The 72,089-nt window shown below is 39.5% G+C and overlaps 1 protein-coding gene and 1 long non-coding RNA gene across 2 annotated transcripts; one reads left to right on the forward strand and one right to left on the reverse strand.

Moving 5' to 3' along the window:
- The first annotated feature begins 27,935 nt into the window (after positions 1-27,935).
- LOC137035943 (uncharacterized) lies at positions 27,936-34,612 on the forward strand. Its single transcript, XM_067409782.1, has 2 exons — positions 27,936-31,216; positions 34,004-34,612. The coding sequence occupies exons 1-2, from the start codon at positions 30,481-30,483 to the stop codon at positions 34,270-34,272; spliced, it is 1,005 nt and encodes a 334-aa protein (XP_067265883.1). The 5' UTR covers positions 27,936-30,480; the 3' UTR covers positions 34,273-34,612.
- A 5,861-nt stretch (positions 34,613-40,473) lies between these two features.
- Positions 40,474-40,918, reverse strand: LOC137036318 (uncharacterized). The gene is made up of 3 exons (XR_010897152.1): positions 40,865-40,918; positions 40,653-40,736; positions 40,474-40,560 (listed from the first exon to the last, which is right to left on the reverse strand). It is a non-coding gene; the product is annotated as an uncharacterized lncRNA (long non-coding RNA).
- Positions 40,919-72,089: the final 31,171 nt, after the last annotated feature.

Below are 72,089 nucleotides of genomic sequence, written 5' to 3' on the forward strand. Positions count from 1 at the left end.
TTACTTAATAAATTGTGATTATTCATATGTTTGTGAACAAGAGGTTTACTGAATGACAACGTTGTGAGGACGTCGTGGTAAAGTTCCATTTTTTTTTATTTTTTTTTAAGAATCTTGGCTAACGTTCCAGAAACGTCGCGGGCACGTTCTCAAAAGACGTTGCTGGTTAATCCCACGGAGAACGTTGTAGCGACGTGGTCCATTGGTCTGATAACTTTCCAGATATGTAACTTTTTGTGTTCAAAATTTGTTGTTAGTTATACAATGGCAATGTACAACATGAATACATTTTCCAAACCGTGTTTTTGTTGGACCCTGAATCATTATGGTACACCTAGAATAAGTGTTTATATTCGGACTATTTTAGACCAGTCTGGTAGGAACCGCTGCGGAGTAGCACAAATACCTGCGTGACTCGTCAAAGAGATAAACAGAGAAGTAGCTCCGGCTACAATGTTCTTCCGCAAGATGCATGCCCAGCTAACACACGACGTAACAGTTACGTAATGTATTCGTACTTTTTGGTAATGTCATGACTTACTAACTGACAACGTAACTACGACGTCGCATGCCAGTAATTTCATTACCTTCAGATTACCATCTCACAACGCCGTCAGTACGTTCTCCTAACGTTATAAGATTACCAAGAACGTTCCGGATACGTCCTCTATTCGTAATATATTGGTAATTCCATGACTTACTAGTAACGTAACTACAACGTTGTATGCCCGTAATAATATTACCATCAAATAACCATATCACAACGTCGTCAGTACGTTCTCCTAACGTTACAAGATTACCAAGGACGTTCCAGATACGTCCTCTATTCGTAATATAATGGTCATTCCATGACTTACTGGCAACGTAACAGCAACGTCATGTGCTCGTAATTTCATTACCATCATTTACACATTCTTTATATGTTATTATTACCAGAATTTGCAATATAAAACGTGTAATTAAATGTCAGACACAAGACTGAAATGTCCCCTTAAGAAAAAAAAAATGTTTCTTTTCACCAAATCAGAGTATGGATGACTGCTTTTTATATATAGTGACGTGACATACAGCGCGCGCCTCCACAAATGGAGTGCGCGCGTGCCCACAGTATGTTGATAAGAGTGTAAAGTTAATTTTTCTGAGAGAAGAATTTATTTTTCCGAGGTGACAACGAATAAATGGCTTTTATAAAAATGTATAAAGTTAACTTTGGAAAGATGCAAAACCTTTTTTTATTGTTATGTTTACGTTAGTGTAGGTGGCCGTTAGAGTTGCCATGGCAACCGGGAAAGCATTCAAGCTGCTGGAGAGGACAGCGTCAACGTTTCTCCGTGTTTCTCGTCAGTTTTATAGCAATAAAGTTCAACAACTGCGTCAGATTGGTTAAGTAACATTACCCACAGTCTACTTTAAGTACTTTTGTTAATATTTTTACCTCTGTGATTTCCTTGATCGTCTGAAATATATGTTAGCAAAATGTTACGTTAGCATAGCATATGTTTTTAATGATACTGAGAGCAAAACGTCTTGAATGCTTTTATTTTGTTTCGCTGTAGGCTATATGTTTTTATTTATAGTTTGAGTGTATTTCATTATTTTTATTTGGAGTTTTGTTCATGTTCTGTGTGTTTTTCAAAATAAATGAATTGAATTCATTTCGAGTCTGCATTCATCGTTCACAGCTGTTGGAATAGCCTTTACATTAGTTTGGGCAAATGAGGACATACATTAGGTTAAACTACTGCATGTCCGCCCATAGAAAAATAAGCACGAGCGCTGTCCCCGTGAGGCGGTCTGAGGTAACGTTAACGTTAAAATCTGAGACGCAGTGTTATATTTTTATTTTAGTTATTTTAAGTGTAAAGTTCACTGTTTAATGCTATAAACGGCAGAATAATCACTTATATTCGTTAAACGGCAACTGTAGTAGAGTGTTTGTTAATTTTAGACCCTGCCTGGCCTCCCTGAAGCTCATATGAACCATATTGAAAATTCAATAAAATCTGTATAAAACGGTTAATCAGACACGGTTAATTACTTAACGATTTGTTTACTTAAATTCTTTGTAATGACAATGAACCAGCCAAATCAATGATTTAGAGTTGTTTATAACAAAATAGTCTAGTTTGTCGCCACTTACTGGTTTAATGTTAACGTTATATGTGGGTCTATTCATTCTAATAAATCTAACATACTTTTTATTTTCAGCAGCTGGAGGAGAGACAGCCTGTGCAGCAACAACAAGGCAACAATGATTATAAGCATGGGTGGGTATTAAATTAGTTTCTGACTTGTTCAGTACCAATAGATATAAGGTCCTGGACTAATAGTGCTGCTATCGGTATGTAATCAGCATCCAGCCATAAAAGCAGCCTTCTCGTTAAAAGGCTCAGGAGGACAAACAGGTAATTCACAGGGTTGAATTTCACAATTCAATTACTCAGAGACAAGGAGATGTTAATAATTCTGAATTTGAGGGGTCAGCAATTTTACTATTTGATACATTTACACTTTTTTATTTAATTCAGAATGAAATCATTGTGATTGATGAATCTGAATATAGGTGATGTGTACATTTATTTAGAAATCGGATTTGATATTTTAAAATGCACTGTCTGTCCAAAATTACAGACTTTCCCGCTGTTGGTGCGTATTAATCATCATCCTGTTATTGCTTCTTTTCTGTTTCAAAAAGCAGACTTTATATTTATCATTCCAGGTCCTGATTAGGAGACGCAGAGAACATGAAGCTATGTGCCGTGCTGCTTATATTTATCAAGTAGTAAAAATGCTCAAAACTAAACAGAAGCATTTTGAAATTTTATGACGACCGTCATTTATTACACTGCATTCATTCAACAACAATGGTTACACATGCTTTACACTTTCAAATTTCAGTTTTTAATCTGATCAAGTGTTACATGTCCTATCGAACAGATTAGAAAAGGTTTAAATCACCCCTTACAATCAGATTGAAATTTTAAAATCTGATTTGGCAAATTCATTCTGAATGACATGGTTGCATGTGACTTAAAGGGATAGTTTACCCAAAAATGAAAATTCTGTCATCATTTACTCACCCTCAGCTTGTTCCAAAGCTGTATACATTTCTTCTGTTAAAAACCACCATTGACTTCCATAGTTTGTTTTTTTTTGTTTTGTTTTTTTCCCTACTATGGAAGTCAATGTTGGCCCAAAGCAGCCTGGTAACAAACTTTCTTTAAAATATTTTATATAGCTTTGGAACAAGCTGAGGGTGATTAAATGATGACAGAATTTTCATTTTTTTGGTGAACTATCCCTTTAATTCGACTGCAACTAGTCCGATTACAAATTAATTATTAGGGTCCATGTAAATGCAGCTATTGTATAGTCCCAAATTATACACAATCACATCACATAGGCTGCTTGGCAACCCTATAACTTTTTTAAATCTGAAGCTATAGCAGCAACATTAGCTGTGTTTACATGGGCTCTAATAATCAGACTTTAATCAGACTAGTAGCACAGATGGAATAAAAAGTCACATGTAATCACATTAGTTGAAATGAATTGGCTGGGTCCAATTGATATTTCATTCGGATTGAAAGGGTATGTTTAAAGCTTTTTAAAAATCTGTTCAATTAAAACTGTTCGAATCAATTCGACTATCATATACAATCCAAAATCTCCTTCCTCTCATCATCTCATCCGCAAGCTTCTTGTTTTGGGCGTTGAAAGGGACATTTTTAGTGCTTGATAAATATAAACAGCATGGCACAAAGCTTAATGTGCTCATCATCTCCTAATTAGAACCCATAATAGACAAATGTTAAGTCTGTTTTTAAAACAAAGAAAAGCTGTGTAGTGCAGTCGTGCAATGTACCAACTGCTTTGACATGAGGTTAACTAGGAGATATCAGGTTAACTAACTTGTATGCAAAGGCTCACAAACTACTGAGTGTTCGAACTTACAAAGTGTACGCCTGCCTAAAGGGTTAGTTCACACAAAAAAAAAAAAAAAATGACTCGCCCTTATGTCATTCCGAACATGCAAGAATGTGTTGTTCGTTGGTTGTTCATCTTCGAAACATAAGTGAAGATATTTTAATGAAATCTGAGAGTTATCTCCCTCAATTTACAGCAACTAACACTTTGACACTTCAAAAAGTTCATAAAGACATTGTAAAAGTGATCCATATGAATGGAGCATATGAGCAGTTTAGTCAAAATTTGAACTTGAACTTCAAAGAGACTTGTTCGCTTAATGCAATATACAGTATGAGTTTAGACTTTTATTCACATATAAACATTAATTAGCGAACATAAATGGAAGCTCAACTGTACTTGTTTGTATATGCACTTGTGTATTAAATTTGTTCATTATATAAAGTGATCGAGTTTATTCAGAAAATTTGGACTAAACCACTCAATATTCATTAGATTAGATTTACGATCTGTACAAACTTTTGTTTTAAACATCAAAGTGGCAGTTGTGTAGACTGTCAATGGAGGGACAGAAAGCTCTCAGATTTCATTAAATTATCTTTATTTGTGTTTTGAAGATGAACGAAAGTCTTAACAGGTTTGGAACGACATGAATTCATGTCATGTTAAAAACAAATAATGTTGTAACTTACAATATATACATGATATTTTAATGATTTCAAAATACTTAAAATTAAAAAAAAAACTTCATAATCACAATTCATTTAGGCTACATGAAATATGCCCTTACTGTATTTTTTCTTAAAATATTTTTTTCTTGCTTTCGTGTACAGAAAGACGTTTTTTTGAGGAGGCTACAACAACGATTAAAGCCAGGGACAACACTTAATGACTGTAAGGCCGATTATAAATGTAATTTGATACTTTCAACTGATCTTGCCCAAACACGTCGAGTCAGAGCCAGTTGCGTTCAGTCTGTTTATAATCTGTAAGTATTTAAATCCACTTCAGTCGAAGGAAACAGTTTTTAAGTGTGTTGATTTCAGTCTTAGAATGTTTTTTCTAGTCGTTCAGTGTGTCCCCAGCTTGAAGGAGTCAGCAGTGAGGGAAGTAATCGTTAAAATGTAAGTTCTTTGAGAATTTGTGCACTGTTTATTATCTAAATGTAATAATGTACACTGCCAGTCAAAGATATTGAGATTTGGAAGATGTTGCAAAATTGAATTTATTCCTTTGACGGAAAATTTTCGGCATCATTTTTCTAGTCTTCAGTGCCACTTGATCTTTCATCATTCTAATATGCTGAATTGATGCTCGGACATTTCTTTTGAAATGTGCTGCTTCATTTTTTTGTGTTCTTGAGCATCAAATCATCATATTAGAATGATTCTGAAGGATCATGTGACACATGTGAAAAATAGATTAAAATAGAAAACAGTTAATAGTAAAACTATTTTAGAATATTAAAGTAAAACTACTTCACAGTATTATTATTTTACTGTATTTTTTCATAAAATGCTGCCTTGGTAAGTAGAAGAGACTGCTTTCAAAAGTAAAAATGCAACTTCTAACAATGTAATTCAACCTTTCAGCTGCCAGAGGAGGATGATGATGGTAGTGGTGACCAAGGTGACAGTGCAGCTCAGGATGAAGAAGAGGAGGAACATGTAAGTTAAACATGCTTTCCTTTCTAACAAACAATAAACCTGACTACAATAACTACTACAATAAATTTTTTTTTTAGCTTCCAGTTTGCCAAAATCCAAAGTGAATATATAGAGACCATCCTCCTCCTATCCTTGCCTCAGAAGAACCTGAGAAAGACACTCTTCCTCTTCTATCACAGCTCTCCATCATCTACCTCTGCAACACTGTTGGCAAGAGTGTTCTACACAGCTGAGGTGTGTGTTACACGGTAATGAGAGATCTCAAATTCTTCCTGAGAAAGTCCACATGTTCATTTTCTTGAACAAAAACTGTACATGTATTTTTGGGTGGGCCAAACTATTATTTGAAGAAATGCTAAAAATCTCTATATTGTTTATTATACATATCTTTTACTCTTTATGAATGTAATCTTCTGGATTTTTTTTAGCTTTTGAGAAGCTCAAGGACTGTATATCTTTGGTAATTGTGGTATTGTCTGGCAGTAAAGCAGTATTAAAGCACATTACCTCAGTATATTTGTAGCAGCTGCCTCATACAGGACAATTAGGAAATGGTTTAAAATATATTTTTTTGCAAATAAAGTAATAAAATATCTGCTGAATCTTTTTCATATCTTTGTCATTTTTGTGCCAAAATATGGATAGTAGTAATCATAAAAGTATCTATAAATATAATTGATAAAATCATTATTTAACTATACCCATCTAATGATAAAACACTTTGTCAATTAAAATAATAAAACATATTAATTACTGGTTACATTTATTTATTGATTGTATTGTTTGATCTATGAATGTGTTCAATTTATGAATTCATGTGTTAACACTTTACATGGTTAAAACATGGTTACATGGTAATGTTCAAATGTATTGGCTGAGTAATTGTACAAAGTAACAATGCTGATGATTTCATGGATGCAGTGTGTTTCTAGCCATTTTCTATCAGAATTTAATGAGGGTTTATATTGGTTTCCACTACATATTTTGATCTGCAAATGTATTAACCAAAGCAACACAATTCCCTATAACAATTAGAATTTATTAGGTTTTATAGCAGAGAATGAAGTGTTTATCAGTTCTGCATGGATTTCAAGGTTATGGACGGTGCACATTTCCATTCCCCGGAGTAAAGGTGAGAAGCAGATTTTAAGATAAAGGTCGAGGTGGTATTTTGGTCTTTAGGACGTACCTGTCACGTTCCAGCAACGTACCACTAAAACGTCGCCACAACGAATATGGGAATCACAAAGTTGCGTCGCTGGAACGTTATTCGGGACGTCGTTACAACTAATGTGAGCCGATCCAGTTACGTTTTCACAACGTGCCAGTTTGGTCGTTGAGACGTACTCCTCACGTTACAGAGACGTACCACTATAACGTCGCCACGACGAATATGGGAATCACAAAGTTACGTCCCTAGAACGTTATTTGGTACGTAGCTACAACGAATATGGTCCGGTCCAGTTACGTCGTCACAACGTAACTGTGTTAGCTGGGTTGTTATCCAATTTGTTGGCCTTAAAACGTATTAAAATGCATATATGTACACCAAGGAAATCAACATTTTCTCGGGGGAGCATGCCCCCGAACCCCCCTAACACAAACGGGACTGAATGTAAAGTTTTGTGTCTCGTTGTTCTATTAAAAAAAAAAAATATATGCAGAATATAAGATGGAATATATTTAATAGATGATTTGTCAACATAATATATAACAATACAATATAAATGGAATAATTTTACCTCAAAATCCAACAATTTGACACAAAATGATAACCACAAATCCACGTTTCTCTGCTGGAGTCCAGCTGTTTCTGTGAATTGCACCGATCCATTTGCTTCTTTTTTTCTGTAGCTTTCAGCAGATTTTAAATATATAACTTACCTCGGGAATACCTCATTATGTATTTGTAGCCTACTGAGTCATTTTGATAGTAGGCTAATATAGCTAATACACTTACAGCCTGTGTTTACTTCATATAAGGCTTTTAATTTTTTGCGGCTCCAGACAGATTTGTTTTTTGTTTGTTTTTTTGGTCCAATATGGCTCTTTGAACATTTTGGGTTGCCGACCCCTGGACTAGAGTATATGAGTCTCGGTTCATTTGAGAAGTTCACAGAAAGGAAACCGAGCAAAGTTTTTTTTATTGTGAGTGTACAAAACTAACCCTTCACAGATTCGAATGGTGTTGCATCTATGTGACCATAAATGTCTGATTATTTTAAGTTGTTTCCGCTTTTATAAGAAAATTCAAGTGAATGCGTCGGCGCCTCATGACGCGGACACAAAACATATCAGTTTAAGTAACTTGACATCGCAGTTGTTAATTGTCAAAAATAACATACATACAACTAAACATATAAAAGGTTATGTGTGTAAAAGCGTTTAAATAGTTTAGGGTCCAAATCGACAATTGGGTTTGTGCCAAATTAGAGAGGTAGGTTATAACGCAGGTTTCTGTTTCAGTTTAGATTTAAATGAATTCGTTTTGGCTTAGGGCCTAACGTTTATATATATATATATATATATATATATATATATATATATATATATATATATATATATATATATATATATATATATTCATAACTAAAATAGCTATGTAGTGGTTAATAAAATAATACAAGGACCGTAAATGGTTCTGCCACAAACTCAACTGTTGAACTGGGCTGCGTTTCCCAAAAGCATCGTAAGCCTAAGTTGATCGTGATCGTAGCTCCATTGGTGGCAATGGAGCTACGATCAACTTAGACTAACGATGCTTTTGGGAAACGCTACCCTAAACAGTCCCAGAGGGGGTTAAAGGGATAGAGATGTGTATGTTGTCCCCTTTCTTTTACTGTCTATGGTTGTCCCAAACACGTATTTCTTTTTCTTTCTTCTCTGGAAAATAAAAATTAAAAGTAGACTTATGGAAGACTTTTCTATGTTCCTCAAAAATATGATTATAGTAACAGTTCTATTTAGAACTGCATCGCTCTCATGAATAACCCCTTTATATGCATTTCTTTATTCCTGCTTTTTTGTTTTTCAAAGCTGTAATCGTCATAGCCACCTCATTAATGGTTTTCTGGAGCTCAACCATCAAACTACAGTTTAATAATATAAAGATAATAATATACTAATCGTACTGAAAATAAACTAGGCCTATTAAACACTATTTACAACACCAGCGTCCTTTATAGCACTTTCAAAGGATAAAAAATTAGAAGTTTATTTTGTAACTGACAAAGAAGTCAGTTTATATTTCACGCTTATTTAATTATTTTATAAATGTTTGTTAAAGATCTTTTAATTTGAAACTACTTGGTAAAGAGCGGTTTTAAGGGAGACTTTTATTATGACAGCACAGAGTGAATCAGGAAGACAGCACAGAGTGAATCAAAAAGAAAAATGTCTGCACCGCATGGAAAGATGAAGCATTTTCCACATTTGTAAAAGTTTATATATATTCATCTGGAGTAAATAAGGACATCAGATGCAAGATTAAGTTCTCCTTTGGTAATAAGCAGCCAATGAAGTAAGTTTTTCATTTATATTGTATCTGATTGATGTGGATTGTGTTGCTATGTGGAAAAGAGCAATATCTGTGCAAAGACTATAGTTATGCTGTAAAAGTGAATTTAACTCTGTTTAAAAGGTTTACAAAGACAATGTTTATTTATTTTATTTATGTATGTCCTTTATATTCTTTATTTCAACTTTATTTTTGTGTATTTAGTTCTCACGGCAACTTGAGTTGAAAGCTGTAAATAAATCGCCAGTCATCAGAGAATCCTTGTGCTCGTGAAATTACTGGGGGGAGCTACAGTGAGAATTCATCTGCTCTTCATGGGTAGAAGAAGGAACGTTTCCATCCAGCAGTCTACAGAGCGTCAAGTTAACTCCAAGTTCCAACATTCTGGATAATACAGCCACTGCTAACACTGGTAACCAAGAAGCTAGAGACATGTACATGCACAGTGTTTAAAGGCATTGTCAAGTTAAGGCCAACAAGAAGATAAGCACAACCAAGTTCAAGTTAAGGTGCTTGAAGTGGACTTATTTTTGCCATTTGCTGAAAAAATACTCTTTAAGTGTGCAGTACAGTGTTTAAAGAAGTGCTGGTGTTATATACTTACCTTTTTAACTTTAAGTAATTTTGGTGCAGGTATCAAGCTGCTATTAAGACAATAATTGTGAATAATAGCAAAAGTGCAAAGCATACAAATAACCTGATCTAAGTGTTGTTTAATTTCTCTTACAAATTTAATATACAGGTTGATTGAACTGTTAAAATACCACTTTAACTAGAGTTAAAAATTTATACATCTGTTGAAAATATCCATGTTCAGTACGATTCACGTTACATGTGTAATTTGTCAATTAGAGTAGTCATAGTAACTAAGAGATACAGAAAATGGCAGAAGGTGGCCAGTCTGCTAAAAATGGTAAAGAGAATATAACAGAGACTGTGCAATCACAGCAGCAGCAGCTAGAATCCCAAGAATGTGTAGACACACAAATATCAGTAGCTGTTGATGATACAACAGAACAAGAGCCACGAAGAAGTCAAAGAGCACGCAAGTTTACCGAGAAAGGTAAAGAATTGCATGAAGAAAAACTGATTAAATTTAAAAATCGCTTTCAAAGCTCTTATGAGAAATGGAAGACTTTTGCTAGAGATGCTAGACAAAGACTAATGGGGCATCTATCCAATGACACGCTACAAAGCCTCATAGATGCAATCAGTGGTGCTTCAAAGGATGTAGATGTTGCTTATGATGAGTTGCGACAAAATGTGAGTCCAGACAGTGATACTCGTCGCAGAGTAGACACTTGTGTTGCAGTCACAAAAATGATAGTTGAGTCTGCATGGAGTCGTCTCGGTGAGGAAGTTGAGGGTCAAGATCCTCTTAAACCAGAAGCATGCTGCATTGATATTGGTTCAGTGTTCTCATCCATAGCCTCTAAATCAAGTCATGGACGTTCCAGGTCTTCTTCTCAGTCTGTGAACAATTCAAGTGTGTGCTCCAGAGGTTCAAGTTTATCGTCTGCTAAGAAACAAGAGGCTGCTGCAGAAATTGCTGCAACTGAAGCGACTTTAGAAATATTACAGCAACAAGAGCATGAACTTGAAGAACTTCAAAGACTTGAGGCTGAAGATAAAAAGAGAATAGCAGAACAAGAAGCTGAAGCATTGAAGCGACGACTAGAAAGAGAAGAAGAAGAAGCTCGGCTACGTGTTAAGATTGAAACTGAGAATGCTGCTAGACGGAAAGCATTGGAAGACAAGCGCAGAGAGCTTGAGCGCTTGGAGACACTAAAGAGGTTAAATGCTGCAAAGGCACGAATGCAGGTTTACGAGCAGAACGAAGACTCAAAAGAAGAAACAAGAGAGCTACTTCGTGACTGCACATCTGTAAAAAAGAAGCATGTACCAAAATTAAGCAGCTCCATGTTACAGAGTATACCTCCACAGGAAAGTGTGACAAAATCACATCAAGAAGATAGCACTGCAGACCTTGTTAGGGTGTTAGCAGAATCTATTAGCTCAAGTCGTCTTCCTATACCCGAACCTGCAACATTCTATGGAGACCCTCTCAGATTTAGTGATTGGAAAATCTCGTTTCAAACTCTGATCGACAGGAAAAACATACCAGCGAATGAGAAGCTTTACTACTTACGCAAGTATGTGGAAGGACCAGCTAAGAAGGCCATTGAAAGTTACTTCCTGTTAGGCACAGAGTCGGCATATCATGCAGCATGGAGCGTACTAGAAGAAAGGTATGGAAACCCTTTTGTCATCGCTAAAGCCTTCAGAGACAAGCTTAATTCATGGCCAAAGATTGGTTCCAAGGACAGTGTTGAGCTTAGAGAATTTACTGACTTCCTCAGAGCCTGTGAAGCAGCTATGTCTCAGATTAAAGGCCTTGAAGTCCTTAATGATTGTAACGAGAACCAGAAAATCCTTTCCAAGCTTCCTGATTGGTTGGCCTCAATGTGGAATCGTCAGGTCATAGAAATTGAAGAAGAAACTAAGACATTTCCTACCTTCAGTCAGTTTGTAAAGTTTCTAACACGAGAAGCTAAAATTGCTTGCAACCCAGTTACCTCACTTCATGCACTGAAGTCTAATGAGGTTGGAAAAGGAAAGGTATCAAGAAATCAAGACACTAGAGCAAAGGTGTTAACAGTACAGTCCAGTGAGAAAGCCGATGCAGCTAAATGTGCCTTCTGTGAGAGACCAGGACATGGTATTCACAAATGTCGTAAGTTTATAGAGAAGAATGTTGCAGAGCGAATCAAATTTGTTCAATTGAACAAGTTATGTTTTGGATGTTTAAAACCTGGTCATCGCTCAAAGAACTGTGAAGATAGAAGTGTATGTGAGAAGTGTCAGAAGAAACACCCATCATGTCTACATGAGGATCGTACCAAAGAAGCAAAGAGGACTCTACAATCAGATCAGTCAAAAGACAAGTTGAAGGAAAGAAAACCAGAGCTGATGCAAAATAAAGAGAACACAAGTGAAGCAACATCCAACCGAGTAATACAGGATGAGAATAATACTCAAACCTCTACAATTGTACCAGTATGGGTCTCAACTACCAGTAAACCAAATCATGAAGTTCTGGTATACGCACTTCTTGACACCCAGAGTGATACTACCTTCATTCTGGAAGAGATAGCTGAAGCTCTTGACACGAAGAAGGAGTCTGTGCAGCTGAAGCTCTCAACGATGGTATCCAAAAGTACAATTGTTCCGTGCCAGAAGGTAACTGGTTTAATGGTGAGAGGATTTTATTCAGATAAGATCTCTCTGCCAGTAACCTATTCAAGAGAGTTCATCCCTGCAAACAGAACTCACATTCCTACACCCAAAACTGCAAGAGCGTGGCCTCATCTAATGCATATAGCTGGGAAGATTGCTCCTCAACAAGTTTGTGATATCGGCCTTCTGATTGGCTACAACTGCCCTCAAGCTCTCCTTCCTAGAGAAATTGTATCTGGTAAAGGAAATCAGCCTTTTGCTCAAAGGACGGATCTAGGCTGGAGCATCGTTGGCTGTGGAAATTCTTCTGTAGACTACGGAGATGCCATTGGAGTGAGTCATCGCATTATAGTGAAACAAGTGATGCCAAGTTTGCCGTCTTCTCTCAATCTTACAAGTGAAGTTCAGTACATCTGTAGAACACAGATCAAGGAAATCATCAGTCCACCAAATGTCATCAAAGCTCTTGAGTCTGACTTCAATGAAAAGACAACAGAGGACAGTCGAGTTTCTCAAGAACACCTACGTTTTCTGTCAAAAATGGAAACAGGCATCAGACACAAAGAAGATGGTCATTATGAAATGCCTTTGCCTTTCAAAGAAGACAGACCAAACTTGCCCAATAATAAAGGATGTGCTATTCATCGTCTCAAATGCTTAGAGAAAAGGCTTAAAAGAGATGAGAAATACTATAGAGACTATGTAGACTTCATGAATGAGACAATTACTCGAGGAGATGCTGAGAAGGTCCCAGCTGAAGAAACTGACAAGAACCCTGCTTGGTACATTCCCCATCACGGGGTTTATCATCCTCAAAAACCTGGGAAAATCCGTGTAGTCTTTGATTGCTCAGCAAAGTTCCAAGGTACATCTCTTAATGACCATTTGCTAATTGGTCCAGAGTTAACAAACACCCTTGTAGGTGTTCTCTGTCGTTTTCGCAAGGGTCCGGTGGCAATTATGTGTGACATAGAGCGCATGTTTCACCAATTCCATGTGAAGGGAGAAGATCAAGACTACTTACGATTCCTCTGGTGGGAGAAAGGAGATCTAGAATCCCAGCCACAGGTCTATAGGATGAAAGTACACCTCTTCGGTGCAGCCTCATCACCCAGGTGTGCCAACTACGGCCTCAAGCATATCGCCGCTCAAGGTCGTGGTTGCTTCAGTGAAGCCTCCATTCGATTCATAGAAAGGAATTTCTATGTCGATGACGGGTTGACAAGTGTCTCAACTGTAGATGAAGCTATCAAGCTGATAAAGGAAGCAAGAGAACTTTGTAGCACAGGAAAGCTTCATTTGCATAAATTTGTATCAAACAGTCAAGAAGTGAAAGCATCGATTCCTCATGAAGAATGTGCTCAGAGTGCTGTAGATCATGACTTAGCTTTGGGTGAGCTTCACATGGAAAGGGCACTTGGTGTGAAATGGTGCATCAGATCTGACAGCTTCCAGTTCAGAGTATTAGTTAAGGAACAACCACTCACTAGAAGAGGTGTCCTGTCCACGGTGGCTTCTATATATGACCCACTTGGCTTTGCAGCACCCTTCATTCTTGTTGTAAGCAAATACTACAGCAGATGTGTCAAGATAAAGCTGGTTGGGATGAACCACTTAAAGATGATTTGCGACCAAAGTGGGAAGCTTGGCTTTCAGATCTGCGACACTTAGCTGATGTGAAGATTCCACGATGTTATCTCCCGTTGACATTTAAGGAAGTTCAGCGTTATGAGCTTCATCATTTCTCTGACGCTAGTGCATCAGGATATGGAGAATGCACATATCTCAGAGCCATTGATGCATCAGGAGATGTTCATTGTTCCTTGGTTATGGGCAAAGCCAGAGTTGCTCCTACTAAGATTACAACCATACCAAGGCTGGAGTTATCAGCCGCAGTAGTTGCTGTGCAAACAAGTGACTTGCTCAGAAAAGAGCTGGAGATAGAGGACCTAGATGAGTACTTCTGGACAGACTCAAAGGTTGTCCTTGGGTACATTAATAATGATGCAAAGAGATTTCATGTCTTTGTAGCAAACCGTGTTCAACGCATCAAACAAAGTACAGATGCTAAACAATGGAGATATGTGACCTCTGAAGAGAACCCTGCTGATTATGCGTCCAGAGGCCTTACAGCAGAAGAGCTCATATCCTCCAACTGGTTTACAGGACCAAAGTTCCTGTGGCAAGATGAACTGCCCAGAGATGTTAAGGTGGGAGAGATCATAGACGATGACCCAGAGTTGCGAAAAGCTCAAGTTTATAAAACTCAAACAAAGGAAGAAAGCTCATTGCTTGATCGACTTCACAAGTTTTCAGATTGGTCAAGAATGGTAAAAGCCATTGCAAGGCTTCAGCGACGTGCCAAGGAAGTCAAAAATCTAAGTCCAAGGGTCAATGAAGCCACCAGCATTGAAGAAAGAAAGGATGCAGAGCTTACCATTATCAAAATGGTCCAACAATCGGCCTTTTGTGATGAGATCCAGAGACTCCAGCAACAGAAGGAGATTGAGTCCAATAACAGCGCAAATAAACTGCATCGCCTGAATCCCTTCTTGGATGAGCATGGTATTCTCAGGGTGGGAGGTCGTTTAATACATGCTACGTTACACCCTCATGTGAAACATCCAGCAATTCTTCCACGACATAGTCATGTATCATTGTTACTCATCAAACATTATCATGAACAAGTGTACCACCAAGGGAGAGGAATGACTATAAATGAGTTGCGATCAAACGGTTTCTGGATTTTGGGATGTAGCAAAGCAGTGTCTTCATATATCTACAAATGCACTAGGTGCAGGAAACTCAGAAGATGCACGGAAGAGCAAAGGATGGCGAATCTTCCTCAGGAACGCATGGAAACAACCCCTCCTTTCACATATTGTGGAATGGACTGTTTTGGTCCTTTCTACGTCAAAGAAGGAAGAAAGGAGTTGAAGCGTTATGGGCTTCTACTTACATGTATGTGTTCCAGGGCGGTACATGTAGAAATGCTGGATGATTTGTCCACTGATGCATTCATTAATGCTTTGCGTGCTTTCATTGCCATACGTGGACCAGTGCGTCAACTTAGATCTGACCAGGGCACTAATTTCGTTGGTGCAAGACGAGAATTTGCTGAAGCACTAAAGGAAATGAATCAAGAACGCCTAAAGGAGTTTGGCTGTGAGTTCATCATGAACACTCCATCAGCCAGTCACATGGGTGGCATTTGGGAAAGGCAAATTCGAACAATAAGGAGTGTCTTGACCTCCATTCTGGATCAATCAGCTCAAAGACTTGATAGTGCTTCTCTAAGAACATTTCTCTATGAAGTCATGGCTATTGTGAATAGCAGACCTTTAACCACAGAGCACCTGAATGATCCATCTGGTCCGGAGCCACTTACACCTAACCATATCTTGACGATGAAGTCTTCAATAATTTTGCCACCACCTGGAAAGTTTGTCAAGGAAGACCTTTACCTTCGCAAGAGATGGCGTAAGGTGCAGTATTTAGCAAACGTGTTCTGGTCACGATGGAGAAAAGAATATCTTCTAAACCTGCAACACAGGCAGAAATGGCACAAACGTCGTAGAGATGCTAAGGTCAATGACATTGTCATTCTGAAAGATGACACTGCTCCACGCAGTCAGTGGAAGTTAGCGAAGGTAACAGAAGTACACAGTGGTACAGATGGCTGTGTGAGAACAGTGAAGTTATTGATCAGTGATTCGACTCTGGATAAAAAGGGCAAACGTGTTACTAAACCAACTTACCTTGAAAGGCCCATCCAGAAAATAGTTACCCTGATTGAAGCAGATTAAGAGCTTACCTTGTGTCTAACATTCCCTGGGTTAGTTCATAATAATTTGATATGTTATGTTACTGAGTTAAAAAAAAAAAAAAAAAAAAAATCCCTAGAAAGTGCTTTGGTGGGAGTGTAACTGACAAAGAAGTCAGTTTATATTTCATGCTTATTTAATTATTTTATAAATGTTTGTTAAAGATCTTTTAATTTGAAACTACTTGGTAAAGAGCGGTTTTAAGGGAGACTTTTATTATGACAGCACAGAGTGAATCAGGAAGACAGCACAGAGTGAATCAAAAAGAAAAATGTCTGCACCGCATGGAAAGATGAAGCATTTTCCACATTTGTAAAAGTTTATATATATTCATCTGGAGTAAATAAGGACATCAGATGCAAGATTAAGTTCTCCTTTGGTAATAAGCAGCCAATGAAGTAAGTTTTTCATTTATATTGTATCTGATTGATGTGGATTGTGTTGCTATGTGGAAAAGAGCAATATCTGTGCAAAGACTATAGTTATGCTGTAAAAGTGAATTTAACTCTGTTTAAAAGGTTTACAAAGACAATGTTTATTTATGTCCTTTATATTCTTTATTTCAACTTTATTTTTGTGTATTTAGTTCTCACGGCAACTTGAGTTGAAAGCTGTAAATAAATCGCCAGTCATCAGAGAATCCTTGTGCTCGTGAAATTACTGGGGGGAGCTACATATTTCTTTATGGATCCTTGGATCTATTTAGCACCAAAACGGGTTCTGCTATTGCTACAAGCTGAAGAACCATAATTTGGTACCGTTTAAAACCATTTTTCTTTAGAGTGAAGGGAGGAATGCATTTTCTTCAAGTGATGGACTTGATTTTGTTATTTTCAAAGCAATAGCCTACTTGCTACTACTAATATTTATTGAAATCACCGCCTGTTAAATAAAACTTTACTAAATTAATAATAAATAATTATAAATGAAAAAAAAAAAATATGGAAAAATGCAGGTAAGTTAACACATCTCATCATGTATATGATTTAAAATTAATAATATTAAAATATATATTTTTCCACCATCAAATAGGCTATTACTGTTTCACATTTCACAAACTTACATGTAAATGAAATATACTGTCAATACACAAGTTACACAAATTATTTAGATAAATAAATGCATTTATTTCTATTCAAAGGGATAGAAAACAAATTAATAATATAAGTCTAAAATGATTCCTTTTCTTATAGCTCCATCTAGTGGACAAGGTTAATATCCAAGCCTTCGGGTTGCAGATGAAATTGCTGATGATTTAGAGCAGTGGTTATAATACCAAAAATAAAATTATAATAGTTCAGGTGTTACGGTATGCTGCAGGAAGGAGCACAGACGAGGAGTATGATGGATCCGAAATGGTCAATATTCATATTCATGCATTTTTATTAATATTCATTTTTAATCATTTATGGCTTATGATTTATCAGTCTTAATTTTGCTTTCATATATTTATGTACTAATACTTTATATATTAATTCTTATATTTTCAAGTATTTACTTGTTATTGTACACTTATGGTTATTTTTATTTTATATTTAAGAGAGTATGCTTGTTATGTTCAATTGTTCTTCAAGTGTTCTAGTGTGACAGGTCACGCTGACACGTTTGTGGTTAGATATTGGACGCCTGCAGAATTAACCATTTGAATTTGAATCTGATCAAAATATGTCTGTTATTTTTCCTGATGACATTTAAAAGGGTAAAATTTGCAAAATTCCCCAAAGGGGGTCAAAACAACTTTTTTCTCTCTATTTTTGACACTGGACCAGTAGATGACGTAATGGGTGAAATTAACCTTTTCTTTTAGAACAAAAACATCAATTTGTGTGGGATGTAAATTTCCCTATATGCTCATGGTATAAAGCTGACCAAGTTATTGACACAATTCAGCTTTTTTTCCCTCCCTTGCTCTCCTTGGCTTCTACTTCTTGTCTCTTTCTGCAAATGTCTTAATTATTGCTCTTTTTGATCTTCATCTATTAGATACAATACTCTGGATTTTACAATACTCTAAATTTATTATTAACTATTGACTAATACTTTATGATGGTTATTTTACCTTTTGGTTTTATTAAGTATTTTCATTATCGATTAAAGTTTGCGTGTGAGGCTAAATTTAATTGTAATGAATAAATAATTTTTCATCAACTTATATCTACTGCCTGGATCTCATTTTCCCAAGTTTTTGCATCAGAGTATAAATCCAAATACTAGTTTTAATGAAGTAATCCACAGGTTAACAGGCATAGGGAAGCAACACAACTTACAACAACGGTGAACGGACAAGGACTGAGTGATCAGGGGCAAACTAAATAGCAAACATAACAAGGATGATTAACTAGACACAGGTGATACAGATTAACTAATGATTAAGGCAGGAAACAGAACATGTGATCACAGAACGAAAACTAAGTCCATAAACTGAAACTGAAACTAAACAGACTGTGACATCAGGGTGAGAACAGCAAATTCTAAACCAGGAGTTCTCAACTGAATAGGGTTGGAGCTAAACTCTGCAGTAAAATGGACCTTAAAGACCATAGCTGACAACCCCTGGTTTAGAATTTGCTGTTCTCCTGAGCATCAGAAATTCATACATCTATTATAACTGCTCCTCTTTTTGGTCAGAAGTTACCATGTTAGTATTCCTTCGTTGTAACAAATGTAATAATAATAATAATAATATAAGAAGAAGAATCCTTTCTACCATCTTTTTACTGTTTATACTTTTTGTAACTTCTTATTTTCCCAAAGAGACAAACTATATCCATGAAACCAAGAATGTTTTCTAGGATAACTTGTTCTCCACCTCATGTTGAAGAAAATGTTAAATGACAAAGAAAATTCAGGCAAGATCACGAAAGAACAAAAAGAGATATAGAAAAATTGAGCATAAGGTTTAAGGGCTATGTCATCCAAGTTAAAATAATGCTTTTAAATTTTCAAAACATGTTTAATTTGTTCACTTCAACACGAACGTAAAAGCCAATACACACAAAGACACACACACACTCATAATACATGAAATAAATTTAGAATTCTTATGCACTGTTGCCACTAGTTAGTTAACTAATTATTGTAAAATCAATAGTCTATAACAAATAGCCTACATCTACTAATGGAAATTTTTAAAGGCGTCATATGATGCGAAGTATGATGATCAGGCGTCATATGATGCGACGTATGATGATCAGGCGTCATATGATGCGACGTACATATTTCAGACGTACCAATCACACGTCATTTTTTATGCAAATTTCATCACGTCACCGCCTACGATTAGATTTACCGTGACGTCGCCGCGGGTCTATCGTCTGCCCTCCCTTTCAATCCCATTCAAAATTTGACACAGTCTGACGGCGACGTAAGGGTAGACTGCGCCTTATCCTTCGCCTGCTTAGCCTTAGAAGTGGCACGTTTGGCCTCCCACGATTAGTTTTACAGTGACGTCGCTGTGACGTCGCCGCGGGTCTATCGTCTGCCCTCCCTATCAATCCCATTCAAAATTTGACACGTTCTGACGGCGACGTAAGGGTAGACTGCGCCTTATCCTTTGCCTGCTTAGCCTTAGAAGTGGCACGTTTGGCCTCCCATACATGAAGCACTGAGGCTTTCCCCTGACTGTTCCGGGAAAAGATTCAAAGCTTCAAGAGTGTCGAGAACAGCGCCATCTGGTGCTTATTTAAAACATATCAGCCAGAAGCTTTTGGAAGAAGCTCTGTCAGATGACGAAACCACCACACGCTCCACAGTTTAAATGTTATGTGTACACGTCACGTGTGTTTCATTTGTCCATTAAATGAATTAATTTACCCTTTAAAGTGTGACAATAAAATATAATATGACCTTACATGATTTAATATGATGTAATATACTATTTATCTCTACACGCATTCACTAGTGAAAAAGGACATTGTGTTATACTATCATCTGTTTTTAAATGTGCTTATGACACTTTGATAGTGCTTCTGTAACTGTAGGAAAGATAGAAAGGGGATAAAATTGTGTTAATTATTTTTATTGACCCATCAACCAGACTGAGCCAACAGACTAAGATCTGGGGCATGTTCAAGCTCAAACCGGTGCGCAACGTTCCCTTTCAAGGGAACTCGCGTTGCGTCGAGATATTGACGCTTTGGGAACGCAATGCGTGATGTCGTCATGAAGCACATGTGAAATCCGTCCAATGGTGTGACGAGACGTCAGAGGCGGGTGACGTCACGACCAGGAAACTATAAAGCACACTCAAACAAAGCAGCGCTAGCTTCTGTGTCTTCAGTAGCGCTTTATGTGACTCGTTTGTCTTATTTCGTGTTGTTTGTGACTCTATATCTATATATATATATTTATATTATGGCGGATCAGCAGTTCAGACCGTGTGTGCATCCCTGCCCACGTTTTATTACGAGTGGGGACACACATGGTCTTTGTGTTGCTTGTTTTGGAGTGGAGCATGCACGGTCAGCACTCAAGGGTGCTGGCTGTGAGCAGTGTGAGCTGCTTCCTTTACGGATGCTCCGCTCCCGCCTGGCGCTCTTTGAGGAGGGCGCTCAGGCTCGCGGTCCTCAGGGTTCGGGTCCCGCTGCTGCCGAAGCACAGCGTCGATCTAGATCTTGGGGATCGCAAATGGATTTATCAGAGGGGTTTGAGACGAGCGCTGCCATATCTCAGCCTTTACCTGATAGATCCAGTGCCTTTTCTCAGTGTTTGGAAGCAAGCTCTGCGGTTCCTTCCACACTGGATCAGGCACCGGTGCTCGAAGCGTACAGCTCTGAGGAGTTGGATGTGGAGAGCATCGATGCAGCGGAGAGTGTGGACTCGCCATCCCACTCTCCGGCTTATGAGGAGTTGGTGGAGGTTGTTACTCGCGCTGTTGCTAGATTAAATCTTGACTGGCCAGCAGAAAGGCAGGACTTTCGTCCTAAAAGCAAATTAGATGAACGCTTCCTGCCCTCGCGAGCACAACCTCCGCGTCGGGGTCTCCCGTTTTTTCCAGATCTCCACACCGAGGTGTCGAGATCCTGGAAGAAACCAGCCTCGTATAGTGTGCATAGTGCTCAGACCACGCACTATGCATCGATAACGGGGCTTAAAGAGCACGGTTATGGGGCGATGCCTAATGTGGAGGAGACGCTCGCGAGCTATCTTTCTCCACAGTCAGCATCGTCCCTAAAGGCCCCGTGCCACCAAAGAAACGGCCAAATCTGTAGGCCACGCTATGGCAGCTCTAGTGGCCACGGAGAGACACCTATGGCTGAATTCCATCAAGGATAAAGATAAAAACTTCCTTATGGACGCCCCGCTTGCGCCCCCTGGCCTCTTCGGCGACGCCGTCAACACTGCCGTCAAGAGGTTTCAGGAAGCTAATAAGCAAGCGGCGGCGTTCCAAAAGCTCCTCCCCCGTAGATCTCATACATCAAAAGCCAGCTCCTCACAGCAACACCGTGCCACTCAAAAACAGAGCGTCACTACCAGCGCTCCTCCTCAAAGATACGGGGGGTCGGGTGGTCGTGCTCAGCCGCAGTCCTCAAGGGGTAGGACAGATCTGAGGAACGTCATTATCGCCAAGAAGGCTGCGGCGAAAAAGTCCTGACGCCACGAGCATCAGGACTCTGAGGGCAGCCCCCTCTGGAGGGAAATGGTGTACACCTCCTCTTACGGTGCCCAGTTCCCTTCAGTGCCCTCAGGGGGCCGTTCTGCTAACCCTGCCACCTCGTGTGTTTCAGGGCGCAGTGGTCCCCAGCGTCTAAGCATGTGTCCGCCCGCCCAGGTTTATGGGGGTCCTTCCCACAGTAGTGGGTCCCGAGCAGGCTCTGGTTATGGAGCAGGAAGTAAAGACACTCTTGGAAAAGGGGGCCATAGAATATGTACTCCCAGCCAACAGAGAGAGCGGTTTTTACAGCCGGTACTTCATAGTTCCAAAAAATGGATGGGTGGTTGCGTCCCATTTTGGATCTGCGTCTACTGAACCAGTCAGTTATGAAGCTCAAATTCAAAATGTTGACTTTACGACAAATCGTGTCACAAATCAGGTCCGAGGACTGGTTTGTCACGATCGATCTCAAAGACGCGTACTTCCACATCTCCATCCTTGCACATCACTGGAAGTTCCAAAGGTTCGCTTTTGGGGGCAAAGCTTACCAGTATCGGGTTCTTCCGTTCGGCCTAGCGCTTTCAACCCGCACTTTCACCAAATGTATGGATGCAGCCCTGGCGCACCTTCGTCTTCAGGGAATTCTCGCTCACATGGGAAAGTTGGGGCTCAGGTTAAACGTTAGGCCCGGTGTTGGGAGCTCCTTGTCGTCACAAGATGCTAACGACAGATGCTTCCCTCACGGGTTGGGGAGCGATCCTAGATGGACGCTCAACTCAGGGTCTGTGGAGTAGACATCTCCTCTCCTGGCACATCAACTGCCTGGAGATGATGGCTGTTTTTCTGGCTCTCAAGAATTTTCTCCCAGACCTCAGGGGCCACCATGTTCTTGTCCGTTCAGACAACACATTGGTGGTTGCCTACATAAATCATCAGGGGGGTTTGCAATTTCGCCAGCTTTACAAACTGGCTCACCAAATTCTCCTGTGGTCCCAAGGGAAATTGTTGTCACTTCGTGCAGCCTATATTCCGGGGGTCCAGAATATCGGAGCAGACGTCCTGTCGAGGCAGGGGCTGAGGCCGGGGAAATGGAGGCTCCATCCCCAGGTGGTGGAACAAATTTGGGGGGTATTCGGAAAGGCTCAGGTGGACTTGTTTGCGTCTCGGGAGACGTCTCACTGTCCACTCTGGTTCTCCCTCATGCATCCAGCTCCTCTATGGCTGGATGCCATGGTACAGACGTGGCCGAGGCTTCGTCTGTACGCTTTTCCCCCGATCGCTCTGCTCCCGGGAGTCCTGGAAAGAGTTTGCCAGGACCAGGTCCGGCTCATCTTGATAGCCCCTTGTTGGCCGGGCAGAGTATGGTTCTCAGACCTAATATCCCTTCTCGATGGCTCTCCTTGGGAGATTCCGATCAGGAGGGATCTCCTGTCTCAGGCGGGGGGCTCAATATTTCACCCTCGCCCAGAACTTTGGAGCCTGTGGGCTCGGCCTCTGAGGGGGCTCAGCTCATAGACTCTGGTCTTTCAGCCGGGGTTGTTAGTACCATTCTTCATTCTAGGGCTCCCTCCACGAGGAAGTGATATGCGCTGAAATGGAAGCTTTTCACTGCTTGGTGTACTGTTCATCAGTTGGACCCAGTTATCTGTCCTGTTGGTTCAGTTCTCGAATTTTTGCAGGAGAAGTTCTCTGCAGGGTTATCTCCCTCCACCCTTAAAGTTTATGTGGCGGCCATTGTGGCTTACCATGTACCTTTGGCTGGGGTATCCCTGGGGAGGGACCCTCTGATCACCCGCTTCCTTCGTGGCACTCTGAGGCTGAGGCCTGCGGTACGCTAGAGGGTTCCGGCGTGGGATTTGGCCGTGGTGCTCCAGGGCCTTTCCCTAGCTCCCTTTGAGCCTATTGAAGAGGTGCCAATTAAGTTTGTCACTTTAAAAACTATTTTCCTCCTCGCTATTTCTTCTCTCAAGAGAATTGGGGATTTGCAAGCTCTTTCGGTGTCTCCGTCGTGCTTGGAATTTGCACCTGGTATGGTTAAAGCTTTCCTTTATCCCATACCTGGTTACGTCCCTAAGGTCCCCACTAATGTGGCTAGACTCATTGTACTGCAAGCCTTTTGTCCTCCCCCTTTTAGAGATTCAGACCAGGAACGCTTCAATCTGCTTTGTCCTGTTCGGGCATTAGACACTTATGTACACAGAACTGCCCTGGGGCGTAAGTCAGAGCAGTTGTTCGTATGTTTTGTGTCCCCTAGTGTTGGGGCCCCAGCGTCTAAGCAGAGAATGAGTAAGTGGATAGTTGAGGCTATCTCACTTGCGTATGAGTCGGCCGGGCTTCCTTCCCCTTTGGCAGTCCAGGCCCACTCCACTAGGACTATGGCGGCTTCTAAGGCTCTGCTTTCAGGAGTATCCTTACAAGACGTTTGTGATGCGACAGGCTGGTCCTCACCGCATACATTCGTCAGGTTTTATGACCTTGACCTTGGCTCCACTCCTGGGGCCAGGGTTCTGTCTAGTGCTGACGAGTCACATTAGACATTGGTCAATATGGCTGCGTGGGTATATACGTTAACAAAGCGTCAATATCTCGACAATATCTCCCTTGAAAGGGAACGTCTCGGTTACCTATGTAACCTTAGTTCCCTGAAGAGGGAACGAGACGTTGCGTCACCCTGCCATACTTCCTGCATGCTTGTCAGCGACTACTTCAGACTCTTGAAGCTAGCGCTGCTTTGTTTGAGTGTGCTTTATAGTTTCCTGGTCGTGACGTCTCGTCACACCATTGCACGGATTTCACATGTGCTTCATGACGACATCACGCATTGCGTTCCCAAAGCGTCAATATCTCGACGCCACGTCTCATTCCCTCTTCAGGGAACTAAGGTTACATAGGTAAACGTTTTGCTACGGTTTCTGGGTTGAACCACATGTTTCCTGGAAACGGTGTGCAACGGGTTTGAGATTCGTTTTCTCTTGTTTGGTAGGTGAGTCAGAAATGTCAGCCCAATCAGCGGCAAGATGTATAGCCTACCACGCGGTGTTAAAGAGACAGCTCGCACAATTGGGTATTAATTTAACATATAATACTTATATATTTTTGCTGTTGTATTGTGAAGTGACACTTTAATAAACTTTTCTATACTGCTCTGATTATATAATGGTAAATATTACAATATCGTAGCACAGCAACAGTGAACAGCAAAAATGATAAGCTGATCATTTTACTCACAATAAAAATAATATAGATCAACACAGTCTCGGAGGTAAGAAGTTATCCTTCACCTGAAATCTTTGTCTTTTCATGCTGAAATGCAAGTTAAGTGTTGTATCACAATAATTAGAAGTTTCCACAAATCCCTTCACTCCATTGGGATGTTCTCTTTTATTCAGGACGGCAAGGGCAGTGACTGTAACATCGAGCGTATTTTGTAGTATTAAACACGTATTTATACCAATTTAATCATGCTCCGAAAATTCTTCAAAAAGAACACAGAATGGCCTTCTCAGCTGACATAGTTGCAACTCTTGCGTCATCAGAACAGGGTGTTCAACGCACCACCGTTTCCATTTTAAAAACGTTTTGCAACGTTTTGTCGGGGCTGAACGCAGCCCTGTTGAACAAAAACTTGGGCTTGTGTTTGCACCGCCCCGCCGTGTGTGTATGTATGTGTGTGTGTATGTGTGTGTGTGTATATATACAATACAATTGTGCATTGAAGATAACACATGCAGTAGCCTACAAAAACTATCTAATTCCATTTATGCATTGTGCATCGACAACCTTGTGGCGATAGCACATAACGTGCTGTTGCATTGCAGGATCTAACTAATACCATTGTGCTTTTAAACATCATTAAACGTGACATTTTGCATTTTTGACGGGTGCTCCATTAAACCTTCGTCCTCAGTTAGGAACCTGGGTGTGCTCTTTGATACCAATCTTTCATTTGAAAGTCATGTTTCTAGTATCTGTAAAACCGTCTTCTTCCATCTAAAAAATATATCTAAATTATGACATATGCTCTCAATGACAAATGCGGAACAGTTGGTTCATGCATTCATGACCTCAAGACTAGATTATTGTAACGCTCTACTGGGTGGTTGTTCTGCTCGGCTTTTAAACAAACTACAGTTGGTCCAAAATGCGGCAGCTAGAGTTCTTACTAGAACCAGAAAGTATGACCATATTAGCCCAGTTCTGTCAACATTACATTGGCTCCCTATTAAACATCGTATAGATTTTAAAATCTTGCTACTTACTTATAAAGCTCTAAATGGTTTAGCTCCCCAGTACCTAAGTGAGCTCTTAATGCATTATATTCCTTCACGTTTATTGCAATCTCAGAATTTAGGCCAGTTGATAATACCCAGAATATCAAAATCAACTGAAGGCGGCAGATCCTTTTCCTATTTAGCACCTAAACTCTGGAACAATCTTCCTAGCATTGTTCGGGAAGCAGACACACTCTGTCAGTTTAAATCTAGACTAAAAACACATCTCTTTGCTCTTGCATACACATAACACATTATCAATACATTAAAATTTTTCAAATCCGTTAAAGGATTGTTACGCTGCAATAATTAGGTCGGCTGGAATCGAGAACATTTCCTATAACACTAGATATACCTGTACATCAGAATAAGAATGGCATCTACGCTAATATCTGTCTCTCTGCTTATCCTGAGGTTTGCCGGGTGCTGGATCCAGGCCGTATCCAGATCAGATGGAGAACCTGCGTCTGGACCTGACTACAACGTAGCCCAGGAGACAATGGGCCTAAAGATCCAATTCTGGCTGCATCTATAATTCAGATTTTTAATTTCCATATACATTTACATATATATATATATATCTTCCAAGGGGTTTTTTCCCTCCTAGGACTTTTTTCCCAGTGCTAGCACGCTGGGTTTTTCTCCTAGGGGGTTTTTTCCACCCCTGGAAGTCAGCCGACATTGGCTTAATGTAGCACCATCTTGTATATGTTACATATTACCACGCTTGTTTGTACAGTTTTAACCACTTCCCTTTTTTTCTGTGCTTCTAATATGTAAAGCTGCTTTGAAACAATTACCAATTGTAAAAGCGCTATATAAATAAATTTGACTTGACTTGACTTGACTTGACTTGACAAGATCTGACATACTGTATTGTACATTGAAGACATGTACAATGTTCGGGTGTGTTCCGTTTCATTGCATTTAATTCACGATTCTAACTTTGCACACGGTGCACTGTTTCATTACATTGTATTCAAGAACTAACTTATTCCTTTGTGCATTGAAGATATACCATTTGTGCTGTTGCATTGTATACAAGAACTTACTGCATGTAGAACAAACGTGCGTAAGAACTGCAAAAGAGCTAACGTGTATTTAATGCAATACAACAGCTAATATGTTGTTATATATTCAGAGCAAATGTATAGGTCAGTTCTTGTAACAGCACATATGTCATGTATTATCTCTTTCAATGAACAACGGAATACAATGCAGTGCAAAAGATCCTGTGTTATGCGTTATCTCTTCAGTGCACAACCGAATAAGCAGTGTTGGGGTAGTTACTCAAAAATGTAATTAGTTACTAGTTACTAGTTACTTCTGTAAATTGTAATGAGATTACTTTACTAGTTACTGCATTTGAAAAGTAACTTCACTACTTACTTTAATTTTTCTTAATTTACCATGTAGATACATGGACAAACATCATAGGCCTATCATCACTTAACCTTTCTGCATAGAGTTTATTGTATAAATATTGAACCATATGAAAGAACAATAACCCCGTCTGCACAAAGAAATGTGCCGCACCGTAAACAACAGAAATAAAGAAGGCTATGGTGGGGTAATTTTAAAATGGTGTCAACACACAAGTTTCAAAACACAGGCTTTGAATCGCAAATTCAAAAGTGAAAGTATAATGCTCACGGCCGCACGGGCATTCATAAAGGCACCGCGCCAGTGGACACGCACGGTTATGAACGCCCGTGAATGCATTTTAATGATGGGTTCATTAATGATGAGTTTATTATTATTAATAATAAAAAAACAACAACAACAAAACAATACAATCAATGACAAACTCGCTTAAATAGGTGCTCAGTCAAAGGTGAGGCGAAATGGGCAAAGTTAGGTGCGACTCTTGTTCAGCCCACTTTGAATTGAGCAGACGCATTCAATTCTGTAACTGAATGGTCACATGCAAAATAAATAAATAAAATATTAAGTTTTGTTGCCAAATTTAGATTTAGATTTTTTTTTTATTTGAATATTATTTAGTCTATTTGTTTGATTTGTAGTGATTTAATTATTAAATTTAATTAATTGCTTGCTTGTCATCAACTTGCAATTCCCTTGCGAACCCCCGTTTGGGAAACCTTGTTTTTTTAGAACACTATTTACATTCATTCCTTGGCAATGCGTCATGCTGCCAAGCTACAGGTATCGCGTTTATTTTGTTTTTCCTTTTTATTTTTAAATATTCACAAACTTTTTAACTAGGCTATATCATGAATTATATGATATTTTCCGATTGTCGATTGTTACGGATATAAAGCAGTGTATACCTTGTTGCTATCCCTGTTACCCTTTTTTCTTTCAGGATTGGTCCTGGACGTAACAAGAGGCTGCTGGTGGTTGGACCGGAAGGGAGCTTCGGACTATAAATTCCCCCGGGATTCCTCTGGAGGGCGCTCTCTGCCTCTTTGTCTTGATTGCTCGTGTTTTTTGACTTTGTGTGTAACGCTGGTGAAAATGTTGGTACATTTTGTGATGTATGCTCCAACCAAGTGCTGTTAGCATTCTTTAACTGTGAGAGCCTTTATGTCCATATCCTCAATGATCTATTGACCATGCTTGTAACATCTTAATCAACTTACGAAGCCTTAGGGGGTGAGTGCCTTGTTTCTTTTGTTGGCCAACAGGCCACCAGCTTTTCTCCTGTTTTTGGGCAGTTAGGGAGTTAGGTTAGGTTGTTGTATGTTTTGTTTCTTTATTTTGCGTTACAGGGAAGTTAGCTTCTTTTTGGGAAAGTTAGTTTTCTGTTTGTTTGTTGTTTTGGCATTAGCTCACCCCTGTTTGTTTGCTCCAGCATCCTTGTGTTTCCTTCTCTGTTATAAAATGTTCTTTTTTTTGCATCTACTTGTAACAATTCCCCATTGAAAAAAAAAAAGAACAAAAGGGAGAAGAGAACACTTAAATAAAGATGAGTAATCGCAAGGACATCATTGTTGTGTCATTTATGTTGCGACCTTGCCCTAGACCAGGGATCGTAACATAAATTGGGGGCTTGTCCATTGCGTACCAATGGAGGTAATTGGTATAGTTAAACACGCGTTTGTTTGTCTGGTAATTTTCTTTTGGTGTGGGACGAGGTTATGGACCGATATGGAGTTTGATTTGACGTCATTTACATTATCTCCTACGACGGAGGAATTTAATAGGTGTCGTAAAGCTGATTTATTGCAAATTGCAGATTTCTTTAATATCTCTGTTCCTAGGGAGGGGCCAAAACAGGTTGTTAAAGAAAAGTTATACAGCAAGTTGGTGGAGGCTGGAATTATGCCGGATGAGTCTGCGGAAGGGTTAGCAGGGAAGAGTGCTGGAACTGCGGTAGGTGAGGATATCTTTTCTTTTCCTAGTGTAGATCCTAGTCATCCCCGTTTTGATCCTATGCTAGCTATTAAATTGAAGGAGTTGGATCTGCAGTTAAAGAAGCAGGATTTCGATGCGCAGCTTCTTCATTACCGGACTCTGGAGTTAGAGACTGATCATAAGCTTAAGTTACGTAGTTTGGAACTACAAGCCAGGTCGCCATCTAATGTGCCTGTGCGTATGCCTAGATCTAGACCTCCATCTCCTCGTTCACCAGTGAATGTGTCCGTTCCACCTGTACCAGGTCAAAGTCCGCCATCCACTACCTCTCCATCTGTTAGTGAGTCTGTGACCAGCTTCGATGTGGGTAAATATGTTACACTTGTTCCTCCATTTAGAGAGACGGAGGTAGACTCCTATTTCGTCGCTTTTGAACGTATTACGGCTGCATTACGCTGGCCAAAAGAGTTGTGGCCGTTGCTATTGCAATGCAAATTAGTGGGTAAAGCCCAGGAAGTGTGTACAGCCTTGTCTATTGAGCAAAGTCTGAACTATGATACGGTTAAAGCTGCTGTGTTGAGAGCGTACGAATTGGTACCTGAAGCTTATCGCCAGAAATTCAGAAATCATCAGACAATTACCGGTCAAACATTTGGTGAGTTTGCTCGTGAAAAAAACGGTGTTGTTTGACAAATGGTGTACTGCTAGTAGAGTTGCAACGTTTGAACAATTACGAGAACTTTTGCTGTTAGAGGATTTTAAAAGTTGTGTTTCAGATGACATTGTTGTGTATTTAAACGAGCAGAAGGTATTATCTGTGTCTAATGCTGCTGTTTTGGCAGATGAATTTGTGCTCACGCACAAAACTGTTTTTACTCCATCTGTGTGTAGAGAGAAATCCGGTTCATCTGTTGAACTTTCTGTGAAGAATAGCTCGAGAGTTTTTAATAAGAGTAAGGGAAAACGGGAGAGTAGAGAAGCTGCTTCGAATGTGTTTCGTAATGCGAATGTGTTTCGTGAGGGAGAAAGACGCGTGTGTTTTTTCTGTCGTGAGCCGGGCCATTTGATTGCAGATTGTAAGCCCCCTGATAAGCCAAAGGGAGTTGCTTTAGTTCATGCTTCTCCTATGGCGTCCATTTCGCATACCAACTTATACTGCCCCTTCATTATGAGTGGTTCTGTATCTCTGTCAGGTGGGCAGAAAGATTTAAAGCCGATTACCATCTTGCGAGATACTGGTTCGGTTCAGTCCTTTATTTTGGAAAGTGCCCTAGCATTTTCAGAACAGTCCTACTGCGGATCGAGTGTGTTAATCCGTGGCATTGAGCTTGGCTGTGTCAAAGTGCCCTTGCATTCAGTTTACCTTCAATCTGATTTGTTCACAGGAGTTGTGAAGTTGGGAGTACGTTCTCAGCTTCCCATAGAAGGAGTAGATCTGATCTTAGGCAATGATGTCGCTGGTGGTAAAGTGTTCCCTGAGCCTATCGTTGTAGACAAACCAGATGTGTCTGGGTTGTGTGAACAGGTTGATGTGAGCCAACAATTTCCTTCTGTCTTCCCTGCTTGTGCGGTAACCCGTGCTCAGTCTAGAAAGTTTGATGATGTTTTAGATGTGTCTAATACATTTATGACAGATAAGGGTGATCGAAGTGGATGTAGGCAGGATGTTTCTCCTAATGTTTGTGTTTTTGACCAGGATGTCGCTGTCCAAGTTGAGTCTATGCTTGGAACAGGGAGGGAACAGCTGGTAGCTGCGCAGAAAGCTGATCCGTCTCTAGTCAGGTGCCTTGCGGTGGCTGTACAGAAGGATGACGTAGCAGATAAGGATGTGGCTTACGTTTGGGAGGATGGAGTGCTTATGCGTAAGTGGTCTCCATCAGAGAAGGATCTGAGCTGGAAGACTGTGTTTCAGGTAGTGGTTCCCCATAATTATCGTGAACAGATTTTGTGTTTAGCTCATGATAATGCTCTCTCTGGCCATCTGGGGATAAACAAAACTTTTAGTCGCATTATTCGCTATTTTTTTTGGCCTGGTTTGAAATCCGCAGTTTCAGAGTACTGTCGTTCGTGTCATGTCTGCCAGCTAGCTGGTAAACCTAATCAGGGAATCCCTAATGCTCCTCTTCATCCCATCCCCGTTCTGTCAGAGCCATTTGAGAGAATTATCATTGATTGTGTCGGGCCTTTACCCAAGACAAAGTCTGGTCATCAGTATTTGTTGACTTTAATGTGTGCTGCTACTCGGTACCCCGAGGCGATTCCTATGCGTACAATAAGGGCTAAGAATGTGATTAAAGAGTTGATCAAATTTTTCTCTACATTTGGCATTCCTCGAGTTATACAGTCAGATCAAGGTACCAATTTTACCTCTAAGCTGTTTTCTCAAGTTCTGGACAGTCTGTCTGTGAAGCATAAACTTTCTAGTGCCTACCATCCAGAGTCACAGGGAGCACTAGAACGTTTTCACCAGACTCTGAAAAGTATGTTGCGTTCTTATTGTGTCGAAACGGGGAAAGATTGGGATGAGAGCGTTCCCTTGCTTATGTTTGCAGTGCGAGAGACCACTCAGGAATCCCTCGGATTTAGTCCTGCCAAATTGGTGTTCGGGCACACGGTGCAGGGCCCGCTAAAATTATTTCGTGAGCAGTTGTTGTCTGAGACAAAACCACAAACTAGTGTAATTGAGTACGTGAGTTCATTTCGAGAACGTCTACATCAGGCTCGTGAAATGGCGCTTGAGGAGTTGGGTCGCACTCAAACTAAAATGAAGACTCACTTTGATAAAAAGAGTGTGTATCGAAGCTTTTAGGAAGGTGATTTAGTGCTTGTTTTTCTTCCTCTTCCTGGGTCGCCGTTACAGGCAAAGTTTTCTGGCCCCTACACTATCAAACAAAAAGTAAGTGAGACCGATTATGTCATCAGCACTCCTGACAGGAAACGAAAGACCAGAGTATGTCACATTAATATGCTGAAAGCCTATGTAAAGAGGGATGTAGTTCAGAATGTGTCCAAAAACCCTGCCCCCATCACTGCCGCTACAGTTGTGTACTGTCCTGAGGAGGACGGGCTTAGTATGCGAGATGTGTCATGTGCTCGATTGGACAATTCAAAGCTTTTAGAGGATTTAAAGTCTCATTTGTGTTATTTGAGTGAAATGTGCCAGAGTGATATTATTGCTCTAATTGAAAAATTCCCTTCTCTCTTTTCTGACGTGCCTAGTCAAACTAAGGTGTTGGAGCATGATATTGATGTTGGGGACTGCTCTCCTATCAAGCAAAATTCTTATCGAGTGAACCCCATCAAGAGAAAGATAATGCAAGAGGAGTCTGCATACTTGTTAGAACATGGTTTTGCTGTGCCAAGTTCCAGTTCGTGGAGCTCACCCTGTCTACTCGTGCCTAAATCAGACGGGAAATTTCGATTCTGCACAGATTACCGTAAGGTAAATTCCGTAACGAAACCCGCTTCCTATCCTTTACCGAGGATGGATGATTGTATTGACAGGGTTGGTGCTGCAAAGTTTGTGACTAAGCTCGACCTGCTAAAAGGTTATTGGCAGGTACCGTTGACAGTTAGGGCCTCAGAAATCTCTGCCTTTGTCACGCCTGACCATTTTTTGCAATACAAGCGGATGGCTTTCGGGATGCGGAATGCACCCGCCACGTTCCAGCGTCTAATGAGAATAGTGTTGGCTGGGTTAGAAAACTGTGAGGCATACCTGGATGACATTGTCATTTATTTATTTGACTGGGAACAACATCTAACAAGTCTGTGTTCTGTGTTTGAACGTTTAAGTGATGCATCGCTTACCCTAAATCTCGCTAAGTGTGAGTTCGGTAAGGCTGTTGCGACCTATCTTGGGAAATGTGTGGGGCAAGGACAAGTGCGTCCTGTTGATGCAAAAATTGAGTGCATTGTTGATTTCCCAGCTCCAAAAACAAAACGGGAGCTGCGTCGTTTTCTGGGAATGACAGGATATTACCGTGCATTCTGCAAAAACTTTGCTGAAGTTGCATCACCACTTACCAACTTATTGAGTCAGTCTAAAGCTTTTGAATGGACTTCAGAGTGTCAGTTAGCGTTTGATGCTATTAAAACCTTGCTGTGTAGTGCCCCAGTTTTATCGGCTCCAATTTTTTCACAAGCTTTTAAATTGGAAGTGGATGCAAGTGAGGTGGGAGCGGGTGCGGTCCTTATTCAGGAGGATGCTGTGGGAATTGATCACCCGATATGCTATTTTTCAAAGAAGTTTACGAAATCGCAGCAACATTATAGCACTATCGAAAAAGAAGCCCTTGCGCTGTTGCTGGCACTCCAGCACTTTGAAATTTACCTTGATGCTTGTAGTGTCCCCATTCTGGTGTATACTGACCATAATCCCCTTGTTTTTTTGTTTCGAATGTCAAATTCAAACCAAAGACTGATGCGTTGGTCTCTTTTGATACGAGGTTTTAACTTGGAAATTCGGCACAAGAAGGGGCGTGACAATGTGCTTGCTGATGCCTTGTCACGCGCTCCAAAATAAACTGGGAAAATAAGAATTGTCTTACTGTTACAAATGTACCATTCGTAATTTTAAGGGTGGGGGTGTTACGGATATAAAGCAGTGTATACTTTGTTGCTATCCCTGTTACCCTTTTCTCTTTCAGGATTGGTCCTGGACGTAACAAGAGGCTGCTGGTGGTTGGACCGGAAGGGAGCTTCGGACTATAAATTCCCCCGGGATTCCTCTGGAGGGCGCTCTCTGCCTCTTTGTCTTGATTGCTCGTGTTTGTTTGACTTTGTGTGTAACGCTGGTGAAAATGTTGGTACATTTTGTGATGTATGCTCCAACCAAGTGCTGTTAGCATTCTTTAACTGTGAGAGCCTTTATGTCCATATCCTCAATGATCTATTGACCATGCTTGTAACATCTTAATCAACTTACGAAGCCTTAGGGGGTGAGTGCCTTGTTTCTTTTGTTGGCCAACAGGCCACCAGCTTTTCTCCTGTTTTTGGGCAGTTAGGGAGTTAGGTTAGGTTGTTGTATGTTTTGTTTCTTTATTTTGCGTTACAGGGAAGTTAGCTTCTTTTTGGGAAAGTTAGTTTTCTGTTTGTTTGTTGTTTTGGCATTAGCTCACCCCTGTTTGTTTGCTCCAGCATCCTTGTGTTTCCTTCTCTGTTATAAAATGTTCTTTTTTTTGTATCTACTTGTAACAATTCCCCATTGAAAAAAAAGAACAAAAGGGAGAAGAGAACACTTAAATAAAGATGAGTAATCGCAAGGACATCATTGTTGTGTCATTTATGATTATCATTCATTTATGTTGCGACCTTGCCCTAGACCAGGGATCGTAACAATATGTGGAAGTGAATGTGCTTTGTTTAAACACCTTTATAATGATCATGTTAGTTGATAAAACAGAGGATCTGTTGCATGTGCATGTGTGTTGTCTCTTCAATGCATAACAGATAGTATTTGTTTACAATGAAAAACATTATTCAATGCACAATGGATGCACAATGTAATACAATGCAATAGCACATATGTTATGTTGTTATTTCTGCACAACAAAGTAAGTTCTTGTATGCTATGCAATACAACAGCACCTGCACGTATAGCTTTCAATGCAAATGAAACTTAGCTCTTGCATGAAATGCAACACAACATGTTATGTGTTATTTCTTCAATCACACGAAAATGCGTATCAATAGTACGAGTTTGTAATCTCGTAGAATATATACGCCAAAATGAGTTTTGGCGTGCTTATGGTACGCAGTTTTTCGCGTGCATATGATACGAACTTTATGGCGTATTATACGTACGATATTTTCAATGCACAACTGACTTACCTAGTTCTTGTATACTGTGTAATGAAGCAGTGCATATATGATTCTTTAATTCACTACTGATTAAGTTAGCTCGTGTATGCAATGCATTGTGTTGTCTCTTCAATGCACGAATGTAATAAGTTAGTTTTTAAATTAATTGCAATGAAACAACATGTCTCATGTGTTATTCTTCAATGTACAAATTAATAAATCAGGTCTTGCATGCAACGCAATGCACATGTTATGCATTATCTCTTCAGTGAACAACTGAATAAGTCGGGTCTTGTATGCAATGCAATAAATCATCAGCACAAGCATGGAATGCAAACAGCGCATATTTTAGGTGTTATTTTTCAATGTACAAGGGATTACGTTAGATCGTTTATGCAATGCAATGCAAAACACGTTGTTACGGCCCCAGTCTAGGTCAGGACCGCAACATAAATGGCACAACACAAAATGGCTGTTAAAGTACTCATTTTTATTTTTTTTAATTTTTTTTTTATTTTTCTTAATTGAACGCGATATTGCATGTCTTATCAGTGAACTACGGCTCTGTCTATTAAATGCCGCTTCATTTGAAAGCAGGTGATGGCGATTTAGCGGTAATCAGGGAACCGGCTTTACTGAAGAAATGCGCGTGACAAAAGCATTCGATACATCGCCCAGCCCTAAGAAGAATAGAAGCAAATGATCAGGGGTGAGCAAATGCCAAAATAATAAACAAAACAATACTCTAACTTCCCATTAATTAACTAACTTCCCTGTGCATACAAAAATAAAGAAACAAAATACAACAACATAACCTCACTCCTTAACTAAACCACAAAACAGGAGAAAAGGTGGTGGCCAAGTGGCCTACAAAAATAAGGCACTCACCCCCTACAGATTCGCACATGGTTTACAAACATGTCAGACAATGAAATTCAGGACACAAGGCTCTCGCAACGGTTTACAATACTCTCTTAGATTATAACTTGATTTAACAGCATTTCACTAAGAGCTTCACACCAGAATTGACACATGAACAACAGTAATCAGGGAGACACACAGAAGAGATCATTGCAAACAAAGAGTACAGAGGAAGCGCAAGCAAAAGTGAGAGCGCCCTCCAGCGAGATCCAGAAGAATTTATAGTCCAGGTCTCCTCTTTGGTCCAATCAACGAACAGCAACAGTCTCTCATCAAGCCATAGGCCAAACCTGTTAAAGGAGAGATATACATACACAGCGTACACAGCATACAATACGTCATAGACGTAACAACGTGTTATGTGTTATTTCTTCAATGCACAAAGGAATAAGTTAGGGTAGGATGAAATAGTTCTTCTCTGCATTGAAACAGCTAATTTTCTGTTATTCTTTAAATGTGCTATTCTTAAATGTGTTTTTCTCAAAATGGAAAATGTTTCTTCTGCTAGGCAATGCACGTTATTCTACAATGCACAACATATTAAGTTGTTATTTTTTCAATGTAAAAAGTAAGCTAGCTCTTCCTTGCTTTGAATGCTTTGAAACAGAGCAATATTAACTTGTATTATTTTCAATGCACAAGTCAATAACTCAGGTCTTGGTTGGTATGTTATCTCTTCAGTGCACTAAGTTAGATTATAAGTATACAATAAGTTATATTTGTTTACAATTTAAATGAAAAACTGCATAGTTAACATGTTACACAGAGAGAGAGATAGGTCTTGCATGCAGTGCAATACAACAGCACATATGTGTTTTCTCTTCCATTGCATAAATGAACTATTTCTCATTGTGATAATTTTTAACAAATAATATAGGCTTTGTTTTATTGCATTGCGTGCAAGCACTAACATAATATTGCTGTGCCTAGAACATCTAACACATGAGAAAAGGTATTTTGATTCTCAAATATGCACGATTTTATTGCATACAAGAACTATTTCCCGTTAACACAAAATATATACTTTCTATTATAGTATCGCATACAAGCAAAAATTTATTCTTGGATGTATGTTTTAATTGCATCACAAAAACCACTTAGACAACTAAAGAAATGCCTTTTTTTTTTTTTTTTTTTTGCATAGCAAATAAGTACTAACTTCAACTGCAGGAAGCGCTCAACAAGTTCGAGGTATGGTAATCGCATTCTATAAAAGAACTAACTGTTGCAATAATAAAAGCGTTAGCACATTATTCATTGCATTGCTCAGAAGTACTAACATGTTCCTGTTGCGCAAAGACAAATTAATCAAATTAGAAAATGCTTTTAATTTATTGCATACAAGAACTAAATATTTATTGCTGTGCAACAGTACAATATCTCACAGAAGTGAGTACACCCCTCACATTTTTGTAAATATTTTATTATATCTTTTCATGTGACAACACTGAAGAAATTACACCTTGCTACAATGTAAAGTAGTGAGGGTACAGCTTGTATAACAGTGTAAATTTGCTGTCACTTCAAAATAACTCTACACATTGTCAGGGTTGTGGAAGGGAAGGAGCGAGGATTCAATTGCAGGGAAGAGGGCTTTTATTAATAATAAAAAATAAAACAAAAACACAACAAAAACTACCCTGTGGGGGAAAACAGGACTTGACAGGACTTGACTTGACGTTGTCGTGAAATATGACATTTCACGACAACGAACCAGCACAGGACTGCAAACACAAGGAGAATAAATAGGAGAGCAAATAAGGCAGATAACGAGAGAGGACAGGTGGGGCAAATCAACCAATAATCAGGTAACAAGGTGGGCGGGGTCAAGACAATAGACATGAGAGCACATGGCACAAAGAAACACATGACAAGCCATGTGCTCACACCAAACAAAACACTGGCTGCGTCCGAAACCGCCTACTCAATGAGTAGGTACTTAATTTCAATAAGTACTTACTTAACGAGCGCTAAAAGAGTAGGTACTTAACAGCCAAATCTCGTTGAGTATGAATGAGATCCGAGAATAGGCTTGTTTGAGATGCGCCTAGCCTCGCCTGAAGTTCAGCCGAGAGTAGGCGGCTGCAGTGAGGGGAGGAGTGAAAAAAGTGCAGGCAAGACGGACAATTCTCCGTTCTCGTAGTGCATCAGACACCTGCGAGATCAAAGGCGGATATCGCGGGATTCACACTTGTGCGCTGTGTTGCTGATAAACTGGATGTAATTTACGTTCTGTTGCTTTTATATGAAAATAAACATAATGAACAATACACCCAAAGTACTTGTTATTTATTTCCATTCAAAGGATGTGTGTATCAATCATTTTTATTTTAATTACAGACATGTTTTTATATATTTTTATAAATATGATAACAATCACATAACCCATAGAGAGATTGCACTGTCAGAGACTTTTTGAATATTCACACATAATTTATATGCGTAAAATCATGGTGTTAGTGTTTTAAAATCAAACATTTTTAAAAGAGATCAATACATCACGGTTGTTTAAACCAATAAGCTTTAAGCTATGTCGTCAGCAAGTCGTTTCCCATCGTGCTTTTGGTCAGCGCAGTCGGTGGAGAGGAACTGCATTCGACTGCAGAATCCGACACGTCCGCCTCGCACTCGCGAGAGGTTTTTGACACATGTCAGCATGACATCAGAGCAAGGCGGACCACCCTCGGACACATTTCTACCGGCATGCATCTCGCGGTGATCATCGGTGATCGGTTCTGCGCAGAATTTGCTCATCTCAAACAAGCCTAATAATCCGCCATGTTGACGTTATCATGTGACCTACGACGTTATCGCAAGCGCAACAACTTAAAAGATATGAGTGACAGGTTTAATTCATCTATCTGTAAATATCTTGATATTGATCAAATTGCTTATTTTGTGGTCTTGTTGAAGACACAGCTGCCAGTAATTTTGTAATTGTAGTACAATTAATATATATTTGGGTTAATTTAAAGTTCTTATATTTTAACTACTGATGTGAGTTTATTTTTTGTTACAAAAACCCAAATTCGCGTTAATATATTGTTAATTTCTTTATTTTATATGCAAAAATGTCAATCCACAAGCAAAAGTGGCATAAATCTCATTTGTTTTTCTCTTTTTCTTGTTGAATTAGCTTTAGTTTCATCCCTCATGCTTATAAGCAGATAAATAACTTTTATGCATTATGATGTATTCAAAATATTTAATCTTGTCATGTTTTATGTCTGTGTATATAATCTCAAACTATCATGTATACAAACCCATATTTTTTTGTTTTTTGTAATTATTATTGTTCATTGTTAAAGATACAACCATGGTATTTTCCCTGATCTTGTAATTGTAGATCCTGCAATAAAAATAAAGATATGAGTGACAGGTGCACTAACACCGCACAGCACCAGTAACTCCACAACCCTACCTAGAGCAGTTTTCCTCAGTGTTAGCAATGTCTGAAGCCAAAGAAGACATCAGCAGCTGCTCGAAGATCTCGCCTTTGGAGAAGACTGATTTTATACTCAAAAAATTTAAGTATAACAACTTAAAATTAAGATTACTCCAGAATGAATTGCTCTGCTAGCACATCCCAACACTTATACACAATAACAATGATAAATGCTGACCAAAACTTAATTATATAACTTTTCATTTTACTTCTTTAGTAAAACAAGCAAAATGTAATGTTTTGTCATATGACAGCTGTGCATGAACACACACACTAGACAAATACAGCTGATGTGAATATATCTCAATTTACAGTCAATTCATGCATTAATTCATTGCTTAATAAAATATATACATTTAAATGATAATAATAGCATAATTAATAAAAAAAAGTGAAATACAAGTAATAATGACAATAAATAAATACATATACAAGACAACACACGAAACAAAACTTTATTCAAATGTATTGATCTAACAATCAGGTATTTACAGTCCTGTTGTCATCTCACACGGCTGTGCCAATTCTGCAGCTTTATTCTGATGAAGCAGCTGATGAACACCATAATCATGTCCCTCACTTCTGTTCTTCTCAATGGGGACAGTGTTGATCCAGAGGATGAGGAAAATGATGATGGACCCCTAAACCCCTCAACCTTGAAGCAGGAGTGGGAGAAGATGTGCGGGACAATCTGCTGGCGCAAACATTCATGTGTTCTCCATCAGCAGATTAAAACATTTTACAATTAATTCATTTCAGCATTCTGTTTCTTGACATATTTCACTTCATATTTTTACAATTACTTGCTATTTTTTGTTGTAGCTTCATTACATTTGTGGTGTGGTGGGCTAAACCACTGAGCTGGTCAGCAGAAGGTTTGCTGGTTTGATCTGTGCAGCGTCTCCTCCAGTGTGCCCTTGATTGAGTCACTTGAAAGGAGGAGAGATGGAGGATCTCGTCCATGACACTGAACCATTCCCAGGATCTGCTGTGGCTCTCCATCCTCAGTGCTCACACCAGTCTGAGGACATTCACATCCTACAATAATGCACAAATATAATACAAAAGCAGCCATTTTAACAGCACAGTGTTATTTGATGTCTGTTTTAGAAATAACAAAATGATCTTACTTTATATTTTGTTTCAGGCTTTCCTCTTTATTTCTAACAAATGCCGTCGTCAGCTTTCCTTGCAGGTCCTGCTCCACAAAAGCTCTGCAGCAAACATACAGACATCAAGAACCAGAAAAGTGCTGTATTAAGTCAGTTTAAATTCCAATAATTAAAATAAAATAGACTTTAGATTTAAATAGACTTTGTATTCATTTCTGTAGTATCCTCACCCAAAGCTTTTGATGGCATCATTCCTCTACCTGATAAACACACGTGATCATCTGTCCCTGTAACATAAGACAAGTTTCCTGAGATTTATGTGCTCAAATCTACATTTACATGTTGATGTGTTAACTCACTTCTTATCCAACACAAATGTTCCTTAATGTATGAACAGTACTAATGGACAAATAAAATAAATTAAACTTATGTGTAGTTACTGTAGATTTATTTATTAAGTTGGCTTGAAAAAGCCAACTTACTGTAATCCTATTTAAACTTATTAAGTTGGCTTGGAAAAGCCAACTTATTGTAATCCTATTTAAACTTATTATTAAGTTGGCTTGAAAAAAGCCAACTTACTGTAATCCTATTTAAACTTATTATTATTAAGTTGGCTTGAAAAAGCCAACTTACTGCAATCCTATTTAAACTTATTATTATTAAGTTGGCTTGAAAAAGCCAACTTACTGTAATCCTATTTAAACTTATTATTATTATTATTATTATTAAGTTGGCTTGAAAAAGCCAACTTACTGTAATCCTATTTAAACTTATTATTATTAAGTTGGCTTGAAAAAGCCAACTTACTGCAATCCTATTTAAACTTATTATTATTAAGTTGGCTTGAAAAAGCCAACTTACTGTAATCCTATTTAAACTTATTATTATTATTATTATTATTAAGTTGGCTTGAAAAAGCCAACTTACTGTAATCCTATTTAAACTTATTATTATTAAGTTGGCTTGAAAAAGCCAACTTACTGCAATCCTATTTAAACTTATTATTATTAAGTTGGCTTGAAAAAGCCAACTTACTGTAATCCTATTTAAACTTATTATTATTATTATTATTATTAAGTTGGCTTGAAAAAGCCAACTTACTGTAATCCTATTTAAACTTATTATTAAGTTGGCTTGAAAAAAGCCAACTTACTGTAATCCTATTTAAACTTATTATTATTAAGTTGGCTTGAAAAAGCCAACTTACTGCAATCCTATTTAAACTTATTATTATTAAGTTGGCTTGAAAAAGCCAACTTACTGTAATCCTATTTAAACTTATTATTATTATTATTATTATTAAGTTGGCTTGAAAAAGCCAACTTACTGTAATCCTATTTAAACTTATTATTATTAAGTTGGCTTGAAAAAGCCAACTTACTGTAATCCTATTTAAACTTATTATTATTAAGTTGGCTTGAAAAAGCCAATTTACTGTAATCCTATTTAAACTTATTATTAAGTTGGCTTGAAAAAGCCAACTTATTGATCTACGTCTTAAGCTTATTAAGTTGGCTTGAAAAAGCCAACTTACTGTAATCCTATTTAAACTTATTATTATTAAGTTGGCTTGAAAAAGCCAACTTATTGATCTACGTCTTAAGCTTATTAAGTTGGCTTGAAAAAAGCCAACTTACTGTAATCCTATTTAAACTTATTATTATTAAGTTGGCTTGAAAAAGCCAACTTATTGTAATCCTATTTAAACTTATTATTAAGTTGGCTTGAAAAAGCCAACTTACTGATCTGCTATATAAACTTATTAAGTTGGCTTGAAAAAGCCAACTTACTGATCTGCTATATAAACTTATTAAGTTGGCTTGAAAGAGCCAACTTACTGATCTTCTATTTAAGCTTATTAAGTTGGCTTGAAAAAGCCAACTTACTGATCTACTACTTAAGCTTATTATTATTCTTCTTAGACTAAATTTCTAAATGCATCTCCTCCTAGACTGTTCAAGCTACAACCACCAAACTCGGACCAGACCTTCAGACTATTCTGACTTAGTGTGCTATATCTTTTCAGACTGATCAGACTTACGGTTTTCCTAAAAAAGCTGATCAAAACTTGGAAAAATCCCATTGACTTTCATTGACGGAATGTTCAAATGAGCCAAGACTATTCAAACTCCAACTGTCAAAATTCAAATTTTGACAGTTGGAGAGGCTTATCAGACTCCATTAGCTGCCATTCTATGTACTATTTCTAATCCATTGAGACTCATTCAAACTTCCATTCTATCTAATATGTCTTATCTATCTATCTATCTATCTATCTATCTATCTATCTATCTATCTATCTATCTATCTATCTATCTATCTATCTATCTATCTATCAAACTAAATCTATCTATCTATTTCTCTTTCTAATCTATCTATCTATCTATCTATCTATCTATCAAACTAAATCTAGCTATTTCTCTATCTATCTATCACTTCTCATCTATCAATCTATCTATCTTCTCATCTATCACTTCTCATCTATCTCTCTTCTCATCTATCTCTCTATCTATCATCTATCTATCAACTCATTCAAATTCATAAACTCTATCTATCTATCTATGATCAACTCTCATAGCAACCACCCAAAACAACCTAGCAACCACCCAAAACAACCTAGCAACCACCCAGAACACCATGGCAACTGCATAGCAACCACACAAATCACCCTGGCATCATCCTAGCAACCAGCCTGGATACAATAGCAACCGCATAGCAACACCATGGCAACCACCCCGAGTACCCTAGCAACCGCATAGCAACACCCTAGCAACCACCCCGAGTACCCTAGCAACCGCATAGCAACACCATAGCAACCACCCCGAGTACCCTAGCAACCGCATAGCAACACCATAGCAACCACCCCGAGTACCCTAGCAACCGCATAGCAACACCTTAGCATCCACCCCGAGTACCCTAGCAACCGCATAGCAACACCCTAGCAACCAACCCGAGTACCCTAGAAACCGCATAGCAACACCTTAACCACCCGAGTACCCTAGCAACCGCATAGCAACACCCTAGCAACCACCCCGAGTACCCTAGCAACCGCATAGCAACAACTTAGCAACCACCCCAAGTACCATAGCAACCGCATAGCAACACCTTAGCAACCACCCCGAGTACCCTAGCAACCGCATAGCAACACCGTAGCAACCAAACAGAGTACCCTAGCAACCATTTTGCAAAATCTATATCTCTGCATCAGAACATCGTACACACATGGGGGTTGGTTTATATTGTCAAGCAGCCTTTGGAGTATCATCATTGGTAGCTGGAAAGTCACTCCCTAGCAACCAAACAGTACCCTAGTAACCGTTTTGCAAAATCTGTATCTCTGCATCAGAACATCGTCCAGACATGGGGGTTGGTTTATATTGTCAAGCAGCCTTTGGAGTATCATCATTGGTAGCTGGCTAGCCACTCCCTAGCAACCAAACAGAGTACCCTAGCAACCGTTTTGCAAAATCTATATATCTGCATCAGAACATCGTACAGACATGGGGGTTGGTTTATATTGTCAAGCAGCCTTTGGAGTATCATCACTGGTAGCTGCCAAGCCACTCCCTAGCAACCAAACAGAGTACCCTAGCAACCGTTTTGCAAAATCTATATCTCTGCATCAGTACATCGTAGAGACATGGGGGTTGGCTTTTTGACTCATGCTAGCAATCTGGACTTCCAACATGCTAGCAGTGAATAGCTACATGCTAATAGTGATTAGCTAAGTGCTAAAGTGGGCTAAGAACATGCTAATAACTCTATAAAAACTCCATAGTATCCATCTGTGACTATCTATCTAATAAAACTTAAACTTTCAAACTTCAAACTTTTAAAACTTCTCAAACTTTCTGGCTATGCTTTTTCAAGCCAACTTAAAGTTTGTCCTCAAACTTTTTTATCTAGTTATTATTATTCTTCTTCTTAGACTAAAATTTCTAAATGCATCTCCTCCTAGACTGTTCAAGCTACAACCACCAAACTCGGACTAGACCTTCAGACTGTTCTGACTCGGGTCTATCTATCTATCTATCTATCTATCTATCTATCTATCTATCTATCTATCTATCTATCTATCTATCTATCTATTTCTCTTTCTAATCTATCTATCTATCTATCAAACTAAATCTATCTATCTATCTATCTATCTATCTATCTATCTATCTATCTATCTATCTATCTAATCTATTTCTCTTTCTAATCTATCTATCTATCTATCTATCTATCTATCTATCTATCTATCTATCTATTTCTCTTTCTAATCTATCTATCTATCTATCTATCTAATCTATTTCTCTTTCTAATCTATCTATCTATCTATCTATCTATCTATCTATCTATCTATCTATTTCTCTTTCTAATCTATCTATCTATCTATCTATCTATCAAACTAAATCTATCTATCTATCTATCTATCTATCTATCTATCTATCTATCTATCTATCTATCTATCTATCTATTTCTCTTTCTAATCTATCTATCTATCAAACTAAATCTATCTATCTATCTATCTATCTATCTATCTATCTATCTATCTATCTATCTATCTATCTATCTATCTATCTATCTATCAAACTAAATCTATCTATCTATCTATCTATCTATCTATCTATCAAACTAAATCTATCTATCTATCTATCTATCTATCTAACAAGCTAAATCTATCTATCTATCTATCTATCTATCTATCTATCTATCTATCTATCTATCTATTTCTCTTTCTAATCTATATATCTATCTATCTATCTATATTTCTATCTAATTATCTATCTATCTATCTATCTATCTATCTATCTATCTATCTATCTATCTATCTATTTCTCTTTCTAATCTATCTATCTTTCTATCTATCTATCAAACTAAATCTATCTATCTATCAAACTAAATCTATCTATCTATCTATTTCTCTTTCTAATCTATCTATCTATCAAACTAAATCTATCTATCTATCTATCTATCTATCTATCTATCTATCTATCTATCTATCTATCTATCTATCTATCTATCTATCTATCTATCAAACTAAATCTATCTATCTATCTATCTATCTATCTATCTATCTATCTATCTATCAAACTAAATCTATCTATCTATCTATTTATCTATCTATTTCTCTTTCTAATCTATCTATCTATCTATCTATCTATCTATCTATCTATCTATCTATCTATCAAACTAAATCTATCTATCTATCTATCTATCTATTTCTCTTTCTAATCTATCTATCTATCAAACTAAATCTATCTATCTATCTATCTATCTATCTATCTATCTATCTATCTATCTATCTATCTATCAAACTAAATCTATCTATCTATCTATCTATCTATCTATCTATCTATCTATCTATCTATCTATCTATCTATCTATCTATCTATCAAACTAAATCTATCTATCTATCTATCTATCTATTTATCTATCTATTTCTCTTTCTAATCTATCTATCTATCTATCTATCTATCTATCTATCTATCTATCTATCTATTTCTCTTTCTAATCTATCTATCTATCTATCTATCTATCTATCTATCTATCTATCAAACTAAATCTATCTATCTATCTATCTATCTATCTATCTATCTATCTATCTATCTATCTATCTATTTCTCTTTCTAATCTATCTATCTATCTATCTATCAAACTAAATCAATCTATCTATCTATCTATCTATCTATCTATCTATCTATCTAATTCTCTTTCTAATCTATCTATCAAACTAAATCTATCTATCTATCTATCTATCTATCTATCTATATATCTATCTATCTATCTATCTATCTATCTATATATCTATCTATCTATATATCTATCTATCTATCTATTTCTCTTTCTAATCTATCTATCTATCTATCTATCTATCTATCTATCTATCTATCTATCTATCAAACTAAATCTATCTATCTAACTATCTATCTATCTATCTATATATCTATCTATCTATTTATCTTTCTAATCTATCTATCTATCAAACTAAATCTATCTATCTATCTATCTATCTATTTCTCTTTCTAATCTATCTATCTATCTATCTATCTATCTATCTATCTATCTATCTATCTATCTATCTATCTATCTATCTATCTATCAAACTAAATCTATCTATCTATCTATCTATCTATCTATCTATCTATCTATCTATCTATCTATCTATTTCTCTTTCTAATCTATCTATTTCTCTTTCTAATCTATCTATCAAACTAAATCTATCTATCTATCTATCTATCTATCTATCTATCTATCTATCTATTTATCTTTCTAAACTATCTATCAAACTAAATCTATCTATCTATCTATCTATCTATCTATATATATATCTATCTATCTATCTATCTATCTATCTATCTATTTCTCTTTCTAATCTATCTATCTATATCTATCTATCTATCTATTTCTCTATCTATCTATCTATCTATCTATCAAACTAAATCTATCTATCTATCTATCTATCTATCTATTTATCTATCTATTTATCTATCTATCTATTTCTCTTTCTAATCTATCTATATCTATCTATCTATCTATCAAACTAAATCTATCTATCTATCAAACTAAATCTATCTATCTATCTATCTATCTATCTATCTATCTATCTATCTATCTATCTATCTATCTATCAAACTAAATCAATCTATCTATCTATCTATCTATCTATCTATCTATCTATCTATCTATCTATCAATCTATCTTTCTTCTCATCTATCACTTCTCATCTATCTATCTATCTATCTATCTATCTATCTATCTATCTATCTATCTATCTATCTATCTATCTATCTATCTATCTTCTCATCTATCACTTCTCATCTATCTCTCTTCTCATCTATCACTTCTCATCTATCTCTCTATCCATCTATCTATCTATCTATGATCAACTCTCATAGCAACCACCCAAAACAACCTAGCAACCACCCAAACCAACCTAGCAACCACCCAGAACACCATGGCAACTGCATAGCAACCACACAAATCACCCTGGCATCATCCTAGCAACCAGCCTGGATACAATAGCAACCACATAGCAACACCATGGCAACCACCCCGAGTACCCTAGCAACCGCATAGCAACACCCTAGCAACCACCCGAGTACCCTAGCAACCGCATAGCAACACCCTAACAACCACCCCGAGTACCATAGCAACCGCATAGCAACACCTTAGCAACCACCCGAGTACCCTAGCAACTGCATAGCAACACCCTAGCAACCACCCTGAGTACCCTAGCAACCGCATAGCAACGCCTTAGCAACCACCCTAGCACCCGAGTACCCTAGCAACCGCATAGCAACACCCTAGCAACCACCCCGAGTACCCTAGCAACCGCATAGCAACACCTTAGCAACCACCCCGAGTACCCTAGCAACCGCATAGCAACACCTTAGCAACCACCCTGAGTACCCTAGCAACACCTTAGCAACCACCCCGAGTACCCTAGCAACCGCATAGCAACACCCTAGCAACCACCCCGAGTACCCTAGCAACCGCATAGCAACACCCTAGCAACCACCCGAGTACCCTAGCAACCGCTTAGCAACACCTTAGTAACCACCCCGAGTACCATAGCAACCACATAGCAACCCCCTAGCAACCACCCCGAGTACCCTAGCAACCGCATAGCAACACCTTAGCAACCACCCTGAGTACCCTAGCAACACCTTAGCAACCACCCCGAGTACCCTAGCAACCGCATAGCAACACCCTAGCAACCACCCCGAGTACCCTAGCAACCGCATAGCAACACCCTAGCAACCACCCGAGTACCCTAGCAACCGCTTAGCAACACCTTAGCAACCACCCCGAGTACCATAGCAACCACATAGCAAACCCCTAGCAACCACCCCGAGTACCCTAGCAACCGCATAGCAACACCTTAGCAACCACCTCGAGTACCCTAGCATCCGCATAGCAACACCCTAGCAACCACCCCGAGTACCCTAGCAACCGCATAGCAACACCTTAGCAACCACCCCGAGTACCCTAGCAACTGCATAGCAACACCATAGCAACCAAACAGAGTGCCCTAGCAACTATTTTGCAAAATCTATATCTCTGCATCAGAACATCGTACAGACATGGGGGTTGGTTTATATTGTCAAGCAGCCTTTGGAGTATCATCATTGGTAGCTGGCAAGTCACTCCCTAGCAACCAAACAGTACCCTAGTAACCATTTTGCAAAATCTGTATCTCTGCATCAGAACATCGTACAGACATGGGGGTTGGTTTATATTGTCAAGCAGCCTTTGGAGTATCATCACTGGTAGCTGCCAAGCCACTCCCTAGCAACCAAACAGAGTACCCTAGCAACCGTTTTGCAAAATCTATATCTCTGCATCAGTACATCGTAGAGACATGGCGGTTGGCTCTTTTGACTCATGCTAGCAATCTGGACTTCCAACATGCTAGCAGTGAATAGCTACATGGTAATAGTGATTAGCTAAGTGCTAAAGTGGGCTAAGAACATGCTAAAAAACTCCATAGTATCCATCTGTGACAACTACCAATCTATCTATCTATCTAATAAAACTTAAACTTTCAAACTTCAAACTTTTAAAACTTCTTCAAACTTTCTGGCTATGCTTTTTCAAGCCAACTTAAAGTTTGTCCTCAAACTTTTTTATCTAGTTATTATTCTTCTTCTTCTGAGCCAAATTTTAGACTGCATCTCCTCCTAGAGCTTTAAAGCTACAACCACCAAACTCGGCCCAGACCTTCAAACTGTTCTGACTTGAGTTGCTATATCTTTTCAGACTGATCCGACTTACGGTTTTCCTAAAAATGCTGATCAAACTTGGAAAAACTCCCATAGACTTACATTGAAAATCTGAACATTCCATCAACCTTCAACTGTTAAATTCAAATCAAAACTGAAGCCCATTAAACTCAATGAAGCTTCCATTCTGTGTACTATTACTGAGTCATTCAAACTCATTCAAACTCATTCAAACTCATAAACTAACTAACTAACTTTCTAACTAACTATATAACTATCTATCTAACTCAAATTAAAATCTAAACAAACTGAAGCCCATTAAACTCAATGAAGCTTCCATTCTATGTACTATTACTGAGTCATTCAAACTCATTCAAACTCATTCAAATTAATTCAAACTCATTAACTAACTAACTTTCTAACTAACTATATAATTATCTATCTAACTCAAATTCAAATCAAAACAAACTGAAGCCCATTAAACTCAATGAAGCTTCCATTCTATGTACTATTACTGAGTCATTCAAACTCATTCAAACTCATAAACTAACTAACTAACTTTCTAACTAACTGTATAACTATCTATCTAACTCAAATTCAAATCAAAACAAACTGAAGCCCATTAAACTCAATGAAGCTTCCATTCAATGTACTAAGCCATTCAAACTCATTCAAACTCATAAACTAACTTTCTAACTATCTGACTAAATTACTAACCATCTAACTAACTATCTATCTAACTAACTAACTATCTGACTAACTATATCTACACACACTCACTCACACTTACTTACTCACACATTATCTAGCTTTTAAACTACTAAACTGAAACTAAACTGAGGCATCATGCAGTGTTCCGGTGCAGCGCCACCTACTGGTGCAGAGATATTAAAAATGGCCATTTTTGCTTATAACTTCTGACTGGTTTGTCCAAAAATCATAAATTGGATTGGATCTCATTGGATTCGGGGCATCATGCCGAGACAAATGATATTCAATTTTCCAATATCGGCCATTTTGTCCGTCAGCCATTTTGAATTTTGTGCAAAAATGCTGTATTTTATGAACGCATTAACTTATCGTTACAAAACTCGGTATGGATCTTTGGCACCATGCCCTGACAATACTCAAAACGTTTCGGACCAGCGCCACCTTGTGGTCAAAAGTTAAAACAAAATTTACAAAAATGCTAATAACCTTTGACTGTATTCACCGATTGTAATGACACTGGTCACAGTGGATTCCTTGGGTCATGCTGAGAACATAGATATCAAATTTTCCATAGTCGGCTGAACGTCCTGTCCGCCATATTGTTTTTCTTTAAAAACCTACTTTTTCGAACTCCTCCTAGACCGTTGCTCCGATTCTCACCAAAATTGAACCGTGTCATCTTCAGACCATTTCAACAAAAAGTTATGGATTTCAAGTCGATAAGTCAAAACGTTTTCGTATACCAGAGCAACGAATTTGAGGCATGATGCAAAAACGACTCTTGAAGCTGTATCTCTGCAATGCTTTATCATATTCAGACCAAACTTGGTACGTGTAATCACAATCATGACCTGAGGCATCATACAGTGTTTCGGCGCAGCGCCACCTACTGGAGTGGAGATATGAAAAATGGATTTTTTTGCTTATAACTTCATATGGGTTTGTCCAAAAATCATAAGTTTGGTCTCGGTGGATTCAGGGAGTCATGCCGAGTCGAATGATATCCAATTTTCCCATTTCAACCATTTTGGCCGTCGTCCATTTTGAATTTTGTGCTAAAGTGCTGTATTTTATGAACGCATTCAAGTATCGTTACGAAACTCGGTATATGTCATCAGAATAATGCCCTGAAGGAGCCTGAGAAGTTTCGGACCAGTGCCACCTTGTGGTCAAAAGTGATTATGAAATTTACAAAAATGCTAATAACTTTTGACTGTATTCACCAATTGTAATGAAACTGGTCTCAGTTGATTCCTTGGGTCATGTTGAGAACATAGATATCAAATTTGCTATAGTCGGCTGAACTTCCTGTCCGCCATATTGTTTCACTTTAAAAACCTACTTTTTCGAACTCCTCCTAGACCATTGCTCTGATTTTCACCAAAATTGAACTGTATCATCTACAGACCATGCCGACAAAAAGTTATGGATTTCAAGTCGATACGTTAAACCGTTTTCGTATACCGGAGCAATGAATTTGAGGCATGTTGTAAAACACACTCTTGTAGCTGTATCTCTGCACTGCTTTATCGTATTTAAACCAAACTTGGTACCTGTCATCACAAGTATGACCTGAGGCATCATGCAGTGTCAAGTCAGCTAAACTTCCTGTCCGCCATATTGTTTTTCTTTAAAAACCTACTTTTTCGAACTCTTCCTAGACCGTTGCTCCGATTTTCACCAAAATTGAACCGTGTCATCTTCAGACCATGCCGACAAAAAGTTATGGATTTCAAGTCGATACGTCAAACCGTTTTCGTATACCAGAGTAATGAATTTTAGGCATGATGCAAAACAAACTCTTGAACCTGTATCTCCGCAATGCTTTATCATATTTAGACCAAACTTGGTACATCTCATCAAAATCATGACATGAGGCATCATGCAGCGTTTAAACGCAGTGCCACCTACTGGTGCAGAGATAAGAAAAATGGTTATTTTTGCTTATAACTTCAAATGGGTTTGTCCAAAAATCATAACTTTGGTCTCGTTGGATTCAGGGAGTCATGCCGAGTCAAATGATATCCAATTATCCCATTTCAACCATTTTGGCCGTCGTCCATTTTGAATTTTGTGCTAAAATGCTGTATTTTATGAACGCATTCAAGTATCGTTACGAAACTCGGTATGGGTCATCAGAACAATGCCCTGAAGGAGCCTGAGAAGTTTCAGACCAGTGCCTCCTTGTGGTCAAAAGTTATTATGAAATTTACAAAAATGTTAATAACGTTTGAATGTATTTACCGATTGTAATGAAACTGGTCTCAGTAGATTCCTTGGGTGATGCCGAGAACAAGGATATCAAATTTGCTATAGTTGGCTGAACTTCCTGTCCACCATATTGTTTTTCTTTAAAAACATACTTTTTTCGAACTCCTCCTAGACCGTTGCTCCGATTTTCACCAAAATCGAACCGTATCATTTTCAGACCATGCAGACAAAAGGTTATGGATTTCAAGTCGATATGTCAAACCGTTTTCGTACACCGGAGCAACAAATCTGAGGCATGATGCAAAAACGACTCTTGAAGCTGTATCTCTGAAATGTTTTGACATATTGACACCAAACTTTGCGATTGTCATTGTCACCTCACTCTGACCATACCACATTAATTTGGTCACAGCGCTACCTATTGGTCGAAAGTGATGAAACAGTAAATCCTCATTTTTTTATCATTTATCAGCTCTTTTGCCTAAAATTATCTTAATAGGTCTTTAATTGCTAACTGCTGCTGTTGGTCTGATGCTCACAGCCATATTGGCTGGCTTCTTGTGCCGCTTTTGTGCTTGGCCCCGTAATTGCTGCTTGCAGCTATATTTAAGTTGGCTTGAAAGAGCCAACTTACTGATCTTCTATTTAAGCTTATTATTAAGTTGGCTTGAAAAAGCCAACTTACTGATCTACTACTTAAGCTTATTAAGTTGGCTTGAAAAAGCCAACTTACTGATATTGTACTTAAGCTTATTAAGTTGGCTTGAAAAAGCCAACTTACTGTAATCCTATTTAAACTTATTATTATTAATGGTGCTTGCCAAAGGCAAAGCTCCATTCTTAATCTTCTGCGTACTTATTAATGGTGCTTGCCAAAGGCAAAGCTCCATTCTTAATCTTCTGCATACTTATTAATGGTGCTTGCCAAAGGCAAAGCTCCATTCTTATTCTTCTGCATACTTATTAATGGTGCTTGCCAAAGGCAAAGCTCCATTCTTATTCTTCTGCATACTTATTAATGGTGCTTGCCAAAGGCAAAGCTCCATTCTTATTCTCCTGCATACTTATTATTAATGGTGCTTGCCAAAGGCAAAGCTCCATTCTTAATCTTCTGCATACTTAATGGTGCTTGCCAAAGGCAAAGCTCCATTCTTAATCTCCTGCATTCTTCTTCCTCTTCCTTCTTCCTCTTCCTTCTTCCTCTTCCTTCTTCCTCTTCCTTCTTCCTCTTCCTTCTTCCTCTTCCTTCTTCCTCTTCCTTCTTCCTCTTCCTTCTTCCTCTTCCTTCTTCCTCTTCCTTCTTCCTCTTCCTTCTTCCTCTTCCTTCTTCCTCTTCCTTCTTCCTCTTCCTTCTTCCTCTTCCTTCTTCCTCTTCCTTCTTCCTCTTCCTTCTTCCTCTTCCTTCTTCCTCTTCCTTCTTCCTCTTCCTTCTTCCTCTTCCTTCTTCTTCTTCCTTCTTCCTCTTCCTTCTTCCTCTTCCTTCTTCTTCTTCCTTCTTCTTCCTTCTTCTTCTTCCTCTTCTTCTTCCTCTTCTTCTTCTTCTTCCTCTTCTTCTTCCTCTTCTTCTTCCTCTTCTTCTTCCCCCTTCTTCTTCCCCCTTCTTCTTCCCTCTTCTTCTTCCCCCTTCTTCTTCTTCTTCTTCCCTCTTCTTCTTCCCTCTTCTTCTTCCCCCTTCTTCTTCTTCTTCTTCCCCCTTCTTCTTCTTCCCCCTTCTTCTTCTTCTTCTTCTTCCCCCTTCTTCTTCTTCTTCTTCTTCCCCCTTCTTCTTCTTCTTCTTCTTCTTCTTCTTCTTCTTCTTCTTCTTCTTCTTCTTCTTCTTCTTCTTCTTCTTCTTCTTCTTCTGGACAAAATTTCTGCGCGTAACTCGTCCCGCAGTTTTTGTCCTAGACCCATGAAAGAGGTGTCAAATCGACCGGCTCATTGAGGAGAGGTGTGCTATGACTTTTATAAGCGATCGGGTGTACGATGTTCGTCCGGCGGGCGAAAAAGTAGCGAAAAAAATCCCATAGACTTAACATTGGAACGAACTTTGACAAGTAATAACTCTGGATCACAATGTCATAGAGACAAGGGGGTGGTCTCATTTTACTCAGGCAACCAATCAGTCTCTCAGGATAACTTTGAAGATATCAAGCCACGCCCTAGCAACCATATAGAGCACCTTAGTAACAAGCTTCATAGACTTCCATTGAAAAAGATCAAATGAATATCTTTGGATAGAAGTGTCGTACAAACAAGAGGGTGGGCTCATTTGACTGGAGGCAGCAAACCGCCAATCACAAATCACCTTAAAGACATCATAGCCACGCCTTAGCAACCATTTGGAGCACCTTAGCAACCGAAAGCATAGGCAGATATCTTCAAATCTGAATATCATTGAGGCATGGGGGTTGGTTTATATAATTCATACTGGCAAGCAGCCTTTGGTTTATCATTACTGGCAGCTGCCAAGCCACTCCCTAGCAACCAAACAGAGTACCCTAGCAACCGTTTTGCAAGATCTATATCTCTGCATCAGAACATCATAAAGACATGGGGGTTGGTTTATATTGTCAAGCAGCCTTTGGAGTATCATCATTGGTAGCTGCCAAGCCACTCCTTAGCAACCAAACAGAGTACCCTAGCAACCGTTTAGCAAGATCTATATCTCTGCATCAGAGCATCATAGAGATATGGCGGTTGGCTCTTTTGACTCATGCTAGCAAACTGGACTTCCAACATGCTACACATGCTAGCAGTGAATAGCTACATGCTAATAGTGATTAGCTTAGGGTTTAAACATGACACAAACTAGTAAAAATGTGTTAGCATCATGCTGGTAAAACATGCTAATTGTGTTAGCATCATGCTAGTAGCATGCTAATCATGTTAGCATCATGCTAGCAAACATGCTAATTATGTTAGCATCTTGTTAAAAACATGCTAGCAACGTGGTAATCATGCTAGCATCATGCTAGCATTATGCTAATCATGTTAGCATGTTGCTAGCATTATGCTAACATGATTAGCATCTTTCTAAAAACATGCTAGCAGCATGCTAAGGGTGTTAGCATCATGCTAGCAACATGCTAATCATGTTAGCATGTTGCTAGCATTATGCTAACATGATTAGCATCTTTCTAAAAACATGCTAGCAGCATGCTAAGGGTGTTACCATAATGCTAGCAACATGCTAATCATGTTAGCATCTTGCTAAAAAAATCCTAACAGGACGGTAATTATGTTAGCATCATGCTAATCAAGAGTGCCGAGTTTTGCCACTGCAAGCACCATTCACATTTTCTTCAGGAAATGTACATTCTAGTTAATGGTGCTTGCCAAAGGCAAAGCTCCATTCTTATTCTTCTGCATACTTATTATTCTTCTTCTTCTTCTTGACACAATTTCTGCGCGCTACTCCTCCCGCAGTTTTTGTCATAGACCCATGAATGAGGTGTCAAATCGACCGGCTCATTGAGGACAGGTGTGCTATGACTTTTATAAGCGATCGGGTGTACGATGTTCGTCCGGCGGGCGAAAAATCGGGCGAAAAATCCCATAGACTTAACATTGCGATGAACTTTGACGAGTCATAGCTCCTAACGAGAATTTCGTAGAAACATGTGAGTTACCACGTTTGAAGAGGCTGACAGGCTCTCTCAGACCATACCTCAAAATGGGGTGTAAGTTATACCCCTGGGGCGCAAGAGCTTCCCAAATTTGCCCCATAGACATACTATGGTGAAGCCGTGCCCATGAACCAGGAAGTACTGTGTTTTTCCTACTATGGGAAATTACATAGGGATTTTGTATTGAACATAACTCTGGATCACAATGACATAGAGACAAGGGGGTGGGCTCATTTCACTCAGGTGACCAATCAGTCTCCCAGGATCATTGTGAAGCTATCAAGCCACGCCCTAGCAACCATATAGAGCACCATAGCAACAAGTTCCATAGACTTCCATTGAAAAAGATCAAAGGAATATCTTTGGAGAGAAGTGTCATAGAAACATGAGGGTGAGCTCATTTGACTCGGGGCAGCAAACGGCCAATCACGAATCACCTTCAAGACCTCCTAGCCACGCCCTAGCAACCATTAAGAGCACCCTAGCAACACAAAGCAAAGAGGGATATCTTCAAATCTGAATATCATGCAAGCATGGGGGTTGGTTTAAATCATTCATACTGGCAAGCAGCCTTTGGTGTATCATCATTGGCAGCTGCCAAGCCACTCCCTAGCAACCGTTTTTCAAGATGTATATCTCTGCATCAGAACATCGTACAGACATGGGGGTTGGTTTATATTGTCAAGCAGCCTTTGGTTTATCATAACTGGCAGCTGCCAAGCCACTTCCTAGCAACCAAACAGAGTACCCTAGCAACCGTTTAGCAAGATCTATATCTCTGCATCAGAACATCGTAAAGACATGGGGGTTGGTTTATATTGTCAAGCAGCCTTTGGAGTATCATCATTGGCAGCTGCCAAGCCACTCCCTAGCAACCAAACAGAGTACCCTAGCAACCGTTTAGCAAGATCTATATCTCTGCATCAGAGCATCATAGAGACATGGGGGTTGGCTCTTTTGACTCATGCTATCAAACTGGACTCCCAACATGCTACACATGCTAGCGGTGAATAGCTACATGCTAATAGTGATTAGCTTAGGGTTTAAACATGACACAAACTAGTAAAAATGTGTGAGCATAATGCTGGTAGCATGCTAATTGTGTTAGCATTATGGTAGTAGCATGCAAATCATGTTAGCATCATGCTAGCAAACATGCTAATCATGTTAGCATCTTGTTAAAAACATGCTAGCAACATGGTAATCATGCTAGCATCATGCTAGCATTATGCTAATCATGTTAGCATAACGATAACGTAATGCTAACATGATTAGCATCTTGTTAAAATCATGCTAGCAACATGGTAATCATGCTAGCATCATGCTAGCATTATGCTAATCATGTTAGCATGTTTGCTAGCATTATGCTAACATGATTAGCATCTTGTTAAAATAATGTTAGCAACATAGAAATCATGCTAGCATAATGCTAGCATTATGCTAATCATGTTAGCATGTTGCTATCATTATGCTAACATGATTAGCACCTTGTTTAAAACATGTTAGCAGCATGCTAAGGGTGTTAGCATCATGTTATCAACATGCTAATCATGTTAGCATCATTTTGCTAAAAACATCCTAGCAGGACGGTAATTATGTTAGCATAGTTTTGCCACTGCAAGCACCATTCACATTTTCTTCAGGAAATGTACATTCTAGTTAATGGTGCTTGCCAAAGGCAAAGCTCCATTCTTATTCTCCTGCATACTTATTATTATTATTATTATTAATGGTGCTTGCCAAAGGCAAAGCTCCATTCTTATTCTCCTGCATACTTATTATTCTTCTTCTTCTTCTTCTTCTGGCCAAAATATCGGCACGTAACTAGTCCCGCAGTTTTTGTCCTAGACCCACGAATGAGGTGTCAAATCGACCGGCTCATTGAGGACAGGTGTGCTATGACTTTTATAAGCGATCGGGTGTACGATGTTCGTCCGGCGGGCGAAAAAGTAGCGAAAAAAATCCCATAGACTTAACATTGGAACGAACTTTGACAAGTCATAACTCTGGATAACAATGTCATAGAGACAAAGGGGTGGTCTCATTTTACTCAGGCAACCAATCAGTCTCTCAGGAAAACTTTGAAGATATCAAGCCACGCCCTAGCAACCATATAGAGCACCTTAGTAACAAGCTTCATAGACTTCCATTGAAAAAGATCAAATGAATATCTTTGGATAGAAGTGTCGTACAAACAAGAGGGTGGGCTCATTTGACTCGAGGCAGCAAACCGCCAATCACAAATCACCTTAAAGACATCATAGCCACGCCTTAGCAACCATTTAGAGCACCCTAGCAACCCAAAGCATAGGCAGATATCTTCAAATCTGAATATCATAGAGGCATGGGGGTTGGTTTATATCATTCATACTGGCAAGCAGCCTTTGGAGTATCATCATTGGTAGCTGCCAAGCCACTCCCTAGCAACCAAACAGAGTACCCTAGCAACCATTATTCAACATCTATATTTCTGCATCAGAACATCGTAAAGACATGGGTGTTGGTTTATATTGTCAAGCAGCCTTTGGAGTATCATCATTGGTAGCTACCAAGCCACTCCCTAGCAACCAAACAGAGTACCCTAGCAACCGTTTAGCAAGATCTATATCTCTGCATCAGAACATCGTAGAGACATGGGTGTTGGTTTATATTGTCAAGCAGCCTTTGGAGTATCATCATTGGTAGCTGCCAAGCCACTCCTTAGCAACCAAACAGAGTACCCTAGCAACCGTTTAGCAATATCTATATCTCTGCATCAGAGCATCATAGAGACATGGCGGTTGGCTCTTTTGACTCATGCTAGCAAACTGGACTTCCAACATGCTACACATGCTAGCGGTGAATAGCTACATGCTAATAGTGATTAGCTAAGTGCTAAAGTGGGCTGAGAACATGATAAGAACTCTATAGAAACTCCATTGTAACTATCTGTGCCAACTACCAACCACCTAGTAATACCATAGCAACCACCCTGGTTACCATAGCAACCGCCCAGAACACCCTAGCAACCGCCTAGCAACACAGTAGTGACCACTCCAGGTACCTTAACAACTGCCTAGCAACACCTTAGCAACCACCCAGGTTACCATAGCAACCGCCTAGCAACCGCCCAGAACACCCTAGCAACCGCCTAGCAACACCTTAGCAACCACCCCAAGTACCTCAGCAACTTCCTAGCAACACCCTAGCAACTACCCTGGTTACCATAGCAACCGCCTAGCAACCACCCAGAACACCATAGCAACCGCCTAGCAACACCTTAGCAACCACCCCAAGTACCTCAGCAACTTCCTAGCAACACCCTAGCAACTACCCTGGTTATCACACCAACCGCCTAGAACACCTTAGCAACCGCCTAGCAACACCTTAGCAACCACTCCAAGTACCTTAGCAACTGCCTAGCAACACCTTAGCAACCACCCAGGTTACCATAGCAACCGCCTAGCAACCACCAATAACACCCTAGCAACCGCCTAGCAACACCGTAGTGACCACCCCAGGTGCCTTAGAAACTGCCTACCAACACCCTAGCAACCACCAAGGTTACCATAGCAACCGCTTAGCAACCACCCAGAACACCTTGGCAACCGCCTAGAAACACCTTAGCAACCACTCCAAGTACCTTAGCAACTGCCTAGCAACACCCTAGCAACCACTCAGGTTACCAAAGCAACCGCATAGCAACCGGGTACAGAATTTTGCTACTGCAAGCACCATTCACATTTTCTTCAGGAAATGTACATTCTAGTTAATGGTGCTTGCCAAAGGCAAAGCTCCATTCTTATTCTTCTGCATACTTATTATTCTTCTTCTTCTTCTTCTGGACACAATTTCTGCGCGCTACTCCTCCCGCAGTTTTTGTCATAGACCAATGAATGAGGTGTCAAATCGACCGGCTCATTGAGGAGAGGTGTGCTATGACTTTTATAAGCGATCGGGTGTACGATGTTCGTCCGGCGGGCGAAAAAGTAGCGAAAAAAATCCCATAGACTTTGCATTGGGACAAACTTTGACGAGTAATAGCTCCTAACGAGAATTTCATAGAAACATGTGGGTTACCACGTTTGAAGAGCCTGATAGGCTCTCTCAGACCATACCTCAAAATGGGGTGTAAGTTGTACCCCTGGGGCGCAAGAGCTGCCCAAAGTTGCCCCATAGACATACTATGGTGAAGCCGTGCCCATGAACCAGGAAGTACTGTGTTTTTCCTACTATGGGAAATTACATAGGGATTTTGTATTGAACATAACTCTGGATCACAATGTCATAGAGACAAGGGGGTGGGCTCATTTTACTCAGGCAACCAATCAGTCTCTCAGGATCATTGTGAAGCTATCGAGCCACGCCCTAGCAACCATATAGAGCACCATAGCAACAAGTTCCATAGACTTCCATTGAAAAAGATCAAAGGAATATCTTTGGATAGGAGTGTCATAGAAACATGAGGGTGGGCTCATTTGACTCGGGGCAGCAAACGGCCAATCACGAATCACCTTCAAGATATCATAGCCACGCCCTAGCAACTATTTAGAGCACCCTAGCAACTCAAAGCATAGAGGGGATATCTTCAAATCTGAACATCATAGAGGAATGGGGGTTGGTTTATATCATTCATACTGGCAAGCAGCCTTTGGTTTATCATTACTGGCAGCTGCCAAGCCACTCCCTAGCAACCAAACAGAGTACCCTAGCAACCGTTTTGCAAGATCTATATCTCTGCATCAGAACATCGTAGAGACATGGGTGTTGGTTTATATTGTCAAGTAGCCTTTGGAGTATCATCATTGGTAGCTACCAAGCCACTCCCTAGCAACCAAACAGAGTACCCTAGCAACCGTTTTGAAACACCTATATTTCTGCATCAGAACATTATAGAGACATGGCGGTTGGCTCTTTTGACTCATGCTAGCAAACTGGATTTCCACCATGCTACACATGCTAGCAGTGAATAGCTACATGCTAATAGTGATTAGCTTAAGGTTTAAACATGACACAAACTAGTAAAAATGTGTTAGAATAATGCTAGTGGCATGTTAATTGTGTTAGCATGATGCTAGTAGCATGCTAATCATGTTAGCATCATGTTAGCAAACATGCTAATCATGTTAGCATCTTGTTAAATACATGCTAACAACATGGTAATCATGCTAGCATCATGCTAGCGTGTTTGCTAGCATTATGCTAACATGATTAGCATCTTGTTTAAAACATGCTAGCAGCATGCTAAGGGTGTTAGCATCATGCTAGCAGCATGCTAATCATGTTAGCATGTTGCTAACATAATGCTAACATGATTAGCATTTGGTTAAAATAATGCTAGCAACATGGTAATCATGCTAGCATCATGCTAGCATTATGCTAATCATGTTAGCATGTTGCTAGCATTATGCTAACATGACTAGCATTTTGTTTAAAAAATGCTAGCAGCATGCTTAGGGTGTTAGCATCATGCTAGCAACATGCTAATCATGTTAGCATCTTGTTAAAAACATGCTAGCAACATGGTAATCATGCTAACATCATGTTACCATTATGCTAATCATGTTAGCATGTTGCTAGCATTATGCTAACATGACTAGCAGTTTGTTTAAAAATGCCAGCATGCTTAGGGTGTTAGCATCATGCTAGCAACATGCTAATCATGTTAGCATCTTGTTAAAAACATGCTAGCAACATGGTAATCATGCTAACATCATGTTACCATTATGCTAATCATGTTAGCATGTTGCTAGCATTATGGTAACATGATTAGCATCTTGTTAAAATCATGGTAGCAACATGGTAATCATGCTAGCATCATGCTAGCATTATGCTAATCATGTTAGCATGTTTTGCTAGCATTATGCTAACATGATTAGAATCTTGCTAAAAACATGCTGGCATCATGCTATGGGTGTTAGCATCATGCTAGCAACATGCTAATCTGTTAGCATCTTGCTAAAAACATCCTAGCAGGACGGTAATTATGTTAGCATCATGCTAATCAAGAGTGCTGAGTTTTGCCACTGCAAGCACCATTCACATTTTCTTCAGGAAATGTACATTCTAGTATTGTAATTACTATTCACCTGAACAAAACTTTGGCGCGTAACTCGTCCCGCAGTTTTTGTCGTAGACCCACGAATGAGGTGTCAAATCGACCGGCTTATTGAGGAGAGGTGTGCTATGACTTTTCTAAGCGATTAGGTGTACGATGTTCACACAGCGTACGAAAAAACGGCTGAAAAAACTCCCATAGACTTAACATTGGGTCAAAATCTGTGAGATCATATCTATGGATCAGAAGGTCATAGAGACTTGGGGCTGGGCTCTTTTGATTCGGCCAGCCAATAAGTAGTGACACAGCAACTTCATAGCGACGCCCTAGCAACCAATTACATCAGCCTAGCAACTGGGGCCGAATTTTACCACTGCAAGCACCATTCACATTTTCTTCAGGAAATGTACATTCTAGTTAATGGTGCTTGCCAAAGGCAAAGCTCCATTCTTATTCTTCTGCATACTTATTAATGGTGCTTGCCAAAGGCAAAGCTCCATTCTTATTCTTCTGCATACTTATTATTCTTCTTCTTCTTCTTCTGGACACAATTTCTGCGCGCTACTCCTCCCGCAGTTTTTGTCATAGACCCATGAATGAGGTGTCAAATCGACCGGCTCATTGAGGACAGGTGTGCTATGACTTTTATAAGCGATCGGGTGTACGATGTTCGTCCGGCGGGCGAAAAAGTAGCGACATATATCCCATAGACTTTGCATTGGGACAAACTTTGATGAGTAATAGCTCCTAACGAGAATTTCATAGAAACATGTGGGTTACTACGTTTGAAGAGGCTGACAGGCTCTCTCAGACCATACCTCAAAATGGGGTGTAAGTTGTACCCCTGGGGCGCAAGAGCTGCCCAAAGTTGCCCCATAGACATACTATGGTGAAGCCGTGCCCATGAACCAGGAAGTACTGTGTTTTTCCTACTATGGGAAATTACATAGGGATTTTGTATTGAACATAACTCTGGATCACAATGTCTTAAAGACAAGGGGGTGGGCTCATTTTACTCAGGCAACCAATCAGTGTCTCAGGTTCATTGTGAAGCTATCAAGCCACGCCCTAGCAACCATATAGAGCACCATAGCAACAAGTTCCATAGACTTCCATTGAAAAAGATCAAATGAATATCTTTGGATAGGAGTGTCATAGAAACATGAGGGTGGGCTCATTTGACTCGGGGCAGCAAACGGCCAATCACGAATCACCTTAAACACTTCATTGCCACGCCCTAGCAACCATTTAGAGCACCCTAGCAACCCAAAGCATAGGCAGATATCTTCAAATCTGAATATCATACAGGCATGGGGGTTGGTTTATATCATTCATACTGGCAAGCAGCCTTTGGTTTATCATTACTGGCAGCTGCCAAGCCACTCCCTAGCAACCAAACAGAGTACCCTAGCAACCGTTTTGCAAGATCTATATCTCTGCATCAGAACATCATAAAGACATGGGGGTTGGTTTATATTGTCAAGCAGCCTTTGGAGTATCATCATTGGTAGCTGCCAAGCCACTCCTTAGCAACCAAACAGAGTACCCTAGCAACCGTTTAGCAAGATCTATATCTCTGCATCAGAGCATCATAGAGACATGGCGGTTGGCTCTTTTGACTCATGCTAGCAAACTGGACTTCCAACATGTTACACATGCTAGCAGTGAATAGCTACATGCTAATAGTGATTAGCTTAGGGTTTAAACATGACACAAACTAGTAAAAATGTGTTAGCATCATGCTGGTAACATGTTAATTGTGTTAACATCATGCTAGTAGAATGCTAATCATGTTAGCATCATGTTAGCAAACATGCTAATTATGTTAGCATCTTGTTAAAAACATGCTAGCAACATGGTAATCATGGTAGCATCATGCTAGCATAATGCTAATCATGTTAGCATGTTCTTAGCATTATGCTAACATGATTAGCATCTTTCTAAAAACATGCTTAGCAGCATGCTAAGGGTGTTAGCATCATGCTAGCAACATGCTAATCATGTTAGCATGTTGCTAGCATTATGCTAACATGATTAGCATCTTTCTGAAAACATGCTAGCAGCATGGTAAGGGTGTTAGCATAATGCTAGCAACATGCTAATCATGTTAGCATCTTGCTAAAAACATCCTAGCAGGACGGTAATTATGTTAGCATCATGCTAATCAAGAGTGCCGAGTTTTGCCACTGCAAGCACCATTCACATTTTCTTCAGGAAATGTACATTCTAGTATTGTAATTACTATTCACCTGAACAAAACTTTGGCGCGTAACTCGTCCCGCGCCATTTGTCGTAGACCCACGAATGAGGTGTCAAATCGACCGGCTTAGTGAGGAGAGGTGTGCTATGACTTTTCTAAGCGATCGCTTGTACGATGTTCGCACAGCGTACGAAAAAACGGCTGAAAAAACTCCCATAGACTTAACATGGGGGCCAAATCTGTGAGATCATATCTTTGGATCAAAAGGTCATAGAGACTTGGGGCTGGGCTCTTTTGATTCGGCCAGCCAATAAGTAGTGACACAGCAACTTCATAGCCACGCCCTAGCAACCAATTACAGCACCCTAGCAACCGGTGCCGAATTTTGCCACTGCAAGCACCATTCACATTTTCTTTAGGAAATGTACATTCTAGTTAATGGTGCTTGCCAAAGGCAAAGCTCCATTCTTAATCTTCTGCATACTTATTATTATTATTATTATTATTATAATTACTATTCCACCTGAACAAAACTTTGGCGCGTAACTCGTCCCGCGCCATTTGTCGTAGACCCACGAATGAGGTGTCAAATCGACCGGCTTAGTGAGGAGAGGTGTGCTATGACTTTTCTAAGCGATCGCTTGTACGATGTTCGCACAGCGTACGAAAAAACGGCTGAAAAAACTCCCATAGACTTAACATGGGGGCCAAATCTGTGAGATCATATCTTTGGATCAAAAGGTCATAGAGACTTGGGGCTGGGCTCTTTTGATTCGGCCAGCCAATAAGTAGTGACACAGCAACTTCATAGCCACGCCCTAGCAACCAATTACAGCACCCTAGCAACCGGTGCCGAATTTTGCCACTGCAAGCACCATTCACATTTTCTTTAGGAAATGTACATTCTAGTTATTCTTCTTCTTCTTCTTCTGGACACAATTTCTGCGCGCTACTCCTCCCGCAGTTTTTGTCATAGACCCATGAATGAGGTGTCAAATCGACCGGCTCATTGAGGAGAGGTGTGCTATGACTTTTATAAGCGATCGGGTGTACGATGTTCGTCCGGCGGGCGAAAAAGTAGCGAAAAAAATCCCATAGACTTTGCATTGGGACAAACTTTGACGAGTAATAGCTCCTAACGAGAATTTCATAGAAACATGTGGGTTACCACGTTTGAAGAGCCTGATAGGCTCTCTCAGACCATACCTCAAAATGGGGTGTAAGTTGTACCCCTGGGGCGCAAGAGCTGCCCAAAGTTGCCCCATAGACATACTATGGTGAAGCCGTGCCCATGAACCAGGAAGTACTGTGTTTTTCCTACTATGGGAAATTACATAGGGATTTTGTATTGAACATAACTCTGGATCACAATGTCATAGAGACAAGGGGGTGGGCTCATTTTACTCAGGCAACCAATCAGTCTCTCAGGATCATTGTGAAGCTATCGAGCCACGCCCTAGCAACCATATAGAGCACCATAGCAACAAGTTCCATAGACTTCCATTGAAAAAGATCAAAGGAATATATTTGGATAGGAGTGTCATAGAAACATGAGGGTGGGCTCATTTGACTCGGGGCAGCAAACGGCCAATCACGAATCACCTTCAAGATATCATAGCCACGCCCTAGCAACTATTTAGAGCACCCTAGCAACTCAAAGCATAGAGGGGATATCTTCAAATCTGAACATCATAGAGGAATGGGGGTTGGTTTATATCATTCATACTGGCAAGCAGCCTTTGGTTTATCATTACTGGCAGCTGCCAAGCCACTCCCTAGCAACCAAACAGAGTACCCTAGCAACCGTTTTGCAAGATCTATATCTCTGCATCAGAACATCGTAGAGACATGGGTGTTGGTTTATATTGTCAAGCAGCCTTTGGAGTATCATCATTGGTAGCTACCAAGCCACTCCCTAGCAACCAAACAGAGTACCCTAGCAACCGTTTTGAAACACCTATATTTCTGCATCAGAACATTATAGAGACATGGCGGTTGGCTCTTTTGACTCATGCTAGCAAACTGGACTTCCACCATGCTACACATGCTAGCAGTGAATAGCTACATGCTAATAGTGATTAGCTTAAGGTTTAAACATGACACAAACTAGTAAAAATGTGTTAGAATAATGCTAGTGGCATGTTAATTGTGTTAGCATGATGCTAGTAGCATGCTAATCATGTTAGCATCATGTTAGCAAACATGCTAATCATGTTAGCATCTTGTTAAATACATGCTAACAACATGGTAATCATGCTAGCATCATGCTAGCATTATGCTAATGATGTTAGCATGTTGTTAACATTATGCTAACATGATTAGCATCTTGTTAAAATCATGCTAAAAACATGGTAATCATGCTAGCATCATGCTAGCATTATGCTAATCATGTTAGCATGTTTGCTAGCATTATGCTAACATGATTAGCATCTTGTTTAAAACATGCTAGCAGCATGCTAAGGGTGTTAGCATCATGCTAGCAACATGCTAATCATGTTAGCATGTTCCTAACATAATGATAACATGATTAGCATTTGGTTAAAATAATGCTTAGCAACATGGTAATCATGCTAGCATCATGCTAGCATTATGCTAATCATGTTAGCATGTTGCTTGCATTATCTTAACATGACTAGCATTTTGTTTAAAACATTCTGGCAGCATGCTTAGGGTGTTAGCATCATGCTAGCAACATGCTAATCATGTTAGCATCTTGTTAAAAACATGCTTAGCAAAATGGTAATCATGCTAGCATCATGTTACCATAATGCTAATCAGGTTCGCATTTTGCTAGCATTATGCTAACATGATTAGCATCTTGTTAAAAACATGCTAACAACATGGTAATCATGCTAGCATCATGCTAGCATTATGCTAATCATGTTAGCATGTTTTGCTAACATTATGCTAACATGATTAGCATCTTTCTAAAAACATGCTAGCAGCATGCTAAGGGTGTTAGCATAATGCTAGCAACATGCTAATCATGTTAGCATTTTGCTAGCATTATGTTAACATGATTCGCATCTTTCTAAAAACATGTTAGCAGGATGCTAAGGGTGTTAGCATAATGCTAGCAACATGCTAATCATGTTAGCATCTTGCTAAAAACATCCTAGCAGGACGGTAATTATGTTAGCATAATGCTAATCAAGAGTGCCGAGTTTTGCCACTGCAAGCACCATTCACATTTTCTTCAGGAAATGTACATTCTAGTATTGTAATTACTATTCACCTGAACAAAACTTTGGCGCGTAACTCGTCCCGCACCGTTTGTTGTATACCCACGAATGAGGTGTCAAATCGACCGGCTTATTGAGGAGAGGTGTGCTATGACTTTTCTAAGCGATCGGGTGTACGATGTTCGCACAGTGTACGAAAAAATTGGCTGAAAAAACTCCCATAGACTTAACATTGAGTCAAAATCTATGAGATCATATCTTTGGATCAGAAGGTCATAGAGACTTGGGGCTGGGCTCTTTTGATTCGGCCAGCCAATAAGTAGTGACACAGCAACTTCATAGCCACGCCCTAGCAACCAATTACAGCACCTTAGCAACCGGTGCCGATTTTTGCCACTGCAAGCACCATTCACATTTTCTTCAGGAAATGTACATTCTAGTATTGTAATTACTATTCACCTAGACAAAACTTTGGCGCGTAACTCGTCCCGCACCGTTTGTCGTAGACCCATGAATGAGGTGTCAAATCGACCGGCTTATTGAGGAGAGGTGTGCTATGACTTTTCTAAGCGATTGGGTGTACGATGTTCGCACAGCGGACGAAAAAACGGCTGAAAAAACTCCCATAGACTTAACAATGGGTCAAAATCTGTGAGATCATAGCTTTGGATCAGAAGGTCATAGAGACTTGGGGCTGGGATCTTTTGATTCGGCCAGCCAATAAGTAGTGACACAGCAACTTCATAGCCACACCCTAGCAACCAATTACAGCACCCTAGCAACCGGTGCCGAATTTTGCCACTGCAAGCACCATTCACATTTTCTTCAGGAAATGTACATTCTAGTTAATGGTGCTTGCCAAAGGCAAAGCTCCATTCTTATTCTTCTGCATACTTATTATTCTTCTTCTTCTTCTTCTGGACACAATTTCTGCGCGCTACTCCTCCCGCAGTTTTTGTCATAGACCCATGAATGAGGTGTCAAATCGACCGGCTCATTGAGGAGAGGTGTGCTATGACTTTTATAAGCGATCGGGTGTACGATGTTCGTCCGGCGGGCGAAAAAGTAGCGAAAAAAATCCCATAGACTTTGCATTGGGACAAACTTTGACGAGTAATAGCTCCTAACGAGAATTTCATAGAAACATGTGGGTTACCACGTTTGAAGAGCCTGATAGGCTCTCTCAGACCATACCTCAAAATGGGGTGTAAGTTGTACCCCTGGGGCGCAAGAGCTGCCCAAAGTTGCCCCATAGACATACTATGGTGAAGCCGTGCCCATGAACCAGGAAGTACTGTGTTTTTCCTACTATGGGAAATTACATAGGGATTTTGTATTGAACATAACTCTGGATCACAATGTCATAGAGACAAGGGGGTGGGCTCATTTTACTCAGGCAACCAATCAGTCTCTCAGGATCATTGTGAAGCTATCGAGCCACGCCCTAGCAACCATATAGAGCACCATAGCAACAAGTTCCATAGACTTCCATTGAAAAAGATCAAAGGAATATCTTTGGATAGGAGTGTCATAGAAACATGAGGGTGGGCTCATTTGACTCGGGGCAGCAAACGGCCAATCACGAATCACCTTCAAGATATCATAGCCACGCCCTAGCAACTATTTAGAGCACCCTAGCAACTCAAAGCATAGAGGGGATATCTTCAAATCTGAACATCATAGAGGAATGGGGGTTGGTTTATATCATTCATACTGGCAAGCAGCCTTTGGTTTATCATTACTGGCAGCTGCCAAGCCACTCCCTAGCAACCAAACAGAGTACCCTAGCAACCGTTTTGCAAGATCTATATCTCTGCATCAGAACATCGTAGAGACATGGGTGTTGGTTTATATTGTCAAGCAGCCTTTGGAGTATCATCATTGGTAGCTACCAAGCCACTCCCTAGCAACCAAACAGAGTACCCTAGCAACCGTTTTGAAACACCTATATTTCTGCATCAGAACATTATAGAGACATGGCGGTTGGCTCTTTTGACTCATGCTAGCAAACTGGACTTCCACCATGCTACACATGCTAGCAGTGAATAGCTACATGCTAATAGTGATTAGCTTAAGGTTTAAACATGACACAAACTAGTAAAAATGTGTTAGAATAATGCTAGTGGCATGTTAATTGTGTTAGCATGATGCTAGTAGCATGCTAATCATGTTAGCATCATGTTAGCAAACATGCTAATCATGTTAGCATCTTGTTAAATACATGCTAACAACATGGTAATCATGCTAGCATCATGCTAGCATTATGCTAATGATGTTAGCATGTTGCTAGCATTATGCTAACATGATTAGCATCTTGTTAAAATCATGCTAACAACATGGTAATCATGCTAGCATCATGCTAGCATTATGCTAATCATGTTAGCATGTTGCTAGCATTATGCTAACATGACTAGCATTTTGTTTAAAACATGCTTTAGCAGCATGCTTTAGGGTGTTAGCATCATGCTAGCAACATGCTAATCATGTTAGCATCTTGTTAAAAACATGCTAGCAACATGGTAATCATGCTAGCATCATGTTACCATTATGCTAATCATGTTAGCATGTTGCTAGCATTATGCTAACATGATTAGCATCTTGTTAAAATCATGGTAGCAACATGGTAATCATGCTAGCATCATGCTAGCATTATGTTAATCATGTTAGCATGTTTTGCTAGCATTATGCTAACATGATTAGAATCTTGCTAAAAACATGCTGGCATCATGCTATGGGTGTTAGCATCATGCTAGCAACATGCTAATCTGTTAGCATCTTGCTAAAAACATCCTAGCAGGACGGTAATTATGTTAGCATCATGCTAATCAAGAGTGCTGAGTTTTGCCACTGCAAGCACCATTCACATTTTCTTCAGGAAATGTACATTCTAGTATTGTAATTACTATTCACCTGAACAAAACTTTGGCGCGTAACTCGTCCCGCACCGTTTGTCCTAGACCCACAAATGAGGTGTCAAATCGACCGGCTTATTGAGGAGAGGTGTGCTATGACTTTTCTAAGCGATCGGGTGTACGATGTTCGCACAGCGTACGAAAAAAATGGCTGAAAAAACTCCCATAGACTTAACATTGGGTCAAAATCTGTGAGATCATATCTTTGGATCAGAAGGTCATAGAGACTTGGGGCTGGGCTCTTTTGATTCGGCCAGCCAATAAGTAGTGGCACAGCAACTTCATAGCCACGCCCTAGCAACCAATTACAGCACCCTAGCAACCGGTGCCGATTTTTGCCACTGCAAGCACCATTCACATTTTCTTCAGGAAATGTACATTCTAGTATTGTAATTACTATTCACCTGAACAAAACTTTGGCGCGTAACTCGTCCCGCACCGTTTGTCGTAGACCCACGAATGAAGTGTCAAAGCGACTGGCTTATTGAGGAGAGGTGTGCTATGACTTTTCTAAGCGATTGGGTGTACGATGTTCGCACAGCGTACGAAAAAAAGGCTGAAAAAACTCCCATAGACTTAACATTGGGCCAAATCTGTGAGATCATATCTTTGGTTTAGAAGGTCGTAGAGACTTGGGGCTGGGCTCTTTTGACTCGGCCTATCAAGCCGCCAATAAGTAGTGACTTCATGGCCACGCCCTAGCAACCAATTACAGCACCCTAGCAACTGAGTGGCGAATTTTGCCACTGCAAGCACCATTCACATTTTCTTCAGGAAATGTACATTCTAGTATTGTAATTACTATTCACCTGAACAAAACTTTGGCGCGTAACTCATCCCGCACCGTTTGTTGTAGACCCACGAATGAGGTGTCAAATCGACCGGCTTATTGAGGAGAGGTGTGCTATGACTTTTCTAAGCGATCGGGTGTACGATGTTCGCACAGCGTACGAAAAAACGGCTGAAAAAACTCCCATAGACTTAACATGGGGGCCAAATCTGTGAGATCATATCTTTGGTTTAGAAGGTCATAGAGACTTGGGGCTGGGCTCTTTTGATTCGGCCAGCCAATAAGTAGTGACACAGCAACTTCATAGCCACGCCCTAGCAACCAATTACAGCACCCTAGCAACCGGGTTCCGAATTTTTCCACTGCAAGCACCATTCACATTTTCTTCAGGAAATGTACATTCTAGTATTGTAATTACTATTCACCTGAACAAAACTTTGGCGCGTAACTCGTCCCGCACCGTTTGTCGTAGACCCACAAATGAGGTGTCAAATCGAACGGCTTATTGAGGAGAGGTGTGCTATGACTTTTCTAAGTGATCGGGTGTATGATGTTCGCACAGCAAACGATAAAAAAGGCTGAAAATCTCCCATTGACTTAACATTGGGTCAGAATCTGTGAGATTATATCTTTGGATCAGAAGGTCATAGAGACTTGGGGCTGGGCTCTTCTGATTCGGCCAGCCAATAATTAGTGACACAGCAACTTCATAGCCAGGCCCTAGCAACCAATTACAGTACCCTAGCAACCGGTGCCGAATTTTGCCACTGCAAGCACCATTCACATTTTCTTCAGGAAATGTACATTCTAGTTAATGGTGCTTGCCAAAGGCAAAGCTCCATTCTTATTCTTCTGCATACTTATTATTCTTCTTCTTCTTCTTCTGGACACAATTTCTGCGCGCTACTCCTCCCGCAGTTTTTGTCATAGACCCATGAATGAGGTGTCAAATCGACCGGCTCATTGAGGACAGGTGTGCTATGACTTTTATAAGCGATCGGGTGTACGATGTTCGTCCGGCGGGCGAAAAAGTAGCGAAAAAAATCCCATAGACTTTGCATTGGGACAAACTTTGATGAGTAATAGCTCCTAA

This window comes from Chanodichthys erythropterus, chromosome 14, assembly GCF_024489055.1.
Source record: "Chanodichthys erythropterus isolate Z2021 chromosome 14, ASM2448905v1, whole genome shotgun sequence".
Taxonomy (NCBI): domain Eukaryota; kingdom Metazoa; phylum Chordata; class Actinopteri; order Cypriniformes; family Xenocyprididae; genus Chanodichthys; species Chanodichthys erythropterus.

What these genes read in the sequence shown, in the direction of transcription:
- LOC137035943 (XM_067409782.1), top strand. Translation starts at nt 30,481, where the DNA reads ATGGCGTCCATTTCGCATACCAACTTATACTGCCCCTTCATTATGAGT. An exon ending in GGAGGATGGAGTGCTTATGC is followed by an intron (nt 31,217 to 34,003) that starts GTAAGTGGTCTC and finishes TTTCTCTTTCAG; the next exon opens with GATTGGTCCTGGACGTAACA.